The sequence below is a fragment of the Gastrolobium bilobum genome, unplaced genomic scaffold (genome assembly GCF_033153095.1).
Source record: "Gastrolobium bilobum isolate Gb01-03AN ecotype WA unplaced genomic scaffold, APGP_CSIRO_Gbil_v1 utg1221, whole genome shotgun sequence".
Classification (NCBI taxonomy): domain Eukaryota; kingdom Viridiplantae; phylum Streptophyta; class Magnoliopsida; order Fabales; family Fabaceae; genus Gastrolobium; species Gastrolobium bilobum.
Genome location: NW_026897257.1, coordinates 1,220,513 through 1,289,063, shown reverse-complemented (window position 1 = coordinate 1,289,063; position 68,551 = coordinate 1,220,513). Strand labels below are relative to the sequence as shown.

At 34.2% G+C, this 68,551-nt stretch overlaps 1 protein-coding gene and 1 long non-coding RNA gene across 2 annotated transcripts; both read right to left on the bottom strand.

The window, feature by feature from the left end:
- Positions 1-7,952: 7,952 nt before the first annotated feature.
- Positions 7,953-41,372, bottom strand: LOC133305340 (calcium-transporting ATPase 8, plasma membrane-type-like). Its single transcript, XM_061505530.1, has 34 exons — positions 40,921-41,372; positions 26,667-26,783; positions 26,538-26,577; positions 24,771-24,880; positions 24,548-24,679; positions 24,368-24,457; positions 23,626-23,695; positions 23,335-23,405; positions 23,109-23,192; positions 22,941-23,018; positions 22,789-22,860; positions 22,152-22,235; positions 21,992-22,074; positions 21,454-21,562; positions 21,272-21,327; positions 20,871-20,913; positions 20,702-20,785; positions 20,202-20,339; positions 20,037-20,102; positions 19,853-19,951; positions 19,581-19,691; positions 19,128-19,298; positions 18,749-18,808; positions 15,543-15,701; positions 15,347-15,463; positions 14,925-15,023; positions 14,531-14,668; positions 14,335-14,435; positions 13,629-13,674; positions 13,292-13,426; positions 9,971-10,078; positions 9,790-9,881; positions 8,631-9,533; positions 7,953-8,234 (listed from the first exon to the last, which is right to left on the bottom strand). Exons 1-33 carry the CDS (start codon positions 41,077-41,079, stop codon positions 9,416-9,418), a joined length of 3,240 nt encoding a protein of 1,079 aa, XP_061361514.1. The 5' UTR covers positions 41,080-41,372; the 3' UTR covers positions 7,953-8,234; positions 8,631-9,415.
- A 2,309-nt stretch (positions 41,373-43,681) lies between these two features.
- Positions 43,682-46,463, bottom strand: LOC133305342 (uncharacterized). Its single transcript, XR_009750760.1, has 3 exons — positions 46,371-46,463; positions 46,192-46,272; positions 43,682-43,782 (listed from the first exon to the last, which is right to left on the bottom strand). It is a non-coding gene; the product is annotated as an uncharacterized LOC133305342 (long non-coding RNA).
- Between the last annotated feature and the right edge of the window lie 22,088 nt (positions 46,464-68,551).

Here is a 68,551-nt window from a genome sequence, read left to right as displayed (position 1 = left end):
ATAACTGTTGATTGAGATGAAAAAATAAATTTTAACAACTTTACATTTATAACATGTGCATGTATATTATCACAATCTCAACCATTAATTTTCTAATCAACTATCATAACTCCACAGTTTTGTTCTCTAAAATATATTCCTCACTTTAGAGGAGCAAAATTCTTAATCTAGATATTGGGATTTCTATCATCCACACCTTAGTGTAGAGTTTAGCAACCTCCATATTTTTTTATCAACAAAAAAAACTCATAAGTTTATTTTGAAAACAAACTAAACTTCTGGCATTTCGCCACATCAGAAATAACACCTCCACTCAACCTTATAAAAGGTTAAACTCAATAGTGGACGTACGTTTTTTCAATGGCTAAAGATTATACAAAAAAATTAAAAAATTGTTGGTACTCGCGTCACTTAGTGTATGATTATTAAAGGAAAATTATTGTCTATAAAATTTTTATCTTAGGTCAACTATTATAACTTTGTATTTCAAGGATTATATAGTTATAATATTAATTTTTTTTTCCCTCAGAAATTGTCTATTGATATTAAAAGAGAAAAATAATAATTTTAATATTATAATTATATTTTCCGGATCACTACATAATTATAATGGTAAGAGAAGATAAAATTTTTTGTAGCAATATAAGAAAAAAGGGACTCTTTATTAAAAGGGTTATATTTATCTTATGTTGTAGAAAAATAGTTATGCCATCATGTTATAGAAATAAAATTATAAGTGAGACCACATCTAAGAGGAGAGAGAAAAATAGATGTGAGATCCACATTCACTTTGTGTATATAAGAAGCTTGTTTATCTTATGTAACGTAAGATAAATATAACCGTTATTAAAATTGAAAAAATACAACTTTCTTAAATACATTTAGTCTATTCATTTTTTATGAGCTGGTTTTGTGTGCTCCGAGCCCAAGAAAAAATTGGTGGGGCAAATATGAGAGAAAGAGAGAAAAGGTTAAGAAGAGAAGAGAGAAAAGGAGAAAAAAAATAATCCACGTGTCAATTTTTTTTATGGAAGAATCATGGTAATCCTGGATCATATTAAAAAATTCCATTTTTTATATTGTTAATGCTTTTTTTTTTTTTTGGTAATTAAAAGGGCAAAGCCCAAACTATATTGTTAATGCTTTACTCAGATTATAGATATCTCTCTTTTTTACAAAAGTATGGTCAATATCCGTCTCTCACTTTTCTTTCTTATGGTTGAGGGTGATCTGTTAATCCTTTTATGTTAAAGTTTTATATGATTTTATCATATAAAAGTTTTGTATTTATCTTTTACTTTACACGCATTAAATTGAAGAGGTCCAATTATTATTAATGAAAAGAGTTATAGATACAAAAATTTTACATAATTTGAACGTGAAATTTTAACATGAAATGATCCATTCCATTAACCGAGCAAGGCAAGTGGAAGCACTTTAATTCAGTTTTTTTTTTTTTTTGTATATATGGTCCAACGAAAATTGAAATTTATTACCTATGTTGCATCAACACTTCTAAAAATCTAAAGTATCGTGTCTGACACACGCTCCGATATCTATAATATTTGAAATCTTGTTACATATCATAAAAAGAATTGATCGATACTTTACCAAACTGATATAACTATAAAAAATAAAAATGAGTACCAAAAAATCTCATTGGAGTATATAAGGGATTTTCAATTTGAAAATTAATAGTAAATATTTGCATCTTATATTTCTTTGCAAAACTGATGTCTATTATAAGTTTAGTTTTATTTTTTGTTAGATTATTAAATATTAAATATAATATACAATACATAAATTAAAAATAATATTTAATATCAAAACGTATTCTAATATATTAAAATTTAATATTTTGTAGAATTAACTTATTGAAGTATTGTGTCATGTCGTGTCTCATGTTGATGCAGCATAGTTTATCATCAACAAGTGGCGGACACAACTTCTTATAACAGTGGTGGAGCGATAAAGAAACTACAAATATTTAAAATTGAGTTTTTTTCTTTTTTTAATTTTTTTTCATATATTTAGAGTTAGCTAGTCTACTTCAAAACATATAAAATAATTGAATTGTAAGTATCACTTTAATTTCTCATGGTACAATCACATTTGTTTTACATACTTTTTGAAAAAAATATTTATTCTTTTAAAAGACTATTATTTTAGATAAAAAATTTATTTTTTATTTAATATTTAAATTAAAAAAATCTCTCGCTCTCTTTCATCGCAATTTTTCTCTCTCTTGTTATAATATACAATAATTTTCATTAAAATAACAAAATTTTATGTCTTTAAAAAAATAAATATTAATCCCATATTTTTTTTCATACGTATAAACCTTGACATCAAACTCGGGACACCGTACTTAAGACACCCAAGTCCTCACACTCAAATCGACACAAGTATGTGTTGGGATAAGAACATGTGTATTACCAATTATGTACTGGTCTGAATAGAATGGACTGAATATGTGGTTTTGAGTTTAATATCAAGATTGATGAATAAATAAAACACTTTCCATATTATATTCCATCTATTTAAGGTGGGGCGAGGGTAATTTTCATACGTATCTTTATATATTTGTAATTTTCAGATTCCAACGTTCAGTCACAAAAGAATAAGGATATGGGAAAAAATACCTTTAAAATAGGTATTTATTGCCTTCGATGTCTCGCCTACCAGCTAGGTTGCTTAAAAAAAAATTATACACATATTCATTTAACACAAAAATATTTCTGAAGTTAATGTAGATAAGTTGACAAGTTATCTGCATTTACTTCTAAAACGATGTCATTTTAGAATTGAAAGATTAAAAAATTATAATTATAAAGACTATAATAACTCAGAAATAAATTAAAATTATAAAAATACCATGATTTTCGCTTCAAAACGAAGTCGTATTGAACTTACTGTAGATAATTTATCTGCAGTAACCACAGAAAAAGCGAACCCTTCATATAATGTGTTTAACTTTTTTATTACCAAATCTTTTTAATAAACTTAGTACACTAATTAACTATAGTGAATAAGACATTTGATTATGGATATACAAAATAACCAAAAAACTGAAGTAAACCGAACCGCCTCTTAAAATAACCGGTTTTTAAAAACCAGTTCATGAACCGAACCGGTTTTTAAAGAACCAGTTCAAGAACCGAACCGGTTTTTAAAGAACCAGTTCAAGAACCGAACCAGTTTTTAGAACCAGTTTAAGAACCGAACCAGTTTTTAGAACCAGTTTAAGAACCGAACCGGTTTTTAGAATCAGTTTAAGAATCGAACCATTTTGAACCGAACCGAACCGAACCGTTTCCGAACCAAACCAAATTGATTTTTATATCTTTATTTTTTAAATTTAAATTTTTTTTTCTTTTCAAAAGAGGGTCGACCCGAACCGGTTCCGAACCGAACATTTTTCCACCTAACCGAGCCACTTCTGAACCGAACCAGTTTTGAACCGAACCGAACCAAACCATTTAAATCGATCCAATTCAGTTTTTCAAAAAAACCGATTCGCTTCGACCCATACATATCCCTACATTTGAGTTACCGTTTTTAGTGTTAATATCGTGTAAACAAAACAATAAGATTTTAAGACAATGGGTTGATATTTCACAAAAAAAAGTTGATATGCTTTAAAAATATCTTGTTTTTGTCCCAACATAACATGAACATGTTAACTAACATATACGAGGATTCACTCCCTCCCATTCTCAAATGATGTGGTGAAGAAAATGCCATAAAAATGTAGTTGTTATAAAAATAGGATAATGATCACTTTCAGAATTTAATATTGTAATTGATCCAAGCCCTGGCATGAAGAGGAGGTTTTAGTTAATATACATGAATGTCATTGTCGACTAACATCATAACTTTTTTAAAAACTAATTTATTTTGCCGCATTTGTTTACACTGGGAGATACTATATAATAACACCGTTGAAATATATAGCTGAAAACAAACAACAACCTCGTATATTCCTTGTTCGGTAGGTAGGCTTTGTGATTAAAAATTGGTTCAATCTTCACACGTTGATGAGACAGGCAGACAGCGATCATATGATAAAAGTAATCACGAATTGTGCATTTTTTTTTTCTCTTCATGTACCGCAGAGCTCCAGCTTGCACATAATTGGAATTGATTTGTCTTATATATTAAATTAAAATAATTTTTTTAGAAATAGCTTAATTAATTAAAATGAAATGGCCATTTATAATTCAACGACTTAAAATCTACAACGCCTCCAAGTGCAGCACTCCAACAACTCAACAGGCATCACATTGAGATAAGGCATAATAAAAGCGTTGAAACAAAAACGGGAAAAAAGGATTGGCACATGGATATGGTGACAAAAGGTTTTGCACAAATTTTTTTAAAAAAATGTAAAATTCGAGGCAGAAGGAAAATTTTCTTTAACGAAAGAGGAGGAAGCGTTCAAGTTACACTTTTACGCAAATGGTGCAAGTGAAATTTTAATATTTAAATCAAAAATAATATAATCATAGTATTGTCAAATTACTGTATGGGAATTTCTATCTAGCTGATTTGAGAATTTTTAAATTAGTTTCTGTATTGGTGTAGTTTATTTTGTTTTAATTGACACCCAATTCTAATTTGGAGTTTATCAATTTAATTTGTGGTTTAATGTTTCTCATATATATATATAAAAGTAGGGTTTGCTTTTTCTAACGTCAATGTAGATAATTTATCTACATTAAACTCAAAATGACGTAGTTTTAAGGCGAAAATCAAGGTATTTTTGTAATTATAATTTATTTCAGGATTATAATAGTCTCTTTTTCATTATAATTTTTTAATTTTTTAACCCAAAACGACGTCGATTTGGGAGTGTAGATATCTTATCTACATTCACTGTAGAAATATTAAAGCCATAAAAATATATGGAGTCTATACTTTTTTTTTTCTCTCTCCTCTTCACTCGACCCCACATACTTTTACGTGCACGTAGAAAATAATTTTATCTCATGTATCAGAAGAAACATCAAACCCTTTATTTTTTAGGTAGTTTGGCACCGACCGTTATCATGATGTCTATAATCACAATGTTTCCATTCAGAAAATGTTCTAATCCATGGAGATAACATAAAAAAATTCATCATATTTCCCGCTTAACCCTATTTTATTTATTTATTTTTTCATGTAAATGTAGAGTACGGGGTCTAACTTTCATTACATCATAAGTTATGGTGATATTCAGCTCCAAAGGAGGTGCTAAATTAATTGTGTCCCGAAAGACAAATATAATGCATAAAAAATTGGGGAAAGTACTTCTTATGTGACTGCAGAAGGAAAAATTTGCAGCAACACAGGATACGCGTCCGAATCCTGGATTTTTTTTGTTTTTTTTGTTTTGATAGGATCCGCACGTGTATCCTAGGATCCGCACGTGTATCCTAGTGTTAAAAATTTGCTGCAACTTTTCTCATCAGCAGCCACATGAGAACCGACGGACCCTATAAAATTATCCAATGACCCAATATCTTCAATTGCTTGGCATATATGAAGCACAAATGCACAAACTGTTATTATGTAAAGTTATTCATTAATCATATTCTATACAAAGTAACGTTATTATGTAACTCATAGTCATGATCACCTTTACAATAGTCACTTAATCTTCATATTGGACTCCATAAGCTTTCCACAAGTAAATTTACGAATTGCAACTAGCCTTGGTCACTTGGGATGATGTTCAGAAAATTTCAAATAGCCAAGATGGGGTTAACGAGAGAGTAACAACGACCCAGTGTGCTCGGGCATCGAATGGCAAGCCACCAATTCCGAAGACTATATTGTGACAAAAGTTTAGCCAATTCACAAAATAAATGGAATTTTAAATATTGAATCATACTTTCCCTCAACACAACAATCGCAGGCAAGAAGACCTTTTTCGTTTTATTGTTTTTAACCTTTGTTACATGTAATATTTCAACCTTTCCTGCTCCAGCTGGAAAAAAAATAAATTCTCTCTCTCGAGAGAGATCATCCTGTTAGCTATAATTAATTTGCTACAGTAAGTTTAAGGGTTTGTCCACTCTCGTGAGAGGAATAAATCTTTGGTGCTACTGTTGCACCAAAGATTCAGTACATCCCACCAATAAAATTATTACATGTCAGCTAAAGTTTTTTTTTCTTTGCTAAATTTTTTTTCTCTCCTATGATGTGTAATACTTTCATTGATGGGATGCACTGAATCTTGGTGTAGCAGTAACACCAAAGATTTATTCGTAGGAGAGAACATATCTTATGTTAAGACACAAAGTGGTGGGGCCCACCACTAAAAAAAAAATGATAGCTCAATTATCGAAGTGTCTGTAGCATAAGATAGTAGTCTCCTACAACATGAAACTACTATTTTCCTGAGTTTAAATAATAGAATACATTTGGAACTGGATTTTCAAATGTTCTTTGTTACCAGGGATTGCTTATGTACTAAAGGATTGTTATGAATGAGACAGATGTTTGAAAGGGTTAGCATCCAAAGTTGTGAAGGCAGCTCAGGAAAAAGCGAAGAGAATAATTATGATCGGCTTGGAAGAAAAGCTATATATGCTTTCATTTACCCAAACTTCATGATCAACAGGTGCTTGCTTTGTTATTTGGCCAATTAGTTGATCATGTTCTTCTGTCATTTTCTTACTGATGTTAAAAAAGAATTTGGTAGGTTCAAACCTCAGCATTCTCAACGTATACAAAAAAAAAAAAAAAAACATTGGTATCTACCACGTATTTGTTTTGCAAATGAGCATGCTTTCATAACTTCTGGAGCTCGCTGCTGGCTTGATAGGTATGGATTTTGGATAGGAAAAAATTTAATATGTTCCAGGCCCACCACTTATTCAGTGGTCCCTTTTCCATAAATGGAAAATTTTCTTCCATTTCTACCTTTTTCTTTATGATTTTTTCCCCCTTCGTCCCTCCTTTTTTTCTATTTTGAGAAAGGACCACCATAGTCCAGGCCTACTAAATACCTTCTCCTCCTTGGATGGATACCAATCTTTTGACTACTATCTTGAACACTCTCTACGGGTAATTTATAGTTATATAAGCATATGCCTAATATTATATCCACGATTCAAGCCCATGATTCAGAATCTCTAAAATGTACCCTGGTGTTAAGCATGGGTTTGAACACCATTACACTAGGATAATAAGAAGATATGTTTTTTTTTCCTGTATAGGTTCACTTTTGGACTATTAGCTCAAGATTTTGTTTGCTGACATTTTTTATTTCCAAAAGAAACTTTTTTGGGTGATGTAAAAGTAATCAGACTCTATTCCATTTGGCATCAATATTAGTCTTCCAATCCATTATAAAGAAGGGAAATATAAGAATCATTTTGCAGGAATGACACTGTTCATTCCTGCAATAAGGATACGGCGTCATATCCTGACTTTGGTCTGACTTTTTTTTTTTAAGCGTGGGACCCACACTTGATTTGTGTGTGTAGGAAAGTGCTCTTGTCATGTCAAATGACAAAAAGGGAACCCTATAAAGAAACCATATGCTGATAGTTTTGTACCCACTGTTTATTGAGAGATCAAATTTGGAAGAAACTTAGGCACGGAGACAATATAGCCTTTAGAGGCAGGGTTGGTGAGATATGACCAGGGCATAGAGTGTTAAGAAATGAGTAGTTCAGAGCCTTGCTTTCGTAATTTGAATGACTCCATAAAAAAACAAAAATCACTTACTTCCTTGCTTTTTGATGGACACGTTAAGCAAAGCAATACTTTAATTAATATATTGATTTTTCGGAAATTAAACCAGGATTTACACTCATTTTAATGGTTCCATAGTTCCTCAAAAGGATTGAGCCTTTTCTTTTTTTGAATTTTGTGAGTTTTCACTCCATGAATCACCGAGGTTAAAGAATAAACAAATACTTATCAGAACAATTGAATTCAATTTAAAATATTAACTCCTAATGCCTTTTCTTTGACTGGGCAGGATGACAAAGATTTCATAGAGAAAAGTTTACAAGACAGTGAGAAAGTGCAGGTACAAACGTTGGATTTGCAGATTTGATTAAAAAATTTCCTCATTAGAGTAATATATTTGAATGTTCATGAGCAGATAGAAGATATTGTGTTGTGTGAAGGTATCCAGAAGGGCCTCCAGTCCCCAGCACATTGTGTGGGCAGATATGCTCCTACAGTTGAGCAGGCCATGCACCATTTTCCATTTTCATTGTCTGCTTTATGAAAACCTGTCAAAATAAATTTCATTGTTTATTACGGATAATTAATTACTGGAGCAACCAATAAGAACAGAATTCAATACTTGCACTGGGTGGATGTCTGAATTTGAAATTGATGCATGTCATGTAAATAGTACGCTAGAGAGGTTTTTGTTATTTTGAATAAATATCACCTATGGGAAGTTGATATATATCTTGTAAGTACATGTTTTGTTCTCTTTTGCCTTTTTTTATGATAGTTTGATTTGCATGAGGTAGTTGGATGAATGGGGTTTGATGAGTTGATGGAAATTTATGATAATTATCTCGCTGTATTTAAACATATATAAATCACTTCATTTCAAATTTACTATTAACCAAAATTGATTTTGTAAAATCAAGATAATTAAAGTTGTAAACGCTCACCTGACCTTGCCTGACTTGTCATAGTAGTGGCTTTACGGTAGTTGTCTGGAAATGCTATCATTGTGGTTGTTTCCCCGTATTCAAATATGTTGTCGTGAATACCAAGTTTTGCTGCTCCAGTTTAAATTCTGGTCATAGGAACCGGGGAATAAGAATTCTACATTCTCATAAATCTCATATCTCCCTCCCTAGGTTGCAGGACTATTTTTGAGAATGTCACACCACTTGATGTTAGGACTTGAAATCTTAACGTACCCAAGAATTATTTTACCGTAAAAATAAACCCCTTGGAGGTAGAAAACGTTTTCTTTTCTTTCCTTTTGTATAATTCAAGAAGTAGAGTGTAGATAGTTTATGGATTGAGGACAGCTCTCAATGAGTTATTTACTAGATTACAACACAATGCCGTGCAGAAATATTTCTTTTGAAGGGCGTTGTGCCTCATCAAAATCCAAATTACATATAAATAGGAAAGCAGCTAAATTGAAATAATGAAAGGAATTATCATCCATATCTCTGCTACTTTTCAAATATACTAAAATATAAAGAAGCGTTCATCAAACTGACAAAATAAAAATAAAATAAAATAAAAGACTAGCTGAAGTTGTTAGAACCTAGGTATAAAACAGATCCGACTTTGTTTCCAGATCTGTAAAAAAAGAAACGTCTTTGTGCAACCAGTATACTACTTTCCATTACCAAAAGAATGTTGACTCCTGTCAAAATAAAGGAGGGAGATAATGAAACTATACATGACTCCATCGAGAAGCCTCAGATTCCTTCTTTTAAGATCTTCTGCCACAACATCTTCGGATAAAGTTATTGATGGGAGTCGCGATAAAGTTACTGATGGGAGGATTCGCTGGCACTGGTATGAGTTTTCCAACCACGGCAAGAGGCCAGCTAAAAGAGTATGGTGAAAGAGAAGGGAAGCAGGGGAAGAAATACAGTTAGTATGTGTGCATAAGGCAAGCCCTTTAGCCTCTAATAGCATAAATGCATTAATATCTTTCGAGTTATACATGCAATATAAAATAACAATCAAGGCCCTTCCAAGTTTTCATCAAGAAAAACTCCAACAGAAACTCATTGAAGAAGAGAATAGTATGCCAAGAGCAAGATACCCTCTGCATTCAAGTACGTAAGACTATCAACTGACCTTATAAATCCTATAATGACGGAAATGAGCCACTGTTTCCAATTAAGCTTTACTGATTTAGTGAATTTTCCAAGATATTCAATGATGACAACCTAAAAAACAGTAACAAAGTTTATGGTGGCCCTACTAATATTTCATCACTAAAGCCAAACAATCAGAGAAGACTTCAAACAAGACTGACCTGAAGCACAACAGTTATTCCCACTATCCCCATAAAGAGGTAGTTTCTTGTGACTCCCTTGAATATGTTGAATTCATCTGGCTTTCGCGCATTAAATTCATTAAAGACCTACAGTTTTGGAAGAATATTTTGTTTGTCATCATTTAAATGAAAATCAAAAGAAGAAAATTGTAATATCCCAGAAAATTAATAGTAACTTATAATAATAATAATAATAAACTATAAATTAGTAGTAATAATATATATATATGATGGTTATATTATAGATAACAAATTATAATATAAATTTTGATAAAATAATTGTGTGCGATATGAGTGCTATAGGAAAATAATTTTGATACTTTGTAATACTCTAGATTATTTATAATAAAATAATATTAATATGTATATATATATATATATATATATATATATATATATATATATAGATGATAAATTATTATTAATTCATTGATGATTTATGTATTAATGTTTGATTGGTAATTTGATTAGATATGAAGAGTCAATCATGAGTCAGCCTTGAGTTAGCAAATAAGTTAGCTGTATTCTTAGCCATAAAGAAATTAAGAATAAAAAGAAAATAGTGTATGAAGCCAATATCTGAGCCAGATACATCAACGAGGAATAAAGAAATAATTGCTCGAAACTCATATCCGAGCCCAAAACTTCAACTATAAATAGAGGCCTAACCAAACCAAACCAATTCACTCTCAATCCTCAATAATTCTGCACTACTCTTCTCCTCTACACACTCTCTCTCTCCTCACTTCAAATTTTTATTTTTATTATTATCTTTCTTTGGTTACCAACCGCTACTCTTTCCCAAATTGTAGAAGTAACCAAACACGGAGACCAGGTAATCCTCATCCTTGGGAAATTGTAGATTATCTTTTAAATGAAATTTGTTTGATGTGATTTCAATGCTTAAGAAATTCTAGGATTGTTTTATTTGAAATATATTGTATGAAATCTTATTCCTTAGGAAATTTAGGATAGTTTCAATTGGAATATGCTATATTTAGGATATTTTAAATTATTTTAACATATAGAAATTGATAAGGTTGATTACAAAATTATTTATGGTATAATTATTTAATGATATGAGTTGGATGAATGATACGAGTTTGATAAGATTAATTCAAATAATGAATAAATGATATGGTATATATTATATGGTGATTACTATTATTATAATTTATAGTAGTCGAATTTGAACTTTATTCTGAAATGATTTGAATTATGAAATGATAGTCGAATTTAGACTTTACTCTGATATGATTTGAATTATGAAATGATAGTCGAATTTGATAGATATTTGAATTATGATAATTGATGAGTTGGACCTTATATTGAATAGTTTGAAAAGTTATGATGCCTTGAGCAACTGATATATTAAAAGAAGAAACTTTCTAAATATGACAAGATTGAATGTTTTTGATTGTGTGATTAATTAATAGTGGGAGGATAGCTTTGGGATGGTACCTCCCAAAGTGATGAACACAACTTTTGGGCTTTATGCCTTTGATATTTATTTAATGTGACAATGATGTTTCCGTTCTTATCTAGCAAGAGTGGTTATTTCCCGGGGTACTAGTACCCCCTTTGAGAAGAGGTGTGCACACTAGGATTTAATATTTTGATGATGGCCAAATTTGATGATACGTGGCTGGCAACAGTAGTTATTTCCCGGGTCACGGGGTAGACTGGCAACAGGGTTATTTCCCGGGTCTACCATGGTTCTCTTCCCATTAAGTACAATGAACTTAAACATGATTAATAATGAATATTATTTGATTTGATTATGATGAATGTCATTGAATTGTGAATATTACCATTTATGTAATATTATGATTAAAGTTGTGCTGAATATGTTAGTTGATAATTGCCCTTTCTAAATACACTAAATGGATTAAATAAAGATTAATATAATTAATAACAAGTTGATATTTGATTTGAATTATTGAGTTATATTATTTTATTGTATTATTATAAGTTATATTTATTTATTTATTTAATTTTGTATATCGGATTTGGATTACCAGCTTTGCTGACTTTTGTGGTTGTTTGACTGCAATGATCCTGCGTGGCTGCGGGGGAGCAGAGTTTCAGTGAATCAAGTTACAAAGGATCAGGCTAGCAGTGGACAGTGAAGATAACTACTCAGAGATTTTTGCTAATCCTAAATTTTATGTATAAGACATATTTCTGATTTTATTGTAATATTTATGAATGTAATAAAGAGCCTTGCACTTGTCCCTGTATAGGTGCGGCTGTAACATTTTCCCAAATTAGTTTTAGATTAGCTTCCACAATAGATATAAGATCTTAATAAATAGTTAAATGTTATTTTTTTTTAAAATTTTATCTATTAAAGGAATATTTTATTGTTGTTAAAATTGTTAGAAATTTGGGGGTGTTACAAAAATAGTGCAATTATAAGATGACTACCAACATATCTGTGAATGAGGTGAAAAATGAATTGGGCATCCATCCATAACCTTTTTCCGATATCAATAGGATTTAGCAGGAATGAAAAACTTAGGAAGAATCCAACACCAATGCTTACGAGAGGGGGACAAAGAAATCTCAGGAACAATATGCGGCAACAATCAATAAACAATGGAGCTACTCAACTACGGCAGAGGGAAGCCATCCAAAATCTTTTGGAAATTACTCCTGGATCCCCTTTCTTTAGTATAAACTATACGACTTGGTTCCCCAAAAAAATTGCAGTGAACATATCACTAAAAATTAAACTTCAAATCGACACCCTTTCAACAATCCTAAACCTATTCAGAGTTACACACCTAAGCCATTTGGGAATAAAAAAGATTGTAAAAGGAAGATCTCAACCACAACTATAATAGAAAATGAAGAAAACAATATTTTTCATCTTTTAAAGGTTACTTTTATCATGGAGGTTATGGATACCATCATGGCATCGTGGTAGGGCCCACCTTTGGCTAACACCCTGAATAACTAACTATCCATCCGAGCAAAGGTCCTTCCGGGTTCCCTCATCCGTTATCATGGTCTGGTGATACTCAAGGTATAACTTCCCTTATTTTATAATTTGATTTGTGCGACAAGTATTCTATTTAAAATTTTCTAACTTGTCTCAAATTATATTTCATTTAAGATTATTTTTTTATGTATTTCTGCATATTTTAATCCAATTAAGAGCTCTAAGTCAGAAGACAAATGAACGAGTCTTTGCCCCCCCCTCCCCAAAACCTGAATATGAAATGTAGTGTCCTCCTCTGAAGCTTAAACCTTAAGAGACTTTTATTTTCCCGTAAGTTGGTGAACTTAAGGACTTACTTGACAAAGAACAAATGCATTGAATATCAGAGAGTTCTTCACTTTGATTGCAAGGTCATTGGTCTCAAGCCTAAGACCCAGTAAGCTCCTGCCTCGAAAATTGAGTGTAAGCAAGACAGACACTTGGTATATTGCCTGAAAGGTTCCAACAATTACTGATGATTTAGTTAGAGACAACAGAAATAATATGGTATTCACTGCATAATGGTGAAGCAAGACACTATACTAAAGTTTTAACATTCATTAGTTGGCTGTTTGGGGCGTAGCTCATATTAAAATAAATCCCAGTCAACTACAATGACAACAGGGGCACTAATAAATGAGAAACAGAATTCACCTGCATCAGCAGATTCCTCCACATAATATTTGATACAAGAGGTTCTCTGAAAAGCAAACAAGACACTGTGAACTTCATAAAACAAAAACCATCAAAGCGCATAGGTACAGCATCTGATTTTTTGATTATGGAGCTTCAAACTCAGTAGGTCCATTTTTACAAATGCATTATGATCCATGCAAGCATAACCAATTCAGCGCTCACTAGCATCTTTACGGCTCTTGGCTACTGGTTATTTTCAGAGGGATTCATAAAGCTTTACTGCATTGATGTCATACTTTGATTGTCCCCTGCTATTTTGGTACTATGCAGAGTATATCTCATCTTTGGTCTTGTACGTTATTCTTCTTTAATTTTCTTTCTTATATTAAAAAGTTACACTGAAAACTAAAATGAAGATTGGCTTAACTAAGTAGGATTTAGCAGTATTGACATAAAGGTCTGGGATCCAAATCCTATTGGCGATCATTCATTGGTATGTCATTGTAAGTACCATCATAAATAATTAAAATAAATAAAAATAAAATAAACACTCATGGAAAAAAAAATAGAAAACTAAAAAACAAAAGAATTGGCTTTCCCCAGTGAATTGTTTTCCACCCTTCTAAATTTTCAAGTTCTGTGCAACACTGAAATACCATATCAAACAGAAGTCATGACTCATGATCCAAAGTCTCAAGTTCCAGAAAAAAAATATAATTTTGACCTTCGGCCCATTGGACGCTGATCCATCAGGTGATCAGTTGGTGGTTCAGTTGCCAAGGCTAGTGCTCCAAGAGTATCCATGATAAGATTTACCCAGAGAAGCTGTTGAGAAAGCAATAAAGAGATATAGCTCATAAGCATGACCTCCTGAATAAATGAGTGAGCCCAAACCACTGATACACAGACAGAGAGCAAACCTGTACTGTATTTAGTGGGATGTCACCAGAGGAAAATGCAGCAACAACATTTATAACAAGAGCTGCTATATTGACTGTAAGCTGAAACTGGATAAACTTCTGAATATTTGCATATACAGACCGCCCCCATCTCACAACCTGCATTGGTGAAGAAAATTGAAAGGCACTACCAGTTATGCTTCAAACATCAATTTATTATCAACTTACATAAAATAATACTTGAAGCTATGCAATGCACCTCAATTCTATATAAACCTCTCATGAAACAGAGTATTCAAAAACTTATAATTCTGCATTTCAAGTAATGTCAGAAGTAGTTCTTCAAAAGGTGGGTGTTAATTATGCATCATTAAGTCGGAAACAATTTCCCCCAAAATAAGATATGAGGACTAACCTTCACAACTGAAGCAAAATTGTCATCCAAAATAATGATATCAGAGCTCTCTTTAGCAACTTCTGTACCTTGAATGCCCATTGCAAGACCTATATCGGCCTAAACTCAAAAAAAGTATAGAATTACTAACATAACCATGAAAACAAAAACTAGTTTACATTGAACCAAAAGTGCATTGGAACAATAGATTTAAAATTTCACATAAGGAAACGGAATCATTCATCCATATAAGGACTTGTAGTCATGTGATTACATGATACTGAGATTCTAATAGAATATAAAAATCGACACAGCAATAACAATGTTGGCATCAGTTATACTCACCTTGTGTACCATTACAATTATTGTCATCATCTTAACATGTATTTAAGATAAAAATAAAAGTATAAGCCCCAAAAAACAGAAGAAAAATATATGCAAACCTCATGTAGTGCTGGAGCATCATTTGTTCCATCCCCAGTTACAGCCACGACATGCCCCTTCCTCCTCAATGCTTGCACAAGCAAAAGCTTGTCATTAGGGGATGACCGTCCCATAACCTATTACATGGCATTGACACTTAAATCTCATTTTCGAAGGAGTTACACAACTAAGGCTGTTATAGTAGTTGGATTTTACCAATATCCTTTCAGCAATTTCTTCTCTCTCTGCATCTGACAAGTCACGAAATTGTTTTCCTTCAATGATGTTTCGCTCTGTAGCATCAGCAAAAAGTATTCCACATTCCAAAGCAATTGCTTTTGCAGTTTTTACATTGTCACCAGTGACCATTTTTACCTAGGATTAGAAACCCAAACCAAACAAATCAATGTCTTTTGTACATAGAAAATTGTACATGCCAAGCATATTGCATTTCTTAACCTAAATAGTGCTTTTTTTGCAGGATATTGAAGATCAGATGAAGTAAATAATAGAAAAATTGGCCTTTGCAATCTTAAAAGTTTTAAAAGCAAGACATTATTGTTAAAAAAAAAACATCTTAAAACTGTTCTTTTATGTGTCTAATAATTAATGTATGTTAAACCCCTCTAGTTCTCAAGATTTACCTTCTACAAGGAACATAATGACTAAGTCTAATCCTTTTTTTTCTTCAGTAGCAAGAACACAATCATCTTAAATATGACACTATCTCAATACACTCCAGTTCTCAAGATTTACCTTTCAACTTTTTTTGATAGCAGGAACACAATCATCTTAACTATGACACTATCTCAATACACTCTACGGTTATAATGTAATAAGAGCAAAGCTATATAAAGATTAATTGCTTGAGCAGTCAAACTTATGTAGAAGCCAGAACCTCGTGTTTCCGAACAGCGGCACAGGTTAGAGCCCCTGATGCCACGTTGCCACCAAAGGTTCCTTCTTATAAGGAAATCCTAGCCCGTTCGTTGGTGCTCTCTGTTTCTTATGTTATTGTCGAGGACGTGGCACAAGAAAGTAATGAATATTGAGGAGGATTATGATATGTATGATGCTCAGACTACCTTTGACAGTGACAAACAAAGAGAACCTTTCCCCTTAATAGAATTCTCTCAAAAGGAGCACACAGAACTCTGTAAACCACGGTGACCGGGGCTTGACTGGTCTCTAGTGAAAGTGTTTAGCAAGAGAGTGGGTTTCAATTTTCTAAAACTTAAAAGGAGCAGCTTTAACGAAGGGATGAGAGAGTTTCTCTCATTGAACTTAGCATAGACTACTTTCGGGACAAACGTCCTAGTTTTCACAGAATATGATGGAACCTAAAATAATGGATCTTCTAAACAGAATTTACCAACACTAAATGTAAACAAAACCTCCAAATATATTGATATCAACAGTACCAGACATTACAGAGACGGTGACCAGTAAACACAACAAAGAAATGGCAAGGAAAATAACAATAAAATGACAATGCAGAAAGATAAACCAAAGGTCTCAACTCACCCTCAAAGCCAAACACCTAGGCCTCAAGAGTTCCCTAGAGGTCATTTCCCATAACCCCATTCCAAATTCTCTCCATACCTCGTATCACACTACACACACTCCTTTTATTTTAACTCAGAACATTCTACAAGCTTTCCTAATTAACTAACTAACTAACTAACTCAGGCCCATCAATACTCCCCCTTCAAAATTGACCTTGTCCTCAAGGTGAAGAGAAAGGGCAGATAATGTGAGAGAATTTTCTGCCTGGATCCCATATTTTGAAGCCTCTTGACCCCAACGTCAGCTGCAATTCCTGAGCCAAATGGATTGATAAAAAATATGCCATTGTTTGTCGACTTTCTCCTTCCTCTTCCTTGTTTACCATCATCTCCTCCCCTGCGCCTATGAGTATCCCATTCAAATTCTGGTTATTGCATACATAATATGGCAAGAATGGGTCATCATACCGAAAGCATAATTTACTTCGCCATTTGTCTTTTCCATAGTTAATAAGATTTGTCAGATGACTTGTCACAGAAATTATGGCATTTGATGGCTTAGAACTCACCCTTCTAATAACATGTTGTTCGCCACCTCCACCCTATGAATTTCCACAAGAGTATCATTGCATCATCCATAAAGAGCTCCAATAATAGGATCTGAAAGAATAGCCATCAATGATTCCCTTGACTCGGTTGAATACATAACATCATTTCTTCCATTAAACCCACAACCATTGTCATCCACCCTAACTTTCTGCCCAAAAGCTGACCCTTCCGTGCCTTGAAGATAGTGCGAATAGTAGTCCTCATAGTCAGTTTCAGCAACGGTAACAGAATCCTTCGTTGTCAGTTTTCGGAATCGGGCAGTTCTCCGTTCGCCACCGGTGATGCTGCCAGTCGTCATCTACGATGCAACTGCCGTCTCTTGATTTCATTTTGCAACTATTTGGATGGATCTTAGGGTTGTTCTTTTTGATGCAGATGAAGTGGGCCCCCATTTCACCCCAAGCCCATGACCTGTCCCTTGTGGATCAAAGGCAAAGCTTAGCCCATTTTCACTCTCTTTTGCAGTCCCCAACCTGTGAGTGTTTCCACATTGGGCTACTAAATTTGGCCCATCATTCCTTGTCCAATTATTTGCTTTCAGCCCAATTCCCAAATCCATATTTCTTAAAACGGGTCGCCCATTAAATCAAGTATCTTTTTCTGACCCGCCACTTACCCGACCCATACTTGTTGTTACCAGAGTCAGATTGTTCCCCTTCTCCTCCACGCGATGTGTTAACGCCATCCTCCGCTCCAAATCATCGATGAGAAGCAAGCGCTCCTTTGTTTTTATGGCTTCTGGTCTTGAATCACACCCAAAATAATGGATACCAAATTGATGGAACCTAAAATAATGGATCTTCTAAACAGAATTCACCCACACTAAATGTAAACAAAACCTCCAAATATATTGATATCAACAGTACAATGACAATGCAGAAAGATAAACCAAAAGTCTGAACTCACCCTCAAAGCCAAACACCTAGACCTCAAGAGTTTCCTAGAGATCCTTTCCCAAAACCCCATTCCAAATTCTCTCCATACCTCATATCTCACTACATACACTCCTTTTATTTTAACTCAGGACATTCTAGAAGCTTTCCTAATTAACTAACTAACTAACTCAGGCCCATAAGAATATCTCAAGAAAAGAAGAAATTTTAGCAAATAAAATATTTAATGTTTTTTAAAATAAACACATATTTCAATAGTAGTCATCAACGGGTAAAACTTGAGCACATAACATCATAAGTGGAGTAATATAATAAAATGTAACAACTGTACTAAAACATGTTATGCTTGTCTCAATGAGCTAAGTATCTTGATGGGAACAAAATGACTTTAAACATCAAAAGCATGTACTAATACCGTAACCCCAGCCTTTTGGCAAAGCTGCACTGCATCTTTGACACCAGGTCGACAAGGATCCTGCATTTCAATGCATAATTGACATAAGACAAATAATAAGAACATACTGAAATGATAGAAATTAACATGTGGAAGTCATTCAACAAAGAGTGGGCCCTTTAAGAATGATTATAGACTCTAAACAAGACATACCAGAGAAAGAAGGACGTATGGGCAAATTATAAATAATAGTGCTAATGAGAGCTTCAACATAAAATTAAAGATAAAGAAAAAACATTTGAGTATAATATTTGATAAGACGAACTCAATCAGGAAAATATAATAATGGTAATATAACAAAGATGACAATGACAATGTAATTTCTGGAGGAAATACATACCTTCATACCAACAATAGCCAGTAAAACAAGATCATCCTCTGGTAATGACCAGTGAGCAAGTTCTTCTTCACTAGTTGGAACATTCTCCATTTCACACAATCTATATGCAATGGCAATACAACGTAGACTTTCAGCAGCCATATCTTCAATAACCTTTCTAAAAAATGTCATCTGCAAACCAGAAAAATTTCACTTAAAAGAACATTGTCAAAATCAATAAAAAACTAAGTATCAAATGCCATCCAAACAGCTCAAAGTATTTTATTTTGTTACATGAATGTATGTGATGTAATGACAAAAGATAGAGAAACGAGATGGCAAAGTAGGAAAACTAATTAGTGAAAATTCTTATAAGATATAGAAGATTTCCAAACAAGAGAAATTTTGGGGAGGGGCAAAATAAATTGGCCTTTATTTAACAACTGATATCAATATATGACTATTTTCTCAAACCTCCTCTTCATTCATCTTCACCAACTGATCATTTGCATCCATATACCCTGTACAGCAGGCTAGGACTATCTCAGCAGCACCTTTCCAATGTAAATGAATTTCAGAGTCAGCCTGCAGAGAAGTATAAAATTATTAGAAGTAGCACTCTGGATGACAAACAGGATGCAGTGCGTCATTATATAATATATTAGCTGCCTAATAACATATCAATTAGTTTAGAACAGAAGCAAAAATTCTGCATATTTGAATTAAAATGCCAACAATGCAAATACCGTCTGTATTGCAACTCCGCCTCGTTTTTTGTCTGAATTGAATGGAAAGACGTGAATTATTGATGATTCTGATCTGGCATCCTCAAAACTCATCCCCAGCTGAGATGTGATATAACAGTCACAAATAGTTGTAAACACACAATGCTCCTTAAAATGAAGGAAAAATTGAAGTTTCAAAACAGACCTGAATTCCCCAACGTAAAATTGCCTTTTCTGTTGGTGATCCAGAAAACTCAACACCATCACCACCCTGTAAAGAACAGAATTATGCATAAAGTATTAGATCCACTCAAATAGGAAATTATTATAGGGGCAAAAAACAGAGTGAAGAAAAACATTTCTAGCATACCTCAGGTGCATAAACACTTCCATTAGTGTTCTGTGCAACACCTTCAATCAGCAAAGAGCAGAGCATAGGAGAGAGCTGTGACTTTTCGTGAGGAGGATCAATCTTCTTCCCACCAATACAAGCCTTAACTACAGTCATCTGTCTCAAAGAATTTAGGTGAAATTAAAATCTGCTGGGCGCACTATTATCTCAATCAATGCCAACAGAAATGAACTACTTCCTTAAAATATTGACCCAAAATAAACAGCAACTTATCAACACCCAGACCATGTTCCGTTGCCCATTCATGTTAGTTTAATAAGATGTCAAATTGACAGGTCAGTTGAAATTCTTAACCCCTAATCGTACAAGTTGAAAAGTTTCCTACTTGACATAAGCTCGGAAGCACATATGCCACAATAAAAAGAAAATATGTGCAACAAGTGCCCTCCAACAAGTTTATGTGACTTACAATGAAAATTTAAAATATAAATCAGGTTTAATACTGCATCACAACTAACCTCGTTCATTGTCAATGTTCCAGTCTTATCACTGCAAATGGTAGTGGCCGACCCCATTGTCTCACAGGCAGAAAGCCTCCTCACCTGCAATTAAATGTGTTATATTAAACAGCATTTCTCAAATAGATATGTCAAAATCCAATCAAAGCACAAACAATAATTGGCATACCAAAGCTTTATCTGCCATCATTTTTTTCATTGAGTAAGCAAGTCTATAAATAGTTGGCGGACAAAAAGTGTGTTAGTAGAGAGAAATAAGATTCAAAAAAGTTGAGATAGAAAAAAGAATATTCATAATCTAATATGGACAGAATATAGATAATGGTTTCATCATATAATTTTTTTATATTCTACATTGGATCAATACTGGGTTGGATTCACTAACTTCGTCCCCAATTTACAGCCACTAAAAGAATAAAGGATCAAATCTATAAATCATATTGAAGTATAAGGACACTGACAACGTTATCCATAATGTGCATTGGCACCAATGCTATGAGATATCCATCAAGACTAGGTAATAAGGAAAAAAGTAAAACTAGAAATTCAGATAAAAATTAGCAAACTTACGTTAAGGTAACTGCTAAAGGGAGCCCTTCAGGCACTGCAACCACTACAATGGTGACCTACATATTCAATGAGTTACAATCACCTCATACATTTTAATTTTAAACCCGGAGAAATATTATGAATATTAATCTGTAAAAGGATCGTGCATATTCTGGTAGTCCAGTACTTCTCAATGCACGTACCGCAACAGTGGCTATCTTAATTGCACCGTTAATAGCATCACCAACTTTGGTCTTGCCTGCTGTAAATTGAACACTTCCATCTGCGTTTTTAATATGCCCAGAGAAATATCTGTGCTCATAGGTTGCCATTCAGAGACATGCATAATAAAAAAACTTTGTTAATTTGCAAATTACCCACTTCAACTTTTGAGCCTTCGGCAAATAATCCCATGATTTCACTGTTGACAATTAACACTCTTATACTTTCAATATACGGCAAATATCTCCGTGTGGTTTCAATTACCTGCTTAAACTTTCAACAAATGGCAAATTACCCTGTGCCTTCAATATTGACAATTAATCAAATGAGTTACTTGAAACTGCAGGGGTTAATAAGCCATATGTTAAAACTTCTAAGCAGGTGATTGATATAATTGAAATCATATGGAGGTTAACCACAAAATATAAACCACGGGGCTATTTGATAAAGGATCAAAGTTGAACATTTGCTATTAACCTAAAAAATATAATTGAATCCTACAAAGAAAAAGATGGCAACCTGGCCAGTAGCACAATCAGAACAATGACAGCCACAGAGAGTCCAACAATGCCAATGAAGGTGGCGAGACCATTTAAGCGTACCTATATTGAGGACTTAAATTGGTACACATACTATAAGCAGCAGAAACTAAAAGAGAGACCACAAGTAAAAAGGAGACCTGCAAAGGGGTTTCTTCACCAGTGTCTTCTGAAATGCTAGCCATTAGAAGCCCCCATTCAGTATTAATACCAACAGCGGTTACCTAAGGAAAGAAAGCAACCAACAAAAAGAAAAATCAGTAAAAGAGCAGTTTAATCAATAAAATAGGTGGACTAAAACTAAGAAAGAATTAACATAATCAATTCAACATATTGAATTATTGAAAGAAGTTCAGAACAATTTAATCATTCTAATTTCTCTCTGCCTCAGTTGTTGTTAAGAACCTTGAGATACACCATCCCAAAAGCTAGCTCAAAGGGTGGGAGTGCTCAAGACCTTATAAACTCAGACTGGGAATAAAATCCCTTCCTGAACAGCATGCACTAAAGGAGTGAATAATCAAACTCTATGCAAAGAAAATTTTCCATGAAGAACAAACAATATCTATATAAATCAAATTATGAAACACTTCCGTGTAAGTGCACAGTTTTTTTGTCCTTGGGATAATTCACACCCATTAAAGCAAAAAGGGTTAGGGTCCTATTATATATGTTATTAATTACAGCCACATCCCTTTGAAAACTCAATAATTTTGTAAATAAAATCAAGAATGAACAATTACAAAATGGAAGGGAAAAGGAATGTCTGAAATTTACAAGCATTGTGCCACTGCCATCGGCAACTTTACATCCAGACATCAGAAAAGGTTCATTAGAATTCTTATCGACCTGCAAAAAGGGAAATTGTTGTCAACTTAGGAAAAGAGAGAAGTATTCTTATTCTCCTCATTATAGAAATAAATGCTTACAATCTTGCTCTCCCCGGTCATACTTGATTCATCAATTGCAAGAGAGTGACCGGTGATCAAAATTCCATCAGCAGGGACCTAGAAAACATCAGTTAAGAACTAAATAACAAGAAGGAAATGCAACATTAGGTATGATATGCAAAATTGACAAAAGATAAGCTCACGTACCTGGTTACCAATATTAAGGGGTATAACATCACCAACAACAACATCATATATGGAGATCTCAACTCTTCTACCATCTCTAATAACCTTCTCAAGAACAAATTGAAACATAAGGTTAAATTTTTTTGATAAACTGATAATAATTTAAAAAATAATAATAATAACAATTATCAAAAAGTATAGCTAAGCCACCTAAAAGTAAAAAATAAAAAATAAAAACAAAACAAACCTCCAAATGTATGTTTCTCTTGTGCTCATTTAAGTCTCGAAACTGAAGAGACTGCTTATAATCACTTACAGCTACAAAAAGAGGAGAAACGAAAGAGGGTAATGTGCCCTTCAAAGGAGAACATTACTAGATATATAAATATTATGATAACCTCCACAATAAATGACAAAGTTGATCATGGACTTGTGTCTACACCAAACACACTTTATATGAAATAGCAAACCGAGAAACAGAATCATAAAACATATGCTTTAATGCATTATAACCTTTACAAAGACAAAATATTAATACCTGTAACAACAATAACTAGAATAACTGCAAAAGCAATGCTTCCCCCATCGTACCATCCTTCCGCAATACCCTGAAACAGAAAATTAATTCTGAACTGGGTCAACCTAATTCTCAGCATTAACAAAAACATATTATTATCCTAGATTATAAAGGTCCTAACTGAAAATATAAAGGCTATGGAACACTAAAGGTCAAACGAATGAATTGATGGAATAACATAAAAGTCAAAATAGTGCAATTTACAGATATATCATAAAAAATATGATGATTTAGTCTTGAAGCTCTCCCAAAAGATTGCAATTTACTTTAACGTTATTACAACCAAATTAAATAGGGCGAGCCTAGAGTAGTGGTAAAGCTGCTCCTTCGTGATTGAAGAGTCGAGTTCGAATCTAAGAAACAGCCTCTTTGCAAATATGTAAGAGCTGAGTACAAGGATTTCCCTCACCCTACCCTCTCTAGATGGGGTTTAATGGGGAGTGGTGGTTAGAACCAAATTGTGCTCAAGAACCATAAATAACCTCCAACAGCTTCACAAACCAAAGATTTTCGTTAATTCTGGTTAGAACAGATTCAACTAATATGCAAGGGTTATATCAAATTAAACATTCATCAAGACACCAAATTCAAGCAGGCTCAAATTCCAGCACTAGTATGAGAAAGACACATAACAGGATTCAATTTATTTATTTTTTTCAGCAATATAGGAACAAATAATTGCACCATAACTTTCTCAGCTAACCTCAGATTTTATCCCAAGTGCTAATGAAGCCATGGCAGCTACCATTAAAATAATCAAGGTCAGATCCTTGCAAGCATCCCACATAAACATCTGTGAAAGACAACAAAGACGAAGACATCAATACAATAGCCCTCTAATAAAGAGAGGATCATCAAATGGTCAATGCATTCCAAAATTTACCAAAAGAGTTCTTCCTTTCTTTCGAGGGTAATTGTTGGAACCAAATGCATTCCTCCGTTTTACCAAGTCAGCATCATCACCTCGAATTCCCTTCTCTAAATTGGTTTTCAGTGAATGTGATAACCCTTTAACCTTAACAAATGATTCATAAGAATCATATGAATATTTATGACACTAATCAATACCATTACCAAATTAAGAAAATTACACTTGGCACACTTACCCCTCCAATTTCCCGCAGAGCAGTAGTATCATGCTCCCTTGAAATTGAAGAAAGTTGCTTTTGTCCAATTGAAAATTCTCCAGTGGAGCTTGAAGAAGGTTTTACAGTTCCTGATCATAACAGTTAAAAGCACTAATCATCAATATTAAAAAAAAAGAAAAAAGACAGATCAACTTTAGTAGCTAGTTCAAAAAAGAAATAAAATGTGCCTGTCCAACAATATCATCATAAATGATAAATGGATATATCCTGTAAGCAGTTTAGGAATAGGGTTTTGATTCTGTCATGTTACAGGAAGAAGGTGGAAGATTCCTGCAGCCACAAAACAGTGGGCCCCACATTTAAAAAAAAAAAGTGTGGCTCTGAAATCGAAGTGAGTGCAGGAAATTGGTTTTCTATTCCTGCAACATAATATTTATATTTCCCGTAGGAATAACATAGTATTACAAACACCATTTATCATCATAAAAAGACAGCGCTGGAATCCCCAAGACTACGCTGACGATAATGAGAATACTTTCAATCATTAGGTAAGACCGTTAAAATCTCACTAACAATAATTCTTAAAAATTATTTATGCTGAAAATTAACATGTAAATATGTAGAAACAAACTATATAAAGGGGAATGAATATGTCACAAAAATATAATTGAAATCTTAATGGAAATTGAAGTGAAAAAATGATAATTGGGCCACATTAAACAGATCAGACACCAATCTTAGAAGCAAATTTCAAGAAAAAATGGTAACTGTCAAAACAATTATAATACTTGACTTCTAAGCCACGGGGTTCCCAGACCAATATGCAGCAACTCATGAATATTAAGGCATTAACATGGCTTATCAAAGAGAGATCAGTGATGTCAAAAAAAATATAATTCCAGACTTGTTCCAGGCCAATATGCAGCTTGTAAAGAACCTTGGGATACACCACTCCAAAAGCTAGCTCAAAGGGTGGGAGTGCCCAAGACCTTATAAACTCCACATTAGTGGCACATACAACCAATGTGAGACTATATATCTCAACACGCCCCCTCACACGAGAGCCCATTGGGCTTGAAGAGTGGACAATGCAACAGGCCCAGCCTACCTGTGCTAAGAAATGCCACAAGAGAAAGTGGGGGACGGCGAGGCTCTGATACCATGTAAAGAACCTTGGGATACACCACCCCAAAAGCTAGCTCAAAGGGTGGGAGTGCCCAAGACCTTATAAACTCCACATTAGTGGCATATACAACCAATGTGAGACTATATATCTCAACACAGCTGATCAAATGAATACCATAGCTTTAACAAAATTGACCCTTTAATGTTTATGAGCAAACATGCTAAAAAGTACAATAATAAACAATAACTTGTTCACCAACTACTAGAACTAACAGCCTGAATAGCCAAACAGACCAAAGTACTGAACTCATAAGCAGAATAACAAATTAAACAAAAAGATATAAAGTACAATAATAAACAATAATTTGTTCACCAACTACTAGAACTAACAGCCTGAATAGCCAACAGACCAAAGTACTTAACTCATAAGCAGAATAACAAATTAAACAAAAAGATATAAAGGACAAAAGAATAATTTAAGAGAGTGAACTTTATAAATTGCAGAACAAGAATGAAAATGAGTGTTAAAATCTAGTTACAAAAAAGGCAGTTCTTGCAAATCAGGAGACAGGAGTAAATCATAAATAGAAGAACTACTATGAGTTACTAGTATGCTACAATTTATAAACAAATAGTAGTGAGAACAATCCAACTACTCACCGTTCACTTGCTTCCCAGCTTCCTTGAAACGATGTGCTGCCTAATAGAGTAGAATAATTAATTAATTAGTAAACTTAAAAGTGTGTAAACATGAGCAATAATAGAGAAAGTCAACTGAAGGAACCAAACTTGAATAGCCCGTGAATGCACTATAACCATTCTCAATATTCGCTTCCTCTCTTCTTCTCTCTTCAAGTCCAAGGTGTAACGAAATCGACGAGAAGCATTAAGCACAAGTGCCGCTTGCTAAAAAAACAAAAGGAATTTCTTGTTTAGTTATTGAACAAAACAGCGTCTCCCAGATATAAAAAATAAATACATAATGCATCAAAATAGTCAAATACAACAAGCCATTGATGTTAATACAGTAATTATTACAAGCAACACTATACTGCTGAAACCATAAATGAAGGTGACTTCAAGTCCATGGTGCATGATCAAGAAAATGCTCTATATCTTGTCTTCAGCCAGTTTTGGAAACTGAAATTTATATTTGCAGAGGCATAACTGCAACTTCAGAAAAGCCATGCTCGTAGACAGAATTTTATATTGATTCTTTAAACTAACATGAAAAACTCAATCATTAAGTGTCAATTTGGAAGCAACTCCCGGTACTGTAGTCAGTTAACTTGTACTTGAACTTCTTGCCATGTGAGAGTTTTTAAATTTTCCAGTAATATATAAAACCAGTAATTGAATGATTTCTTTCATTGCATAAATATAGGAAGGAAAATTTTAAACTTCCGAAGTATCTCATTACAAATTAAGTAAAAAAAGTCGACAGGTGAGAATTGAGACTTGACTTTGAAGAGTTGAGAGCACAGTTTCTTGCTTTCTTCTTTTTGACTTCTCAGCTAGTGCTCACATCACTGTTCAGAGCTATAAAATCCTAGTCCCCGACTCCATTCTTGCTTTATTTGCAACCATTAATGGCATCAATGTTCTTAACATTAAAATATTAAATTAAATATTTCCTCAGGTTTGTCCCATTAAAAACCACTCCCTATTTAACCCGACTAGCGAGTGTGGGATGGAGGCAATCCTTGTACGCAGCCTTACCCTTGCATAATTGCAAAGAGGTTGTTTCCTGAATTCAAACTCATGACCTTTCAGGCTTTCAGTCATGAAAGAAAAACTTCATTTTTATTTTTATTTATTTATTTTATTCTATTGTTATTTTTTTTTTTTTTTTTAATCTCCTCTTATCTATCATTGAATTCATCTACTACCGACTCCAATTAACTTGGGTTAAAGGTGCTGTTGATGTTGATGTTGTCCCATTAAAAACAAGATATTTATATTTTTCAGCAGGCACAGAGAATGAAACCCAACAATCCAATGGTCTTTTCGAATCCAAATTTATTTGCCATAACTGAATTCCAAAACCCTAAACTCAAGACTTCTTTAACCCACAGTGTACACTCAAGAAAAAAATGAAATTCACATCACTTCAAATTATAATAAACCAAAAAATTTCAGAAACTGAATCTCACTGTAAGAGGACCAGCACATTATCCTTCGATGGCCTTTACAAGAAACATATGGTTTGATCTCACTGTAGCTTCCTAATTGATGCATTCTTCTTACTATCCAGTTAACATTGGGTTCAATTCATCTTCAACCACACCACAACTCTTTTAAAATAATTACAGGAATATGTCCTCCCTCTTCCCTTCTCTACATCTGAATGGTTGTTGATAAAACTTGAAATGGATGCAACACAATCTTCACTCAAAATATTCTCTGTTACTAAGCATATCTGGAGTTAGCGCACAAGTCAAAGGCTTAAAGCTGGCCTCCTCTCAGCCTCTTAAGTACTTTTCCCAAACTTATGAGCAGGGGTAAGCCCTTCACTACCAAGCTTCTCTAGAAGGATAAAGAACTAATATTGTTTATGTTGATTTTGGCAGAAAATATCCTGGACTGCTGCTGTTAGTCCTGACAACACGTTACATGTGCTCTTTACAAGTATATAAAGGGATTCAATGTAATGCTTCTTATGATTGGCTGATCCAATTGTGGCAAAGAAATGGCAGTAAGCAAAGTAAGCACCAAGATTCCAATCCTTTGCATATAGTGTGTTGGAAAAGATTCACAAGATGTTCAAACTAGTGCCGAACATCCCAAAAATTGCTTCAATTGGAACTTCTACTGCATTTTTTCAAATTCTCCAATCTACTCCAGATCTTTTGTTAAAAATGTTAGGGTGTGTTCCTTCCTTTAAAACTTGGTGGCTAAGCATGCACTTCATTTATGGGTGCATTACTCAATGTTTGAACACAATCACCTCAACAAATGCTACCCACCCCATCATTGATGAACACAATCTCCTCACCTATATAAGCAGATGAAACCATTTGTGTAAAAAGTTTTTAGACATTGTGAGTGTGTGTATACTCTGAAGAGAAGTTTAAGTGAGAGACCTCTTTAAAGAAGAAACTTGTAACCACCATTGTTGGTGAAGCTTGAGTGTACCACTATTGTTGGTGAGGTTTTAGTGTACCTCTAGTGCCACTAAGTATGAATCCTTTTGTAATCCTATTGTTTCATAGTCGAAGTTTTTCTGGACTTGTGTTCCGTTGTTTTTACTCCTCTACCTTAGAAGAGGTTTTCCACGTTAAAATTTGCTATGACTTTCTCTCCATCTCTGATCTCTTACATTTCCTGTTTTGTATGTGCTGGTCGACCGGTAATACTAAATTGTTGAGCGGAAAACTTGAAGACATTAGCCCGTCGGATTGTGTGTACACCGGGCGATATAGCCTATAGTGCAGATCGAGTAGTTGTACTAGGCGGTAATACTAAATTGCCCTGCTAGTTGTGTCGGCCAGTAAACGCTTCCGCGCGAATCATTTGAGGGACCTCATCCCAACAATGGTATAAGAGTCCAGTCATAAAGGGTTTTGAGGTATCGAGATGGAGACCAGCATTTCCCACGACGGAGATATGTTTAAGCTGACCGCTGATAATTTTACTTATTGGTGACCAATGATAAAAGATTATTTGTATTGCAAAGACTTGTATGAGCCTATCCTCAGTGTCGAGCGACCTGAAGGAAAGAAAGAGATAGAAAAGAAGATCCTAAACTGAAAGGTTGTGTCCACGATCAGGAAATACATCGACAAAAGCCTCTTTGAGCATGTTTCTGAGTTAACCAATGCTCACGAATTATAGACAAAGCTGGAGTCCATGATTCAAAAGAAGACTCCAAGGAACAAAGCACACCTGGTTCGCCGACATATAAAGCTTGAATACAAGGACGACATGAGTATAATTTGTAAAGAACTTTGGGATACACCATCCCAAAAGCTAGCTCGAAGGGTGGGAGTGCCCAAGGTCTTATAAACTCCACATTAGTTGCTCATATAACCAATGTGGGACTATATATATCTCAACACGCCCCCTCACACAAAAGCCCATTAGGCTTGAAGAGTGGACAATGCAACAGGCCCACCTACCTGTGCTAAGCAACTCCACAAGAGAAAGTAGGGGACGGCGAGACTCTGATACCATGTAAATAATAATTTAGTTATTATTTAGTCATTTATTTGTTGTATTGGGCCAAGCCCATTAGGTCAAAATTAGGTTAAGTATTCTCTATAAATAGAGAACCCTTTGTACAGATTATTTACAATTCTAAAATATATCAGAATACCCTTTTTCAAGTTGGTATCAAAGCTCTCGATCTTGAGGGCTCTGCTTCCGCGCCTACGAAACCTTTCTTTTTGTTTCCCATCTCTCGCTGCCATCAGCCGCCACCGGAGAAATTTTCCGGGGACCTCTTGGACCGAGAGATCATTGTTTCTCTTTGTTTTTCTCTCATCTTCCTCAGTAACAAGACCCCAAACAGAACTGTTCATCGTCACCTTCAAACAGAACGTGTTTTTCACTAACGAAGAACACTGTTCATCGCGATTGACCTTCTTTCTGGCGGCCATTCAACTCCGATCAGCCCCAGATAGGTTCGCAACCCTTGGACGACCTTCGCCTGAAAAGCCCAGCCCGATCGGACGTCAGACGCGCCGCTTCTTTCCCTGCGCGTGAATCTCACGCGCCGCCAGCTTCACCGGCGCGTGACAGCGCGTGACGGTGGTTATTGGCTGCGGACCGGTGCAGTCTTGATCGACTCTCCAAGCTCGTTCTGGATCTGTGCTCACCTCTTTGATCGGACGTCGTTTGGTAATTTTTCGTGATTTTTTGGCTTCTTGGTACTATTCTTTGAGTTTTTTTGCAGTATGGCCGCTTCCGACGGTGATTCAACTCTAAACTTATCTAAAAAAAATTCTACCCCATCTGTGGTGACCCCTCTTGGTCACAATGATCTTCCAAGTCTACATCAGAGTTATCGATTTGACGGATCAAATTATTTGTCGTGGTCTCAGTTCATTCGTACTACCATCAAGAGTCGCAATAAGATTGCTCATCTTGATGGCCCTGCTCCTGCTGCCACAGATCCCGATTTTGTTGTTTGGGATAATGAGGATTCTCTTATCATGACTTGGTTGTGGAATTCGATGACTCCTGAAGTGGGTCGTCATTGTATGTTCTTGTCTTCTGCTATGGAGATTTGGGAAATTGTCCGCTCCATTTATTCCTTGAAACAGGATATGGCTGCGCGCTATGAATTGCGCAATAAAATATTCACTACAAAACAAGATTCTTTATCCGTGACCGAGTACTATGGCACTTTGAAGGAGTTATGGACTGAACTTGATCAATTTCAGAGTTTGAAGATGAAATGTACTGCAGATGCTACTGCTTTAGCCAAGGAGGTGGAAAATGAGCGTATTTTTGATTTTCTTGCTGGTTTGAATTCTGAGTATGATCCTATTCGGGTTCAGATACTTGGCTAAGAAACTTTTCCATCCCTTTCTGCTGTTTTCAATACTGTTCGGGGAGAGGAGAATCGTCGGGGTGTTATGATGAACCCTGATAAATCTGTCATGTTATCATCAAATGATGGTGCTGCTTCTAAACCCACTGATGGGTCTGCTATGATTTCAACAAAAAAGGATGGTTCTACTTACAGGAGTTCCTTTCCAAAATATTCTGATGGAGCATCTTCTAGACCTAAGAAAGATGATCGCTGGTGTTCTTATTGTAAAAGAACAGGTCATATCAAGGATATACGCTATCGCCTCCATGGAAAACAAACCGTCTTAGAAAAGATGGCAAGGATGCGTGGTCAAGCGCATTTTACTTCTTCTGATATAGCTCCTACACCTAATGAGACCCAACCTGCATTTCGTCCAGATGAGTTGGAACGACTTCGGACCATACTTGATTCTCTGAGTAAGCCATCTGGTACTAGTGATTTGGCTATGACTGGTATGAGCTCCAAAATTTCTTCTTTTCTTACTTCATGTATTGATTTTAAACATTCTTGGGTTGTTGATTCTGGTGCTACTGATCATATGGCTTGTTGTGCTGACCCCTTTGTTTCTTATAACCCTACCATTGGCACTCATACGATAGCCGTAGCTGATGGCTCACATACATCAGTTGCGGGTTCTGGTAACATAAAATTACAGTCTTCCTTACATCTCAAAGATGCTCTTCATGTCCCTAAACTTTCTACTAATCTTCTTTCTATTCATAAAATCACAAAAGATTTAAATTGCACTGTAACCTTCTTTCCTACTCACTGTGTTTTTCAGGATCTCGCCACAGGGAAGACGATTGGGGGTGCTAAAGAGCAAGGTGGGCTGTACTATCTGGTGTCACAATCTCCTGCAACTCATGTTAAGGATCACATCTTACTGTCACATGGCCAGTCAACTGCTGATTCTCTAATTTGGCTTCATCATAAGCGCTTGGGACATCCTCCATTTAGTTTACTCAAGTCTTTATTTCCGTCTTTGTTTTTGTCTAAGTCTGTTGAGTCTTTTCATTGTGATGTTTGTGAGTTTGCTAAGCATCATCGTGTGTCTTTCCCTTCTAGTATTACTAAAAGTGTTGAACCTTTTGATCTTATTCATTCTGATGTTTGGGGTCCTTCTAAGGTCCCTCATTCTTCTAGAAATAAATGGTTTGTTTCTTTTATTGATGATTGCACTCGTGTAACTTGGGTTTACTTAATGCATGAAAAGTCTGAGGTACCACAACTGTTCTTTCAATTTTATAAAATGATTGAGACTCAATTTTGTAAAAAAATCAAAAGACTAAGGACAGATAATGGTACTGAATATGTCAATCACTCTTTTTCCCAATTTATACAAAATCAAGGTATGATTCATGAACTTACTTGTGTAGACACCCCCTCAACAAAATGGGGTTGCTGAAAGGAAAAGTCACCTTCTTGAAGTTGCTCGTGCCTTACTGTTTCAAACACATGTACCCAAATGCTATTGGGGAAATGTCATTCTTACTGCAGCGTTCTTGATCAATCGTCTACCCACTCGGGTTCTCGATCATGTAAGTCCTATTCACTCCATGACTTCTTTTTTTCCTTCTGTTCCAACTTTGCAAAGTCTTCCTCCTCGAGTGTTTGGGTGTGTTGTCTTTGTTCATATTCATAAACAGCATCGCAGTAAGTTGGGTCCTAGGGCTCTAAAATGTGTCTTCCTTGGATATGCTCCTGATGAGAAGGGCTACAAGTGTTATCACCCTGGAAGTCGGAAATTTTTTGTTTCTATGGATGTTATATTTCAGGAATCTGAGTCCTTTTTCCAAGGTCCTCATCTTCAGGGGGAGAATAATTCACCAGAAGACTCATCACCTTCCTTCTTTGAAACTTCAGTGTCTACTCCTTCACCTGTGTCAATGTCTCTTCCTCTTGTTCCTGTTCCTAATGTGTCTATGTCTGATCCTCCTGTGACTGATCCTCTTATGACTGATACATCAAGTACACCAGAGATACGGAAGATTGTAACACCTGAATTGGTATATCAAAGAAGGAAACAACCCACATTGCCTCAACAGCAACCTCAATCGTCTCAACCATTGGTAAGTCCTGAATCTCATATTTCTGATCAAGATGTTAATACTTCTGATGACTTACCCATTACTACTGCTTCTGATAATTTACCCATTGCTTTAAGAAAAGGAAAAAGATCTTGTTCCAAGAAATCTTGTTCTTCCTGTCCCTCTTGTACTCAATACCCTATCTCCCATTTTGTTTCCTCTGCTAATCTTTCTGTGCAACACAAAAGCTTTGTTTCAGCACTAGATTCTACTTCAATCCCAAAATCAGTACATGAAGCTTTGAAAGATGGGAATTGGGCTCAAGCCATGCAAGAGGAGATGAATGCGTTGGAGAAAAATAAAACATGGGAGGTTATTGATAGACCCAACGGAAAGAAAGCAGTAGGGTGCAGATAGGTTTATGCCCTAAAATATAATTCTGATGGCACTCTTGAGAGATACAAGGCTCGATTAGTCGCCAAAGATTACACTCAGACCTATGGCATTGATTATGAAGAAACCTTTGCTCCAGTTGCAAAGATGAATACAGTGAGAATCTTGTTGTCCCTTGCTGCCCATTACAATTGGGATATAAATCAATTTGATGTGAAAAATGCTTTCCTCAATGGTGAGTTAGAAGAAGAAGTCTACATGGAAATCCCGCCTGGTTTTGATTCTGTGAAGGGGGAAAATAAAGTTTGTCGATTAAAAAAGGCCTTGTATGGATTGAAGCAGTCACCTCGTGCTTGGTTTGGAAGGTTTACTAAGGTTATGATGACCTTAGGATATAGACAGAGTCAAGGAGATCACACTCTTTTCTTCAAGCACTCCCAAAATGGGAAGCTTACTGTGCTCCTTGTATATGTTGATGATATTATTATCACAGGTGATGATTTTGTGGAGAGACAGATTCTGCAGACACGGCTTGCCTCTGAGTTCGAAGTCAAAGACCTTGGGAAACTGAGATATTTCTTAGGGATAGAAGTAGCTCATTCAAGCAAAGGAATTTTTATCAGCCAGAGGAAATATGTTCTTGATCTTCTCAAAGAAGCAGGAAAGCTCGGGTGTAAACCCTCTAATACTCCTATTGAGCAGAATCACAAGATGGGCTATGAAGAAGAGAGTCCTCCAGTTGATAAAGGACAATATCAACAGCTAGTTGGGAAATTGATATATCTGGCCCATACTAGACCAGACCTAGCTTATGCTGTTAGTGTTGTCAGTCAGTTTATGCACGATCCAAAGGAAAAACACATGCAAGCAGTAGAGAGAATTCTTCAGTATCTTAAAGGTACTCCTGGTAAAGGATTATTATTCTGACGTGATGGCAATCTATCTTTAGAAGTCTACACAGATGCTGATTATGCTGGATCCGTGACTGACCGTCGTTCTACCACTGGTTATTGCATGTTTCTTTGCGGTAACTTGGTGACATGGAGAAGTAAGAAACAAGATGTGGTTGCCAGATTAAGTGCAGAAGCTGAATTTCGAGCTATGGCTCAAGGCATTTGTGAGTTACTGTGGCTGAAAATTGTACTTGATGATCTCAAAATAAAATGTGAGGGACCTATGAAGCTGCTATGTGATAATAAGTCCGCTATTTATATAGCTCATAATCTAGTTCAACATGATCGGACTAAACATATTGAGGTCGACTGCCATTTCATCAAAGAGAAACTTGATAGCGGGTTGATTACCACTCCATACATTCCTACTGGGCGTCAATTAGCTGATCTATTAACAAATGGGCTTCCTTCAGACAGATTTCAAGAACTTACTAGCAAGCTGGGAATGATAAATATCTATTCCCCAGCTTGAGGGGAGTGTTGTAAATAATAATTTAGTTATTATTTAGTTTTTATTTAGTCATTTATTTGTTGTATTGGGCCAAGCCCATTAGGTCAAAATTAGGTCAAGTATTCTCTATAAATAGAGAACCCTTTGTACAGATTATTTACAATTCTAAAATATATCAGAATACCCTTTTTCAAGTTAATTGAACACCTCAACAATTACAAAGGTGTTGAGAATCAGCTTTCTAAAACTGAGATGAAAATTGATGATGAGCTCCAGGCTCTACAACTCTTAAGTTCGCTGCCAGAAAGCTGGGATACTCTGGTAGTGACTTTGAGCAATTCGGCTCCAGAAGAAAAATTGACAATGGACATTGTAACAGACAACCTCCTGAACGAGGAGTCCAGAAGAAGAGAAAGATGAATTTTCAGCACGTCTGAAGCGAACGTTGCTGAGAGCAGAGGAAAGACCGATTGACGAGGAAGAAGTAAGAGTCGAGGTCATGACAAGTCCAGAAGCCGGTCAAGGCCTAAATATGAATTGACCTGCTTCTACTGTAGGAAGCTCGGCCACAAGAAGCCAAATTGTCGAACATTGAAGAAAGACCAGAATGCCGGCAATGTTAAGCCAAACCAGATAGATCCAAAGAAGAAAGAGGATAAGAGCACCACTGTTGTGGTTGCAAATGCTGATGACGAAATCTTCCTCCTTGGAGAGGATAATTTTATGAATGTAGCCTATGATGATTGTGCCTAGATTGTTGATTCAGTTGCCTCTTTCCACATCACCTCACACAAGAGCTTCTTTTCTTCCTATAGAAGCGGTGATTTTAGAGTTGTGAAGATGGAAAACCAAGTCACCAGCAAGATTAGTGAACTACTTTGGTGGTGGAAGATGGAAACTAGGCAAAGGTAACTTGGTGGTTGCCCTAGGAAAGAAAGAGGGCTCCCTGTATGTTATACAAAAGAAGATAAATGATAGAGAAGCCAATGCACTATGGACGGGTGAAGCTAGTGTGGAACTGTGGCATAAAAGACTTGGCCTCATGAGTGAAAAAGGTCTTCAAATCTAGAACAATAAAGGCTTGTCGCCCGGGAGGCAAGAACTGATGACCATGCGGAATTGGCAAATGCTAGAAAGCGGTTCACATTGCTATGCTGGAAAGCAGCACAGAGTATCATTTTCCCGATCGGATCAACCTAGACGACACATGTATATTCTAGACCTCGTCTACACCGACATCGCTCCATGGGGCTCAATATTTTATTTTATTTATTGATGACCATTCTCGCAAAGAGTGGGTATATTTGTCAAAATCTAAAAACTAGGTTTTCTAAGCCTTTAAGGAATTTCATGTCATGGTAGAAAGGGAGACCAGGCGGAAGCTGAAAGTAGTCCGACCGGATAACGGGGGGAAATACTGCGGCCCGTTTGATACCTACTGTCGAGCAACCATTATAAGACTTAAGGAGAAGCCCCCCAAGACTCCTCAGCTAAACGGAGTTGTTGAGCGGATGAATAGAGCAATTGAAGAAAAAGGTTTGATGCTTGTTATCACATGCCAAGCTGCCTAAGTCATTCTGGGGTGAAGTTGTCTGAACGGCTGCTGATTTTATCAACTTATCACCATCCAGACCACTTGAAGGAAAAATTCCAGTAGAAATATAAATCGGTCGGAAAGCAACATATGATCATTTGAAAATGTTTGGTTGCCAGGCGTTTGTTCATATCCCCCAAGATGAAAATGCGAAGCTTGACGCCAAAACAAAAGAATTTATTTACCTCGATTCACTAAGATGTTAGTTTGGATATAGACTTTGAGATCTGTAAAGAACCAATTCAACCCAAAAGCTTAAGCTGTTGGGTGAGGCTACATTAATGGTTTTATATATCTCAACACACCCCCTCACACGAGAGCCTACTGGGCTTGAAGGGTGGACAATGCACAAGCCCACCTACCTGTGCGAACAAAGAAATTCCACTTGAAAGAAAGTGGGTGGCGGCGAGGATTGAACCCGGGACACGAGGCTCTGATACCATGTAAAGAACCAATTCAACCCAAAAGCTTAAGCTGTTGGGTGAGGCTACATCAATGGTTTTATATATCTCAACCGGATCCAATCAACCGGAAGATTGTTAGAAGCAGAGATATGATCTTTCATAAAGATGAAACATCAAAGACATCTCAAAGCCCAAAATGATCTTGCATGAAGACTCCATTCCCCCTGTCCGGGCAGAAACTGGGGAAGAAAATGTTGAAGAAAATGAACAAGAAGTGTCGACCGGGAACGATGGAAATGAAGAAAATGACATACATAGCGATCACCCAGAAAAAAACAATGTGCAGGACACTCAACTTGACCGACCGAAAACAAACACTCGACTAGAGTGAGACGACTATCCACCAAGTATCCACCTGATGAGTATACTATGGTTGCTGAAGAAAGAGAACCACAAAGCTATGAAGAGGCCATGTCAAGTCCCGATCCGAATGAATGGGAAAAAACAATGAAAGAAGAGATGAAGTCTCTACAAGAGAACCAAACTTATGAGTAGACCAATTGCCTAAAGGAAGACAAGTTCTGAAGAATAAATGGATATTCAAAATCAAGTATAAGGCGACCAGCCAAAGGCCGAGACACAAAGTCAGGATTATAGTGAAAGGTTGCAATCAGAATAAAGGAGTTGATTTTGACAAAATATTTTCTCCTGTCGTGAAGATGACTTCAAGACGATCGATATTAGCTATGACAGTCTCAATGGACTAAGAAGTTGAGTAGATGGACGTGAAGAATGCATTCCTTCACGGTGACCTGGAAGAGGAGATCTATATGAAACAACCTGAAGGGTTTCGAGCAATAGGTCCAAAAGATCAAGTTTGTCGATTGAAGAAGAGTCTATACGGCATGAAGCAAGTCCCTCGGCAATGGTACAAGAAGTTTGAATCTTTCATAACCGAGCATAAGATCATGAAGACGAAGGTCGACCACTACTAATTAAGAGGTATAAGGTCGGAGATTTCCTAATTTTACTTTTATATGTTGATTATATGCTGATTGTAAGGCAAGACAAGTCAAAGATTGCTGCCCTGAAGAAGGCTTTGAGCTCGTCCTTCTCAATAAAGGTCCTTGGCCTTGCAAAGCAAATCCTTGAAGAAGATTCAGCATGGACAAGGCCAAAATTGTGAGCACCCCCAGGCCGGACACATAAAGCTAAGTCAGAAGCAATGCTCAAAGACTGATGAAGAGAAAGACGAGATGATGAAGATCTCATACCAGCCCACGGTCAGAAGTTTGATGTATGCAATGGTTTGCACAAGACCCGACCTATCATATGTTGTTAGAATAGTCATCTGATATTGATCTAATCCCAGCCAGAAACACTAGGAAGCTGTTAAATGGATTTCCAAATATCTTAAAGGAACGACCAACTAATGCCTCTGTTTTGGAGAAGGTAAGGCCGAACTTGAAGGCTTTATGGATGCTGATTTAGGGGCAGATTTCGACTCAAGGAAGTTGACGACTAGATATCTGATGACTTTTGGAGGAGATGTTGTCTCCTAGTAATCAAAGCTGCATAAATGTGTTACACTTTCTACAATGGAGGCTGAGTACATAGTGGCGACTGAAACTTGCAAGGAGAAGATATAGATGAAGAAGTTCCTCCTTGAACTCGGCCATGAACAAGACAAATATAAACTGAAGTGTGATAATCAAAGTGCAATCCACTTAGCAAAGAATTTTGTTTTATCACTCCCGTACGAAACATATTGATGTGAGGTATCACTGATCGGGTGGTGATAGAAGAAAAACAACTTGAACTAGCCAAGGTGTATATTGACCAGAACTGGGCAGTCATGATGACAAAGCCGGTTGGTACAAGGAAATTTGAAAACTGTTGTCAAGGTGCCGGGCTGCTAAGTCCCAACCGGTGAACTGCTAATCTTGACGCATTAAAGTCGGAAGGGAGAGATTTGTTTGGGTGTGTTCCTTCCTTTAATGCTTGGTGGCTAAGCATACACTTCATTTATGGGTGCATGGCTCAATGTCTAAACGCAACCACCTCAATAAATACTACCCACCTCATCATTGCTAAAGACTTTGGAAGAAGATGTAGAATTTCTTCTCACCTATATAAGCAGATGAAACCATTTGTGTAAGAAGTTTTTAGATACTGTGAGTGTGTGTATCCTCCAAAGAGAAATTTAAGTGAAAGATCTCTTTAGAGAAGAAACTTGTAACCACCATTGTTAGTAAAGCTTGAGTGTACCACCATTGTTGGTAAGGTTTGAGTGTACCTCTAGTGTTACTAGGGAAATTTGAATCTCTTTGTAATCCAACTATTTCATAGTGGAAGTTTTTTTGGACTTTTGTCCCGTGGTTTTTACTCCTCTTTCTTATGGGAGGTTTTCTACATTAAAATTTGCTATATCTTTCTCTTTATCTCTAATCTATTACATATGTGATGGCTGACCGGTAATACTAAATTGCCGACCGGTAAGACTAAATTGTTGAGCATAAAGCTTGAAGACATTAGCCCGTCTGATTATGTGTATACTGGGCGGTAAAGCCTGTAGTCCAAACCGAGTAATTGTACTGGGCGGTAATACTGAATTGCCATGCTAGTTGTACTGGGCGTTAATATTGAAATGCCCTGCTAGTTGTACCAGGCAGTAAACACTTTAGCGCAAATCATTTGAGGGACCCCGTCCCAACAAAAAATGCTGAATCTTGGGTGACAGAACTTCAACCATCTTATCTTTCTTAAAGTATTGTATATTTTTATCCATCCTCATCATTTTCATGCTTTGTGCAGATAGGTTCTTGTTCCCTCGTTTTGTTAATTTTAGAATTAAGAAAACATATATGTATTAAACAAACAAAAACCATAAAGAAAAGAACCTTGTATAATCTGTTATCCTAAAACCACACTTTTGGACCTCTAAATCAATGGAGAACTCATGACAGACAGATACTAGAAACTTGTCCTATATCCCCCATTGCAGAAAGAATATTAGGTACCAAAAAATGAAATAGATAGCTGCATGAATGCTAACAGCTTGTATTAACAGGGAAGAAAGTTCCACTTCTTCCGCATAGACCTTTAAATGAAATAAAATTCAAATTTACATTGCTATTACCAATCAGTACTTTGTGATTGTGTATCTTTTTAGCCATTTGAGCAGGTCCTGCTTATCTTTTTAAACGTGATTCCATGAAAGCATAAATTCTATTCAATATTTCCCCAATCCCTACCCACTCGCCTCTTTTGTTCTTTTGGGAATAGATCTCTCATGTGAATTATTAACATGAAGAAAAACGTAGGCACCAAAAACTCCAAAACAGAACCGTACAAATATTGACAAGATCCCATCAGTGGAGCTCTGTTTAGATTATTTTTGTTAATGTCTCCCTTCATATGACCTTGACAAGTGAAAAACTCACTTGAGAGAATCCATTCCCCCTTCTTTTGCCCTCAATTTGGTTCCAAAACCATTAAAATGATAGAAAGCAGTGCTCTATGAATGGTAAAATTAACAACATGTCCACATATTGGGTACAAATTGTAAAACAGAGAAAATAAAAATATCAATCATATTATTATTTAAAAAAAAAAAGAACATGACAATAATAGCAATAACAAGAGAGTGAGTGAGTTATAGAACTCAGAAGAATTTGACACATACCCTCCAACGCTTGAGGCGTTGAATCGGAGCATTCTTTGTGCTGGTAATATCAAATGGATCAGAAGAGTAGTCTCGGTCATCAAAATCAGTGGGAGACCCAGCCTCTATATCAAGCTGCTGCATCTGGTCGCAAGGAGAAGAACCCTTGGAGAAACTCATAGTTCCTGAAACTGTCGCAGGAAAGATGGCACCGTCACTAACTCTATATATCCCTCACTACCACTTCATAGTAAATCATGATAACCGTTTTCGTTATTAATGGCTCCACTTCCACTCTAAGAACAAACCTCACTGGATCAACTATTTCTTCACAAGAAAAACTCCAAACCATTTTCAAGAAAAAATTTCACTAATCCTTGTCTTTATCGTTCAAAGTCGTACTTCACTGGTCTCTAATTTCAACTCAATTATTTCAATTGCACAGTACAATACGTCTCTCTCTCTCTCTCTCTAGAAAATACCAGCTTCTAAAATTTCTCTATCAATGCAGTATACATTATGCTTATATATGCGTATAAGCACAGTTGTGAGTGACTTACCGGGAAAATAAGAGACTATTTATTTTTTACTGTGATAGTGATAGTGATAGTGATAGTCTTCCTCTAGTCTTCGTCTTCGCCTCGGTCTTCTTGTTTCTCTGAACCTTATTGTGAAGCCTGAAACCCTTCAGTGAAGGAAACAAGTACTAATAATTAATAAATAAACAACGCAACCCCGCACCTGAGAATACAAATCATTAATTTCCGTTCATGACATTCTCGCCTTATGCAAGAATATATCCAAAAACAGAATAATATATTTTCTAATTTTTTAATAAAGTTCCCTCTTTCGACGAAACTTCGCATAATAAATTAATAATTCAATATTCAATTTATGTGCCTAAGAATATATTCGCTTTACTTCTTTTTTTATTATTATTATTTATAACATTGTTGAAACAACATGCAGTCTTTATCAGTACATGCCTTGGCATTTTATTCATGATATTGGTTTTGTTATATTGTCAAATTAAGTTTTGACACATGAAGGAGACATAATGATGGGTGATAATGCGGTAAGCATAAAGCATGGCAAGTGTGGTTGGAGAATAACCGACGTGTGGCACATGTGCCAAGAGGCACATTCACTAATGCTTAGCATAATTGACTAAGGAATTTGAATATTATGAGCAATAACACGAAAACCATTCCTAACTATGACGCACGAGTACGACACCAGATATTCAGTTGTTGGTGGAGAAAAACGGGTCAAGGTTGGTTTATCTCTTTCTGGTATGTTGTTTGGAACACCAACTGCATTTGTTTGGTATGTGTCACGGATTATAGGTGCTACCCATCACCTACTCATAGCTATGACTATGGCAGAATGCATGCCATTACGGTGACTGGTGATAAATTCAAATGCATACGCGGGAGTTATTAATATCTGTTTCCATGTCCATTTTACAAATAGCTGTTTATCTTTATGACTATTGAAAAAGACTTGGTAATAAAGAATTCATTGGTCTGTCAACATTTTTACTAATTTGTTTTATATTTATCCAAATGGGGTCCATTCCTTTGCTCATTAGAATGGTTCTGAAAAATGGTCCGGCCCGTTGAAATGGGAACCTATCCATAGTTAGATCTACTCTAGGAGGCTCTATTTGATTGTGTTTTAGTTTTTTTTTCTTAAAATAATTTTGTAGAATTGTTTATAAGAATTGTTTTTCAGAACAAAAGAAGAAAAAAATCCACTTGATAAAATTGTTTTTAAAAGAGTTTTAAAATTTAAAAAACAAAAAAAATTGCTTGATAATTTTGTTTTGAAAACATATTTTCAAAGTTAGAAAACAGAAAACTCGTTTGATTATTTTCTTCATTTTGTAATTTTGCCCACTTAAAATACCCAAAAGTTGGGATCCAATCATTGGTGAATCTCTTCGGAATCTGCTCAACAAAAATTTTTGATCCCTGAAAACCATGTCCGTCAAGTGTTTAAGCAACTTTCTTCAGAAAAGAATGTTCCTTTAACAGTGCTGATTGTTTAGATATAACTGAAAACTTAGATATATTGCAAAAACTAGTTTCAAACGAATAAGGAATTATTTTCCCTATTTCTTCGTGAATATTGATTGAAGAGGATAATGATAACGGGAGAGAGACGGAGGGATTGAGAGGAAAGTTAGAGTTGCAACGAAGAAGAAGGGGAAAAACTTGAAATCTTAAATGATTTATAATAATATGTTGGTATTTACACTATTTCCATTAATGAAAACAGAGTGTTCTCCGTGTTTTTGTAATTCTCAAAACAAAAACAAGTCAAAGGTGTACTGAGATTTTTGTTCTAAAAACTAAAAACTAGTGATTGTTTTTAAAACTATTTTTAGGAAACACTCTTATCAAACAAAATTTTTTGTTTTTTGATTTTCAAAACAAAAAAACTGTTTTCTTAAACACTAATCAAACATACCCTTAGACTCTGTTTGAATACTGTTTTCAAAAACAGTTTTTTAGTTTTTAGAACAAAAAAACTCGTTTGGTAAGGTCTGTTTTGTAAAAAAAGTTTTAAAAACTGTAACTATTTTTTTGTTTTTAGAATCAAATTTAGAAAACATGCTTGAGTTGTTTTTGTTTTCTTTTTTGGTTTTTAACTTTCAAAATAAAAAAAACATAGAAAACAACTGTTTTCATAATTATTCTACAAAATAGTTTTAAGAACAAAAAAAACCAAAACACAATCAAACAGACCCTTTAACGCTCCAGCCCCATAAAATATTAGGTGGGGCTGAAGAGAGAGAGTGAAGAGAAATTGAGGGGAGAGGAAGGAAATAAATAAATAAATTACATGCGTCATTCCTTCAATGAGAGGACCACCATAGCCCTGGAACATGATAAAAATTTCCCTAGTTTAGGAATATATCTTTAATGATATAGGAGTAGTTACTTTTTTATTAAAAAATATATATATATATAATAAGATTTAGGTGTTTATAGTTATAAATGAATGGGAGAAAAAAAAGTAAAATTAAATATTTTATTTTTTTTCTAATTTTAATAAGGATGTATTGAGTCTTCCATGTCTCCGTTATATGGAAGATATTTTTCTGGGGTTTAGTTTCAAAATTTTAAAAGTCAGTTTGGGAATAGATAAATAAACAAGAAAATAAAACCATGTAGATAGACCTATTCGACCAACCCTATGTATGCTCAGTAGATCCATCATGTGTTGTACAAGACTTCCTTGGACACATGTTTCCTCATATTTCTCACGCACGTATAACTTTTTACACGTCATAGGTCATGTAGTCTCACACCTATGAGGCCCATAGAGCTGCAAACGGTTATGGCATCACGCTTTGTGCACTCGGAGAAAATCTTTAACCTCCTATATAAGGGGGCCTCAGCTCCTTTTTACTGTTCATCTTCTTCATTCGCTTTTTTTAGCTATTACTCTGCTGGACTCTCGTCATGGCAATAATCGTAGCCCTTATACACCTTCCCCATTTCAACACATTCAGCTTTCTTGAGGCTAATCGAAAATACCTACGAGCTCTAGTCTATATCACTGCCTCTTTCATCTCCTTCAAATCAACATTCTTTGCCCATTTGAAAAATAGATCCGTATTTCGTACTCTAATTCAGATTAAGGCTTTTATTTCTCTCTTATCACATCAAATTCGTATCTACCTATATAAATTTATGACAGTTAATGTAGTACTTATGTTTTGACCTTAGTGACATGTTTAAAAATAAAAAATAAAAATAAAAACGAACAAGCATTTAAAATATTACTTCCAAAGATTTGGCTACTAGTTGAGAGAAATTCAAAATTCAACACATGAAAAAATAGAGAGTCTAATGAAATAAAAAGGAGAGCTAAAACCAACTACATAATTTCTTTTAGGAAAAAAATATATGTCATTTTAAAAGATGTAAAAATATGTCATTTTAAGTGAGAAAAAAAGATATATAATGAGAAAAAAATAAAAATGTAGATTCTACCTCTTTGTGAGAGTGAAATGACACAAATTGTGTCATTTAAAAGGACAAATATTTTTTCTTTTCTTTTAAAAGTTTGAGTTAGAAACTAGTTTTGAGTGTTAGGTAAATTAAGTGATCTACATTTATTATATATTTTCTAACAGAATGCAAACACCCCACTTAATTTATATAATGGGATCCACATAATTATAAAATAAAAAAATACAAATAAAAAATTTAAAAGGTCAATGTATCTGTAGGAAAATCAACTACTTCCCAGCGGATGGAGAGTAGTTTTTCCCTTTATATAATGGAATGAAATCTCTTTCAAAGAATGTGTTTTGGTTTATTTAAGTCCAACAGGTCAAGCCTAATGATATAGCACACTTCTAGAATCTTCTGGAAGGGCACACCATACCCTTACACTAGCAGCATGTCAGGTGAGGGACAACTCACTTGTGGATAGACCCACTTCCCCAGCTGAAGCATGGGGATCTTATCTTCTCATGATTCATCTTGTGAACTAGGACCCCATGGCATGGGCACACACACCCCCTCCCTTTTTACATACAGCACCCGGGAAGCTACCGTGGAGTCATGGTTCCTACCTTGATTACTAAGAGCACTCCTACATCAACATACTATACCTCCGTGAGATAGATTTATGAACCTTCTACGGTTCAGAATGACTCCCTAAAATATGTTTCAGAACTCCTATAATTAACCGAACCAATTACACCGATGAACAGTTAACATATTTTTGGGAGCCATTGGTTTAAGGAATATGTTTTATTTTCATTAATCATGTAAATAAACTCTACAAGAAAACCGAAGAAAGTAAAGACTGGATGATGGAGATTATTAAATTATGCGAACTCTGATTTGTTCAAGAGACAAATGCAGAATTTGTTCCTAAATTCTCAGCTACCGAAACTTTTTGATTGAACCAAACTTCCTCATTTCACATCTCACTACCGTACCCAAAATTAAGAAGAAAAACAAAAAAAGTTTTATTCAGGCGAAACTTGAAATCTTTATGTTGAGAAGGGGTCAAGAGTTAATTTTTACTTTTTAAAAAGAGATTAAATATAACATAAATAAAACTTTCGAAAAGTTGCAGAAATTTTTTGAGAGTTGGGCCATCTGTCCCTGGTTTAATGGTTTTACTCTCCTACACATATTATTTATTGTAAGAACATCCGTTCCTTTATTGTATAGTTGTATTAAAAACTCCCACCACCACAACAATCCCTGTTGAGATTAAAAGACAGATAAAAGTATTAAAAGATTGATTAAGAGAGATTATTACCATTACAAAAAGATGCTTGAACTATTTGTCCTTGAGCCATATAATTATAACATTTGCAGCTAATAGCATTCAGGATGACATCTGCAACACCGAGATACATATAGTAAAAAGACGCAATTAGAGTTTGAAAATTTGACCTTATAAGTACATACATTACATGAAATGAAAGGTAACTATACCGGGCGCAGATAACAGATACCAGCAGGTCAACAACAAATATTAACTATAAAGTAAGAGATAGCTTTGGGAGAATGCAGAGTGCTCAGTTCACTTGTTTGTTCTGCGACTCTCTATTTAATTCCTGCAAATATATACGCATATATCCTTCTTTCCTGGAAATTTCCCTTTGCTAAATTTATTTAATTTCTTTTTTTACTTTTTAATTTGTTGGTGTTAGAGAATCAAGTAAGGTATAGATTATTAATGTAGCAACTTCCGTAAGTACTACAGATGACAGGCATGAAGCATCCTTGGCCTGGAAAAAGAACAGTGCTCCTCTCATGTGGCAACTTCCAGCACTTCCTTTATATAGAATAATATTTGGGGTGACTATTGTGTTCAAATTGAACTGATTTAATTAAAATAAAAACAAATTAAAAACCGAATAAACTAACAAATTCAAAAAATCTCTTTCTTTTTTTTCTTAGGGAAAAATTAAAAAATTCAAAAACTGACCTAATACACCAAATCAAAATTATATATATATCAACACCAAAAAAAAATTATATATATATATATATGAGGCGAGGTATTCTTATACCGATGTAAAAATATAAAGTCTTACACCAATATTGATCATTGATTAGCTTGCATTTAATGACTCACATATATCATAAATTTAGATAAAAATTAAATCAATAGTGATTTAGAGTGTAACTTACATCAATGTAAAATGATCATGATCCATACATATATACATATATATATATATATATATGGGAAATGATCCGTTTACAAATTTTTTGCAAATTACACTATGTACTCTCGGAAGTACACTAGGTTACCTAGTATATTTTCGGGAGTACATACTGTAATTTGTAAGAGTTTGTAAATAAAAAGTTTGTAAATATAATCTTTCACTATATATATACATATATATATATATATACATGAAGAAAACATTTCTGCAGCCACTTTAGATAAGGTTGTCCACAACTACCCCTTTTTAACTAAGTACGACCGGTCGTACATTAAAAGCAATGTTATTAAAACCGTCCGGTCATCGACCCGATCGAGGTACTGGGTCACTGGTTCAATCGCATGGCTCGGTAATTATATGCAATTTTATAATTTATATTAAAAAATTATAAACATACTCAAATAACTAAAAAATGATAAAAATTTCAAATATTTTAATATAAAAAATAATAAATCACATATTATTATCGAATAAAATATCAAACAAAAATATAATAAACGTGATACGGGACTTTAGGTTCAGAAAGCGACATGACTAACTATAAATTAATTCAAAATTTTCTACATAGTACATAATTGAGATAATATTAGTGTTGTAGGTACATAACTTATGTAAGTCAAAACGCAAAAAAATATTCAAATATTTTCATTATGATTTTTTTTGAAAAAAAAAATTTGGAATTTTTTTTTTTTGGACTGGGCCGGGTCACCGGTTTTTTATGAAAACCGGCCAGGTCGGACTGCGTCGCACCGGTTCTAATGCATGTCAGTCTGTTACTTCAACCGGACCGGTTATATGACCGGTTTACCGGTTCCCGGGTCGATCCGGTTTTAATAACTATGATTAAAAGCAATGTTATTCAAACCGGCCCGGTCATTGACCCGGTCGAGGTACTGGGTCACTGGTTCAACCGCATGACCCGGTAATTATATGCAATTTTATAATTTATATTAAAAAATTATAAACATACTCAAATATCTAAAAAAAATGATAAGATTTTCAAATATTTTAATATAAAAAATAATAAATGACATATTATTATCCAATAAAAGATCTAACAAATATATAATGATCGTGATACGTGACTTTAGGTTAAGAAAACGACATCTCTAACTATAAATCAAATCGAAATTTTCTGCATAGTGCATAATTGAGATAATATTAGTATTGTAGTTACATAACTTATGTAAGTCAATAAGCAAAAAAATATTCAAATATGTCCTTTATGATTTTTTTTTGAAAAAAAAAATTCAATTTTTTTTTGGGACCGGGCCGGGTCACCGGTTTTCATGAAAACCGGCCGAGTCGCACCGGGTCGCACCGGTTCTGATGCATAACCGGTCTGTTGCTTCAAACGGACCGGTTTACCGATTCCCGGGTCGGTCCGGGTTTCATAACACTGATTAAAAGTGCATTTTCTCTCTCCTCCACGTCAGCCGACAGTGTCTTAGGAGAGAGAGAGAAAGAGCAGCTTTATTGTTATAACTAAGTACGACCGGTCGTATTTAGTTAAAAATGGCTAGCTGTAGATAACCTTATCTAAAGTAGCTGTAGGAATACTTTTCCATATATATATAGGGGCATGATATTCTTACACCGGTGTAAGAGTTAGAACTTAGAAGTCTTACACTCAATCTTGGCAGCATATCCTGGCTTGCTGTATGTGCAGCGGCTGCAGAAATGATCTTGCCATATATATATATCGTGCTAAGTTTATAAATATTGAAAATTGATTTAATATAAAATATATAATTTTTTTTTCTATAGATTGAAGTAAAGACAGAAAAAAAAAACATAAAAAAGACTAGACATGGAAGCTCCTAACGAGTCACTGCACATTTAGCAAAAATCACATCTCTATTGTCAGCCTATATATAGATTTATTTTTAAATTTTTAAAATACTTTAAGTTAATCTATTTATTTTAATATATTTTGCTTAAACTTATGAATTCAAAATGTTGTAATACTTTAAAATATGAATCTTTGTATAATAAGACAGAAAAAATTAATTTATAAATAATTTAGAAATATATGAGTTTTATTGATAAAAAATATTTTTATCTATTTATTAATCTGATCTCAAACACATAATAAGATAATAGTAATTTCAAACTATTTATCTAATGCGCACAAAATGGATTTAAATCCATTGCACAAGTTGGACCATATTGGATTCCACTCATTTTAACTTAAACCAAATCTAAATTACTTCGGGAATTTGGGTTGATTCAAACCGTTGAATTAATAAATACTCATTTTAAAACAATAAGAATTAATTTCACTCATAAAATGTTATTTTAAAACAAATAATTATTTATTTGAATATAATAATTGATTTAAAATCTTTTAGTGTAAATTAATCTAATTTTTAAAATACATATTTAATAAAATAATAATTAAAATTAATTTTTAAACTCTAATTATATAAAGAAAGAAAGAAAATACTAACCGCGGATTATTACAATTAGCCCATGACGTACACAGAAATGACACTCCCTAGTTACCACATTATAAAGTATAGACTATAGACTAGATCTATGATTTTATAAATTAAATAAGGGAAAAATAAATCTTATGTTGTAGGAGAATTCTAATCTCTTGTCATAGATACATCAAGTGCACGACCCACCTATTTAAAAAAAATAAAAAAATGAGTAGCATACCTTTTTATAGTGTGTGTAAGAAGAATTTGTTTTCTCATGCAACATGAGAAAAACAAATCCCATTAAATAAAAATAGCCCAATGCTTTTGGATGCTGAGATTTAAGGCGGAGGATACTTATTTCTAAGGGGGGAAATCACATGATAATTATAACAAAAAATACATTATATTTTTAAAGTGAAACACTATTTTAGTGAAATACTATTTTAAAATATAGAAAAATATTTCTACAGTTACTGTAGATAAGTTATCTGCACTTACTCCCAAAATGACGTCGTGTTGGGATAGAAATATTATAATTATAAAGACTATAATAACCCTGAAATAAATTAAAATTATAAAAATACTATAATTTTCGCCCAAAATGATGTCGTATTAGGCTTACTGCAGATAACTTATTTGCATTAACTGCAGAAAAAGTGAACCCTTTAAAATATATATAAATTTTCAGTTTGATTTGATTTAGATTGGTTTTAAATTTGGATAAAATGTTATCAAATCCAACTACTTTATTATTATTATTTTTCTTGAATTTTTCAGTTTTAATTATATTGATTTGATTTTACACGCAAAGAGTATATTTAAAGGGAAATACTACTCTCATTTTACATGAGGTAGTTATCTCATTTTCTCTCACTTCGAAAATCGTGCCCCTTCTTTATTCTTTTTCTTTTTTGCTTTTAAATAACGGGCCCTACTTGGATTCTCTCTGTAACATGAGAGAACTACTCTCATGTTACATGAGAGTAATATTACCCATATTTAAATGCAAATACATGTTACATATTTTGTATAATTAAACTAAGGGGGTGTATTGGATTAGAATTTTAAAAGACTTTTTTGAGATAAAAAATCTTAAAGATTTTAAAAGACTATTTAAAATTAGATGGACTTTAAAGACTTTTTTAACAATCAATATTTCATTAGATTGGATTTTAAAGGATTTTAATAGAATTTATAAGATTTGAAAGGATAATATGAATTTATAAGATTTTAAAAAACGATATGAATTTTTAATAAACATCCAAAATTACAAGAGATAATAAAAAATAACAAGAAATGCAATGAAATTAATAAAAAAAATAGAACTTAGTATAATTTTCTCAATCAGTAAAACATAATATAATTTGTAACAAACATCCAAAATTACTAAGCAACAGCTCTTCACATATCTAAAGTTATACTAGTCTTCCACGTATTAGTCTTTTCTCGTTCATGCTCTTGAGTTTGACCAATGGTTGAAAATTATTTTTTTCATTTGGTATCAAAGTTATGCATATATGATTATAAGACCCAATTTTTTTTTGATTATTAAAATAATTCTAAATTTGCATATAGAACCTAAAGTTCATGATAAAATTTCTTTTGAAATTTATTGCAATTGATCTTGAAAATCTTGGATAGTTTTTCCTACGTGATGAGAATTTTCTAACCATATATCATATGCATATTTTCATTCAATATTCTAAGAAAATTTTGAATCTGAATTTCTGAGTTTTATTGCATGAAAGTTTAGAAAATTTCTCAAATTTGTTTCAATCTGTACATTGAAACCTTAAATTGCTTTGCGGCTTTTGAAAACAAGTTTTTAGTTATCTATTGACACAATAATTATTTGAAATTGTTTCCTATAGTGAAGAAATTTCGTTCATGAACGTATTGTTACGAAATATAGGATTCATATTTGTAAAGTTTCAATCTTTCTTTAAATTAATATTGTTTCATTGATGTAAAAAGAAGATTGGATCGAGTGTTCTAGTTCCCCTGTTATTTTCCTACTATTTAATGTTATTTTTAATACAAAAATCACATCTTTTTGTGCCAAAAAAAATCGCGACCCATAACTTGAAAATTTATTTTTTAAACTTCCAAAATTTCTCAAAAATGAGTAAAAATATACTGTTTTTGAAATAGTTTATATTAAAATCTCGTTGGTTTGTTATTTCTGGATTGTTTTGTGATGAAAATCGCTCAAAAATATGCTATTTTTGAGTTTTGACAAAGCTCCACCGATTTTGAGTGGGTCAACTTGCCAAAGGAAGAAAAAAACACTGCACGTCTGCACTAGAAAAATTTCAATAAATCCTAGGGGTTAGGATGAGATTGTGAGAGATGCATCCTATTTATATTTCTTATTAAAAAGTCTCACGAAATTCATACCAATAGAAAATCCATTAAAATAGTTAGATTTTTGAATACCACGAGATTATTTTTTCATCATTTAAAATCTTAATATATATTGAATACCAACGAATTTGGACGGACCCTAAAATAATCTTTTGAAATCCTAATCGAATACCAAATGACTTTTTCTCAATCCATTAAAATCCTAATTGAATACCAATGGATTTTTTTGTCCAAAAATAATCTATTAAAATCCTTTGAAATCATAATCCAATACACCCCCTAAATACATTTTAATTATGTTTAGCAAGTATTTATAAAAATGTTCATTTTGTCTCAAGCCCTAATCTCTCATATATAAGAAGAAATATGTTTTTATGTGTGCGTGAGGGTATTCCCAATTACTCAATTAAGGAATTATCACTTGGTAGTATAGCCTCACTTGATTGTTTAATAGTGTTAAATTCGACGGGGTATATAACTGTATGTACTAAAAACTTAGTAGAGGATAGTTTTGCCTCATTTGTGGTCCTATACGACTAAGCCGAATTACGGTGGAAAAATCTCAAAACATAAAGAAATAGAAAATGGGGCATAAACATTTTTTTCTTTTACATTATAAACATACTTAATAGATCAATTATTTATTGCAGTAAAATAAATATAATTTTAGATCATATGTATCTTCATTACATTAATTAAATCATATCACTTTTATGTATTATGGAGTTATTAATAATTTATATGTGAGAGGTTATACTTACAGTTTTTTTTTTTTTTATAATCACTTTTATGGTTGTTAGATCAAAATTAAAATGACTCTCATTTATTGACATTTTGTAACTATTGATATAATTTTGATCCAAGAACCATAAAAATGGTTGTAATTAAGAGGTTATAAAAGAAAAGAGATTGTAAATATAACATTTCTCAATTAATATTAGATGAGATTATCTTCCTTTAAATATTCAAAAGTAATAAATTTGCGATTAGTTCAAAGCAACAAATAATGTGAAATGTAATTTATTATCAAAGTTAGTGTTTATTATTACTTCAACAACTTTAATGAAACACATTCTATTACATTTAATAAATAAAATACGAGTCAGTTTATAATTTTTTACAATCATTTTATTATTGTTAGATCAAAATTAATTAAGTCAATGGTTCTTGCTTGATGTCATTTTATATCTTTGATTTGATTTTGGTTCAACGCAACAAAAACAATTAATAAAAATGGTTATAAGAATTTGTACGGAAAAAAATTCTAAAAAGTATAACCTTCCTTATAGAATATGTTGAGATAAAAGAAAGATTTTAAAAGAGAAAATTATAAACATAAGTTTTACTTTTTTTTATTCTTTTTGGTTTTCCAAAATACCACCGCTCATTTTTATTTTATTTTTTGAAAGTTATATCACCGCTCATTTGACTAACAATAATCCCTTTCGTCCCATAATAAAGTGCTAAGATTTCTGTCACTGCCAGCTAATTTATTTATTATCATATTAAAGTTTTAATGGTCTATTTAATATTTAATATTTAATAATCAGTGTTATAATAACACAAAGCAATAACTGTGAAATCGAAAAATAAAGATACTTGTCTTGGCCACTAAACGATGGAGCAGAGAATCGGCGAGAAAACAGTGCATAATCTTCTATATATAAAACAAAGGGTCACAATTCAGATAAAGATGGAATATATGCGTCATATATATACCTGTACCACCAAAAAGGAAAAGGGATATCAACACCCAGCCACAGCCCAACGCCACTGATGAAGTGGATAAACGAATAAACGCAAGCTTCTACCTTCTAGTTATTCCTTTCACCGAAAGTTTAGAATCTGCATCCGATGCGTTATGTGGAATAGTTAATAGCGCAACGCAGCAAATTAAGGTATCAGTGTACCTATATTAATAAGAGAGGCTTTGCTTTCGTCAACATCTCATCAATCATAGCAGGAAACTTCTTGGAAATTCATGTGGGACTATACTAGTCAATTATCCTGACCCCATATTTATGTTTTTTCTTCTTCTTTTTTCCCCCTTATCACATGCAAGCAATTACACTGCGCTTTCCTCTGATAGATATATAGATTATAATTTATTTCTATGTTGGTACTACCAATGACAGAAAATGTTGTATTCGTCGATGATTTGTTTAGTTGTTTTCGGTAAAATAGACAGGACATAAATCCTCTCGCATGAAGTGGTTTAACCACTTTGCAATAATAGTTCATTGGTTACAGTGGCAGCGTGGTACATGGAATAATGGGGCTTATGGAATTGGGATTAAAAAAAAATACCTTTCTATGCTTTCTTCAAAATTGAACCAACTGGGGAAAGAGCGACCTAATGCTGTAAGAACCTAATAACCAATTAGACAATGAATGACAGAAAAATAATGTTGTGGTTATCCCATTATATCACTCCCTTCACATGTCTATCTAACGTTTTGCAAGTACACCATGAATCCCACTTCAACATATTTTTCTCAATTTTTTTTTAAAAAATTCAACATACACACTCTTTAACACACTCTCCCACACAATGGTTTTATATTATATCTCTTTAACATACTCTCCCACACTAGAGCTCTTTGGGCTTAAAACATAGATATTACACAGGTCCATATTCCTTTTTGGTTTCACCTTACGCTAACTTAATTTCACCATAAAGAGGGGGGGTGAGTATTGAACTCTTGACCCCCTGATCACCTTGGCTCTGATACCATGTAAAATAAATTTTAACCAAAGAGTTTAAGCTTGCAAGTGATAAACCTTCAATAGTTTTATATTATATCTCTCTAACATTGTAAAGAACCCTCACGCAACAGCTTTTTGGAATTTAAGCGTGAATATTGCATCTTGTGTTAACTTAATATTCCACTAAAAAGTAAGAGGCGATGATAATCGAATTCGTAACCCCTTGATCACCTCAGTTCTTAATTATACCATGATAAGCAACTAATTCAACTCAACAGCTTAACCTTGTAAGTGAAGGCCGATACACTAGTTTCATATTTCTCTAACACGTCCCATCATCTTTCTTATACCATGACCAGCAACAAATTTAACTCAACAGCTTAAACTTGTAAGTGATGAGCCTTCAATAGTGTTTATATTACATCTCTCTAACAAGTACGCTCATTATCTGGCTCTCACTTCTTTCTCATATCATTAACGGAGCAAGCCATGTGGAAATTGTCACGTAGTTTCTTTTGTTTTTATATAGGTAAAATCACTTCTCATGTTGTTGCAAGGGGAAAATTTTTGCAGCAACCCATTACAACTATGTACTAGGAGTAATACATAATTTTAATTTTAAAAGCTGTCGGCTAACATGGCAGAGAGAAAAAAATAACTTTAATATTACAACTATGTATTATAGTTGTAATTAGTTGCATAAGAGGAAAAATTTTGCAGCAACATGAGAAGTTAGGGACCCTTTTATATATAGGAAATGTAAGTATTATGTTACATGATGTAAGTTGTGTCATGTTACCCTCTTATAACTATGTTCTAGGGTAGTACATTAGAGGTGTCAAAGTGGCCGGCCCGGCCCGCCTCTGCCATCAACCCGCCAAAAAAGAGGCCAGTCTGCCCAACCTTGCTTTTAAGAGTAGGCTGTATACCTCAGCCCGCCTCGCTTCGTTTAGCGAACAGGGCGCGTTGGCTCACCGAGCCGAGCCTGTTTTGCTAGCCATAGTTATAATATTAAAGTTATTTTTTTCTCTTTAGTCACTTTTCAAAAACTGTCGGCTAACTAGAAGAGAGAAAAAAAAACAAGTTTAATATTATATCTATATATTATCCATAGTACATAGTTATAAGGGGTAAGATGACACAATTTACATTATACAACATAATATTCAACGGACCCTTTATACACACATATATATATATATAGGTTAAATTATTTCTCAAGTTGCTGGACGTCCAGCTAGTAATCCTGATCGTTGATTCTCGTTTATTCTCCATATTTAATACTTTTACCCACCCGTAGTAGATAATTATAAGATGTAACATCACACAATTTACATTATGTAACATAATATACAACGAACCTTTATAATACATATATATATATATATATATATATATATATATATATGTTTGTGTGTGTGTGTGAAATTATTTCTCAAGTTGCTGGACGTCCAGCTAGTAATCATGATAATTGATTCTCTTTTATTTTCTATATTCAATACTTTTACCACCTATGTATCATTATGATTTCTAGCTGGACATTCAACAACTTGATAAACGAGATATATATTCAACAATTTGAGAAACGATATATATATATATATATATATATATATATAAATATATATAGGGTCAGGATCATTTTACACCAGTATAAGTTACGTTCTTAATCTTGTCCACTGATTCCACTTATATCTAAGAGCTCAAATTTTTTAGTAATGTGAACCATTGGATACAAGTGGATCAATGGTCAAGATTGAGTGTGTAACTTACACAAGTGTAAAATGATCCTGAAAGTGGCTAGCACGAGCAATCACCCTTTAAATTTATATAAACCTTTCAAATTTAAAAATAATAAAATCATTTAAGTGTAAGTATCATTTTAATTTTTTATCACCTAAATTGTTATAATTTTAAAGAAAAAATTTACGCTATAATTTTGCCCCGTTTTAAAAAAAAATTTGGCTCCGCCATCCTCCCAATTTTTTTAAAAAGAGTAAATAAATAATTTTTATATTTAATATTATATTTATAACACAAAGTGATAGATAAAAATGTTTGTCTAAAAGGACAATTATTTTAGTTAAAATTACTCTTTTTTATTTAATATTTAAATTAAAAAACTTTCACTTTCTCCGACCATGATTTCTATTGTGTAATTGATTCTCTCGTCATAAAATACAATAGTTTTTACTAAAATAACGTAATTCTATATTCTTTAAAAGGACAAACCTTAATCTCTTAATAATACACATGTTTACTTTTTTCAATAAAAAAATTACATTATTAAAATAATTGGAGAAGCAAGTATTGAACTCGAAATATTTAATCATATGAATTTTTTTTTGGATATTTAATCATATAAATTTTAATATAAAGTAATCAACTGTCCTCGTTGGAAAGAATATCTTTATTATTTGTAAAGATTTATTTCCTTATTTCATTAGGATTTAGGTCAGGTATGGCCTAAGCCCATTAGTGTTTCTTTATATGTTGTACTCTTTTAAACCAATTCAATATTTCTATGATCCTCTCGTCTCTTGTTATTTTACATGGTATCAAGAGCCTAATGAGAGGAATCCTCGTCCGCCTTTCCTTACTCTTTTTTCCTAATTTTAATATGGTCGTAGAGAGATATCACCCACCATAAGGGATTGACTTTTCCAATTTTCCCTTTCTCTTTTTCTATCTGCTTCTCTTAATTTCTTCTTCTTGTTCCTGCCTTCGCTGCTGCAAGTGTTTTGTTGCATCACCGTTGACGACCCAGCCACAGTCCAGCCCTCTGTCCGCATCCGTCGCCACCGACGTCGCTATTGCCATATGCAATCACTGTGCCAGTGTTCGCAGGCCGTCTCCCTCCTGGTTGCTCATCGTTCTAGTCGGACCTCCATAGATCTGTTCGAGCTTTGTCTATGTCTTCTTGGATATGTTCGTCGAACCTCCATCTCCGTCGCGCTGAAAAATTTGAGAAAGCCAACTCTGTCCACCTTGTCTCCGTCGCCGTCGATCATTCCCGCAGCCGAAGGAGCCGCCACGGCCGAGTTGCGCATGGTGAGGGGTCCATCGTTGGATTCCCTCTGCTGTCCACGATCTGACTCGCCTTCACCGACATGTGTTCATCGGATTTGTTCTTGTTTTCCGGCGAAGCTCGGATCCGCTCTCTCTCTCTCTCACCAGCAACCAAATCAAGTCATTGTTATGGTCGCTTCTCTTTCCTTCGGCCGCATCATCTATTCTTCTCTAGCCGAATCTTGTTTCTTTCGGCTATGTTTTCTTCTTCTTCGGTGATTTATTGTTTTTATTTTGATTTTTTTATGGCTTGTATTTGGCCTATTTTATTTTATTCACACGTATGTTTGTGGTGTTATTTAAGTCTGATTTTGCTTGTATTTGATTGATTTTTACCATCTTTTGGCTTTATTTTTGCCTCCATTTAGGGGGAGCATTTATCTCCATTGTTGCCTAGTCCGCGGATTATTCGAGTTACACTAACTCCGTTGGCTTGTATTCGGGCTGCAGCATTTATCTCCATTTTTGCCTAGTCCGCGGATTATTCCAATTACATTAGCTCTGTCGACTTGTATTCCAGTTGCAACATTGTCTTTCTCAGCCCTTCCTTGGCTGATGTCTTTTTCTTCCTTTGCTGATGTGCATTCCAGCACCGTCTCTTTACCAGCTTTTCAAACTGATGGTCTTTCTGTTGATTTGCTGTCGATTTCTCCGACTTATATTCCGTGAAGCTTCATTTAATTAGTTTTCTTTCTTCCCAATATGAAGTGTACCTCCATCTTGAGGGGGAGTATTCGAGATATAGATAATATTTTATTTTAGTTTACTATGTTTGTTATTTTTCTTTAGGGTTGTAGAGTTGTTACAACCCCTACTCGTTTATTTTTATGTTATGTTTCTTAGTCTTTCTTATTCAAGCTTGTTGCTTATGATCTATACGCTCCAGCTTTAGAAAGAGTGTTGGAAAGAATATTTATAGAACATCTTTATTATTTGTAAAGATCTATTTCCTTATTTTTTTAGGATTTAGATTAGGTATGGCTTAAGTCCATTAATGTTTTTTTATATATTGTACTTTCTCTTGAATCAATTCAATATATATATTTATTCTATGTTCCTCGCGTCTTTTGTTATTTTACAGTCCTAAAAACCCAAAGTATTAAATAAAAATAAATAAATAATTTTACATTTTCTGGATCCGTAGCTGCAACTCGTACAGAAGAAGTTACCATTGCCCAATATTGGCACATGCCTGTACTAATTTACCAACTCAGTTTTTGTTTACTATATTTCATAACAAATCATTTTGGATTTTGGCTTTTTGTCTGGTGTATTAATAGTAAACGAAGATGACATCAAAAAATATAATTAAAAAATTAAAAAACGTTAATATTTCATTATGTGGTTTTTAATTAATTAAAAATATTTTCAAGCTAATTAATTATATATTATATGAATCTAAATTATCTTTAATCAAATAACTTCAAGATCGGGCATTTCACGTCAGCTTCTAATTAATATTTACATTTAGGAAAATTAAATTCGTTATATATATCCACACACACAAGATATATTTACAACTTTCGTTATATCAACGGCTTCTAGGTTAATACCATTTTATTAAAATATAAAGGCTTTTTGACCCTTATAACCCTTTATTATTAATTAATTACCGATTTGACCTTGATTATAAACTATTTCAAAAATTTAACCCCCTCAGAAAACATAACACCAATCTGCCCCTGTTTGACCGTTGACCACCAAGCCTACCCGGGTACACCCCTCTGTACCCGGGTATTTTTTGAAAATTTTTGTCTACCCGGGTAGGGAGGCGTGTACCCGGGTATTGTTCTTCGTACCTGAAAAATTGCTTGAATTATTTACCCGGGTAGAGAGGGGTGTACCCGGGTAAATCTTCGACCACCCATTTGGTATTTTCTCTCTCTTTTTTACAGCTAATGAGATAGATCAGTATTATCAAGTTAAGCATGCCTAACCAATTTGAAGAGCTTTTAGCTTTGAGAATGGATTTGGAATTTCCATACATCAACACTTTACTGCTCATCAAAGCGGTCCCTGTTCGTATCGATTATGATGGGGTCTACTTTTATGTACGTCAAAATCGCGCTCCTATATATAAATGTGGTACCGGGTCTATTGGGGAGAGTGAGACGGAAAGAAAATAAAGACAGGGTTCATGGTACAGAAATTTAGTGTGAGCATGCAGCTTTTCATTTTACTGGTAAATGACGAATTATCACGTTCAGGGAAGACATGCATGGGACAAGGTTTGTGGTTGTGGATTTATACTGTTAACTGAGAATTCTCTTTCTGAAATAATCATTGAAAAATATTTGTGTGCTTTACAGACCCAAAAAAGTTGCAGAGGCAGAGCACGTGATAGTCGGTGCCTCTATATTCAAAGCTTGGAGAAGAAGAGTGCATGAGAGATCCAAAGAGTAATCATACCGGGTGGTTGAAGATTTACCCGGGTACACCCCTCTCTACCCGGGTAAATAATTCAAGCAATTTTTCAGGTACGAAGAACAATACCCGGGTACACGCCTCCCTACCCGGGTAGACAAAAATTTTCAAAAAATACCCGGGTACAGAGGGGTGTACCCGGGTAGGCTTGGTGGTCAACGGTCAAACAGGGGCAGATTGGTGTTATGTTTTTTGAGGGGGTTAAATTTTTGAAATAGTTTATAATCAAGGTCAAATCGGTAATTAATTAATAATAAAGGGTTATAAGGGTAAAAAAGCCAAATATAAAGATATGCATAATTATATTCCACTGTTGGCGGAGCCGGGCTCAAATTTCAGCCCGGACCAAAAAATTATATGTGTATTTTTTTTTTTTAGTTTTAGTTAGTTTATATCATAATATATTTAAAATTGAGAATGATCTGTTTACAAATTTTTTCAAATTATACTATATACTCTCAGAAATTCATAATGTAACCTAATGTACTTTCGAAAATACATAGTGTAGTTTGTAAACAAAATTTTTGTAAATATAACTCTCTCCATTTAAATTATATTAAATACAAAATACCAAGAAGAATTATAATTTTATTAAATACTTTTTAATTTTACTAAAGATATTTTTTTTATACAAGTGAAAATTGAACACATAACTCAATACAATTTATCCAAATTTCTTACCAAAAATATTTTAAACTTTAGATAAGGCCAAATTATAAATTGTAGCTCGGGCCAAATTATAATTTTAACCTGGGCCAAATTATATATAATCATATATAATAAGTATAATTTGTTAAAATTTAACCCGAGTCGAGGCCGCACCTACCATGCATGCATGTGGCTCCGCCACTGACTGTAGTCTGTTGGTAAATTAAAGTTTTAGCAGTTATATTTTTTATCATTTGAAAAAAAATATATCATTATTTCACAATTAAAATTAAAAACTACACAGATTAAATTTTATAATATGTGGAATAATAATGGTAGGGAATGCAGTAGTGAAGTGGGTGCATCCTTCATAGAATATTAAAATGAGTCAAGTTGTACAGAATATTTTTTGAATAACCTAACAATTTAATAGGGAATAATAATAATATGTGTTGTACATGTTATAATTGGCGTTACTGTTAGAGTAAACAGTTTTAACACTCATGAACCAGAGTTGGAAGGGTTTAACGATGGAAAAATAAGTTAATAAGGGGGGGGGGGGGTAATTTTTTAAATAAATAAAAGTGAAACCATATAGGAATAAAGTATAGATAGGACCGACTGAACTCAGACCTGATGATCAGTCGAGAAATTTTAAAATAATTTTGATAATCTCGAATTAATATCACGTCTTTAACAGGAATGCAAATAATAGTTATATATGGTCGTTCGCTTTATGAAATCGAGAAGGTATGATAGTGTATAAATTAATTATAATTTAAAATATATCTCGGAAAAGTACTTTCTCTGTTTCTCATCGAACTACAAAATAAATCGCATCTATCGCACTCAATAAATGTCCACTATAGACTCCTACATGAAGGGACTCTCTTTCTGTCCGGAGGGAATCATTGTTTCTCAATCAATCATGCCTCAACTGGATAAATTCACTTATTTCACACAATTTTTCTGGTCATGCGTACGTGGCCAAATAGTGCGTGCATGCATGGACCATGCAATAGGTGTTGCCCCTTGCGCATTATCGAAAGCCAGTGCCTTTAATTTCTTTGTCGATTTCTCCAAGACTCTACAATGTTCTGGTTATATATGATTATGAGTTATATAATATATATATAATTTTTTTGCCAACAAGTATCATCGTTTGAAAAAGAGGTCGGAAGCTTATATATGATATATGAGTTATATAATATAAATTAAGGGATTGTCTTTTCTCACGTTGCATAAGAAAAGAGCTGTCTCCTACACATATAGAGAAGAGAGAGGAGAGAGAATAAGGAAGAAAAAAAAATTAAATGGGTCTCACGTTTACTTTATGTCTTATACATAAAATTATTATTTCTCATAAATTAAATTGGAAAAATGTCTTTGTACATATTAAGTGGCGTAAATAATTTTTAGCCATGTATAAAAAGAATGAATGAATTCAATTAAGATTTAGATTAATTTCAATGTTACCGTATGCGCGTATTATCCAACTTAAATTTTGAAGAGTTCTAAACTATTTTATCGAGTTACGAATAATCTATATATATTTTGTTTAGAATTTTTTTGGGCAGCAATCAATTATTATTTTTATTTTATTTTAATAAAAACGGACTAAAATTATTATTTATTTTGGGTTGCATTATATAGGCCCACTACAATAAGTGGTCCTTTTGTTTTGGACTTGGATTTTCTATAATATTTATTAATGTGAGTAACAACATAAGTCACAGGCTCGGGGGTGAAAGTGGGTAGGGCCGGCCTACAGGGATCTATGGTCTAGCCTATATCAGGCCGGGTTTGGCCTATTATATATAGTAAAAAAGAACATTCTCGGCTTTTATAAAAGCCTATTTAGAAAATTGGTGATAGGCTTTTTTAATCATACAGGGCCTATAAGCCTACAAGTCAGCCTATATCATATTATTTATTTTAAATAAAATAAAATAATAGTATTTATAGTAGTACCAAATATTGATAGTTCAGTTGGTGCATGTAAGCTAAGTAGGTGGTGGAAGGACTTAGGTTCGTTCCTTCACCAATACTATATTTGTGAGTGGTATAAGATCTGTAACAATATCTACAATACCATCAGAATCAACATTTAGTGCTGGAGGAAGAGTTATTGATGCCTATCGTTCTAGCTTGGCTGAAGATATCATCCAAGCTTTAATATACGGTGGAGATTGGCTACGTAATAGGTATGACTTGAAGAAAAAACAAAAGGTATAAATTTAATCAATTGAAATTATTTTATAATTTAATTATATTCGATTAAGTTTTAATAAAAATTTGACTATATTTTTTATGTAGGAGGAACCAACATCTCAATATGTGAGATTGCCCATATGAATCTATTAAAATATTTTTTGTTTCTTAATCTTATTTTTTTTTGTTTATATTCTTTATTCTTGTTTTTTGTTTTCTACATTTACAAATTGTTTGTCAATTTATGTAATCTTGGAATTGTATTTGTCAGGGAGAGAAGACGAACCGAAGTTTTTGGCTACTATAAGCATCATGATGTGTTTGTTGGATTCATGTAGTTATTTTAATTTACATAGTATAGATTTGTTTGTTGGATCTGATGAAATATATGTTATTTAGTTTGAGTACTAATTTGCTTTTGAAAGTGACTTATTAAATGAAGATTGTGATGAGTTTTGTTGGGATTCATGGTTCTGTTTGGACATTGAAATTGTGATTTTTGTTTTAGCAACAAAATTTGAGTATTTTGTGAAATTGATTCATGGTTCTGCTTGGAAGTTAAAAAATAACAGGCTAATGGGTCAAGCCAGACCATTTATTTTTTTATAAACGAGCCAAGTCAGGCTAACAGTTAGAGTTAGACTCGTACTAGGCTCGGGCTTTTCGAGGCAAAGTTCGGCCCAGCCCAGCCCACTTTCACCTCTAATAAGTCATCCCTCGACTTAGAGAATATTTACACGAGAACAAAGGAAATACATAGCTAAGTTGTAGTGTAAGAACCTGCACTGTTAATTAAGGAATTTAAGTAATAAATTATGAGAAAATAGGAAATGATTCCATAATTGACCCTAATAATTATTATGAGGCTTTAATAATTATAGTAAGTGTGTAATAATGCTGAAAGTCGCTTTTCGGAAGAAAAGTGCAGATATCGGTTCCGCTAGTCGATATAAATGCGTGCCGAAAAAGTATCCCGGAAAATTATTAATAAGTGCATGATAATTACTAGGATAATATGTAGGACTTGTAAAACGAGTTTCAAGTCCAAATAATGAGAACTGGTGCTAGAAACCGGTACTGGCTTTGAAAAGCGCGTACCGGAAAGGTGCTCAGAAAATTATTAGAAAAATATGAAAATTCTTGTAAAATTGAGTAGGTTAAGAATCCAAAGTTTGGGATTAAAATGCTAAGCGTAGCAATTAAAGTTAATACTGTGTTTTAATAAGGTAAGGGGTTATAAATACCCTTATTAAGGGCACACAACCCTAGAAAACTGATTTCCCTACGTGAGAGAGTGGCTGACCAGCATTCCCACTTGCCTCCATTGCCTCCCTTCCTTCATTGTTTGAGCTTTGAGGCTTCTTCTTTCATGGAAACTTCTCCTAAACAATTGTGGTGAGTGAGAGTGATCTTTGGGAGTGTGTTGGTGGCATTTTCTGAGTTGAGGGTGCTGACCTTGGTGTGTGGAGCTGCTGTTTTGGGTTGTTTGGGGGGTTGGAGTCTTGTTCTTGGCTTGTGAAGCTTCAAGAAGCTTCTTTGTGAAGAAATGACCAACCTTTGTGTTGCACTTTCGTACACCTTATTTCCAGAACCTGTAGAGGCAGTGTGGTGAGCTCCATGAGCCATTGATCCTCTGTTTTGAGCTTTGGTGAGTTGTACCTACCTTGAGCTTGTGTTTTAATGGGTTAAAGGTGTGATCTTTGCATGTTTAATGAGTTAATCAAGTAACCAACTGGGGTGTGGACCTTAATCAGTATAAAGATGCATGTTTTAACGTAATTAAGTGTTAAAAATGGAACCTTAGAAGGATATCTTCACGAAATGCATTTTCTGCATTCTGTCATGAAATATCCGGATATCTGCCCGAGAAATATCCGGATATGTGATATCCGAAAATGGGTTTTGAGCAGTGTTGTTAAACCCGACCCGGGCATCGACCCGGTCGGGGTACTAGGTCACTGGTCGGACCGGTTGACCCGGATATATATAGATATATAAAAATATATATAAATATGAACATATAAATTCAATTATATCTTCCATATCTAAAATAAATTAAACAAGGTTCACTAAATAAGTTAAAAAAATGAAGCATAAATAAATAAAAGTGCATTCTATTACTATGTCAATTTAAATGGCAACTCAGAATCCCCATAAACATATCTCTCAATGACATTGAACTCATATTTTTCAAATTCAACTACATTAAAATGACATATGTCACATTCTCTAATTTATTATTCCACGAATTGCTTTAATATTGAAAACTAAGAGGTCATTGTAGAACAGTATACTAGCAAATAAAATTATAAAAAGTTGTTAAAATGAGTTTTACATTTTTTTATAAGATGAAACAATTTTGGTTTTTTTTTTTTTAAATGCATGACCCGACCGGGTCGACGGGTCACCGGGTTTGGCCGGGTTTGTCCGGGTTTTGACCGGGTCGATGCATGACCGGTCCAATGCTTAACCCGAACCGGTCTGATGACCGGTTCACCGGGTTCCGGGTCAACCCGGCCGGGTCGGGCCGGGTTTGACAACAGTATCCGAATATTAGATATCCGGATATGGGATTCTGGATATCCGGATATTGCATATCCGGATATGTCCAGTGAGATATCCGGATATTGAGTATCCAGATATAGTCCGAGGAATATCCGGATATTCTGGGATTTCGTAGAACAGTAGCTGTGTTGTCTGTACAGTAGGCTTTTGGGGGTTTGTGGACCCTAGATTGATGAAGTTGAACTTCTGTAATTAATGAATTAAGTCAGAATCAAGTGATTAAGGGCTTATGGCTTGGTATGGAGCCTTAAGAAGTAAAACGTAAGGAAAGACGTTGTCTTTAAATTATATGCTTTTGGTGCATTTTTATTGATATAGTATTGGTCCATAACAGATTGTGAATCTGCTGTGTTTGGACTTTGAGCTGTGGACTCTTGGCTTTGGGTGTTAGCTTGCAAGGTAAGCTTTCGTGTCCTCGGTTTAGCAATGTTGTGGTTCCACCATGTCCCATGGGGTGTGGTTGTATGCATGCTGTGTTACATATGCTTTGAATATTTGAAATGTTGTTGAGCTTTATGTGTAATGGCTTTTAATATGCATGTGTTGTTTCATCTTGACGGTAAGCCTGAGTATGTAGCGTCATACGATATGGTGATCCGGGGTGAATGCAAGTAGCGTCTTGCACTAGTGTAGGTATTTGGCGTATGTAAATCCTGCATTTCTCTGGCCAGTAGAATAGTATTGACACACATGACATGATTATCTGATGCATTACACTGTTTTAGAAATTATATTGATGAACTGCTTTTAAACTTATATTACACATGTAAGTGAGCTTGGGGTGGAAGATCCTTGAGGACCCCTTGTCCTACTGAGATTTCTTGTTTAGAGATCTCACCCCACGTTTGGGGAATGCTTATTTCAGGTTCCGGTAGTTTGGTGACTGATGCCTCTGGCGGCAGAAGGCCAAAGCTTAGTTGATGATATTATGCTGTATTGCTGCCATGACTGGATATGGATGTTGTTTATGTTTTCCGCTATTTATGATTATGTTGTTGTTGAGACTGATGTTGGGCGTGTTGCCTTATTTGAGTGAACATAGGGATTGTCCATGACACATTATGTTAGTACCTTAGATTGGAGTTGTATAAACTGTTAGATGGTCCGGTCTACGTTGTTGTAGTTCTGTGACTAGAGCCACACTTTTATTATCTATGTTATGAGGTATTTTCAGTTAGCTGTTTTATTGCAATTACATACAGGCGATGTTTTATTAATTGATTAATAAGCAAGTTGGTAATGATCATGACATCATAATTGAAAAGAAAAAGATATTTCGCATTTTTAATTAAGCGCTGCTTAATACGATAGTATGATAACATTACCGGATATATACAGGGTGTTACATGTAGCATACGTTTTTACATTGTATACATTCATACACAACAAACATTCATGGTACAAAATCTCAATACAAAAGAACGCAAAGATACTTGAGTTGCTATCCTTGGTCCGAGATCCTAAAATAAGATTCCAATAGGGGTGTGTTTGGTAAAATTAAGAGAATTTTTTTTGTATCCGGGAATCACAATTACTGGGAATTCATGTAGAAATTGAGTTTACCTGAAATGTTATGAAAACATTATTTGGTTCGCCAAAATATTACCGAAAATATTGGGTAAGGATTACTGATTCTATGTTTGGTTTAGAATAGAATATTACTAAGAATACGATGTTATATTACAAAAACAACCCCTACATATTTTTAGTTTCAAAATTGATACACATATTATATTACAAAGATAAAGGCTGGATCCGATTCATGCCACTTTATTCCGGTCCCGACAACTTTTTTTTGCGGTGGTGCGGGTGGTGGAGCCTCCTCGGGTCCGCGACGAAGCTTGCGACGCCTCCTCTATCTCCCAAACCTTTGTCGTTAAAAACCTGATAAAGAACATGATCTTGTGGCTCTGTTTCTCCGATTTGGTTCTCCCCGTCGTTTATGGATTTGGATTCTAGAGGCTTCAATTCTCATTGCTTGTGCTCTCTCTTAAAGTTTTGCTCCTGAGGCTGCAAATTTTTTTGCTGATCTATTCTGACTGATCTGTTCTTCTAGGTGTTGATTCATTCCCGCCCCGTCCCCTAATTTTTTATGTATTGAGGGTATTTTAGTCTCAAAAAGAGTTGTTCTGATTTCCCTTCTTTGGGTATCGTCAATTCCCACATTATTTTTGGTAATCAAAACAGTAACATTCGTTTTAAATGAGATTACCGGTAAACCTTGGATATCCGGGAACTGGGTTTTGTATCCTTGTACCAAACATGGTAATATACCATTACCCAAGAAGGTTTACCAGTAATCTTTCCAAAACTCTTGTACCAAACACATCCTACGGGTAAGATGCAAATCCCAGTAATTATAAACTACAATCTTACTTTGTCATAATTCCTGATTATGCTCTGATTGACTGTTCTCTAATAATTGTCTTGCTATATAACTTATGAAGAAGGAATATACACATATACATATATATAGCTATACATAGAAAATCACTTGTTGTTTAAAGCTATTGCGTGAACTCTTAGACCCTGGATATATAAGCTATTGTATTGTATCCGCATATAACAGCTGTGAATCCTGTATATAATGGTTATGTGCCTGTCCATTATGGACCTATATGTGTGTCAAGCTCAAACTCAAACACGTGAAGCGTCTCTCACAACTATAACCAAGGGCGGACCTACATGGGGCCCCCCTCTAAAATATGAAAATATGTTTTACTATATGATATGCAATATGGTCTAAAAAAGAAAAATTTTGAAAGTGCTTTTGAAAAGTGAAAGACAAGTTATGCTATTCATAAGAAAAGTGTTCCACTCGTTCATTGCACCCAATTAGAGATAACTATTATTTACTAGATTCAACCTGCCAGTATATATGGTAGGTTTTGTTCTTGGACTGTTACCCTCCCCAATTAATGTGCAAAGTTGGCTTTCTCGTTGTATACAAAGAAGAGTTCAGTTAGTAATGCATATTCACTCTACCTGTCAAATTTGTCTAGAATTTGATTTTATATTAGTTGATTAT

Coding starts and splice junctions, on each gene's coding strand:
- LOC133305340 (XM_061505530.1), bottom strand. CDS start 41,079: ATGAGTTTCTCCAAGGGTTCTTCTCCTTGCGACCAGATGCAGCAGCTT. Junction 23,406..23,625: donor TCTAGTTATTGTTGTTACAG/GTATTAATATTT, acceptor CTCTTTTTGTAG/CTGTAAGTGATTATAAGCAG. Junction 23,193..23,334: donor AGAGAAACATACATTTGGAG/GTTTGTTTTGTT, acceptor GTTCTTGAGAAG/GTTATTAGAGATGGTAGAAG.